The sequence below is a fragment of the Ochotona curzoniae genome, unplaced genomic scaffold, assembly GCF_017591425.1.
Source record: "Ochotona curzoniae isolate NIBS_2020 unplaced genomic scaffold, NIBS_Ocur_1.0 contig_2318, whole genome shotgun sequence".
Taxonomy (NCBI): Eukaryota; Metazoa; Chordata; class Mammalia; order Lagomorpha; family Ochotonidae; genus Ochotona; species Ochotona curzoniae.
The window spans coordinates 2,148,660-2,220,748 of record NW_024465419.1 but is presented as its reverse complement, the minus strand read 5'-3'; the positions used below and the strand labels follow the sequence as shown (position 1 = coordinate 2,220,748).

The 72,089-nt window shown below is 40.5% G+C and overlaps 2 protein-coding genes across 5 annotated transcripts; one reads left to right on the top strand and one right to left on the bottom strand.

The window, feature by feature from the left end:
- Positions 1-21,484: 21,484 nt before the first annotated feature.
- PLAG1 (PLAG1 zinc finger) lies at positions 21,485-62,325 on the bottom strand. Of its 2 annotated transcripts, XM_040972546.1 has the most exons (4): positions 62,146-62,325; positions 28,716-28,814; positions 25,334-25,692; positions 23,559-24,823 (listed from the first exon to the last, which is right to left on the bottom strand). In XM_040972546.1, exons 3-4 carry the CDS (start codon positions 25,573-25,575, stop codon positions 23,563-23,565), a joined length of 1,503 nt encoding a protein of 500 aa, XP_040828480.1. In that variant the 5' UTR covers positions 25,576-25,692; positions 28,716-28,814; positions 62,146-62,325; the 3' UTR covers positions 23,559-23,562. The 2 variants fall into 2 exon arrangements, with proteins under 2 accessions (XP_040828479.1, XP_040828480.1); XM_040972545.1 differs by lacking the exon at positions 62,146-62,325 and having other exon boundaries at positions 21,485-24,823; positions 28,716-29,057.
- On the top strand, positions 51,431-69,578 carry CHCHD7 (coiled-coil-helix-coiled-coil-helix domain containing 7). 3 transcript variants are annotated; one of them, XM_040972548.1, is made up of 5 exons: positions 51,431-51,441; positions 63,068-63,143; positions 66,414-66,483; positions 67,956-68,054; positions 68,803-69,578. In XM_040972548.1, exons 3-5 carry the CDS (start codon positions 66,430-66,432, stop codon positions 68,905-68,907), a joined length of 258 nt encoding a protein of 85 aa, XP_040828482.1. In that variant the 5' UTR covers positions 51,431-51,441; positions 63,068-63,143; positions 66,414-66,429; the 3' UTR covers positions 68,908-69,578. The 3 variants fall into 3 exon arrangements, with proteins under 3 accessions (XP_040828482.1, XP_040828481.1, XP_040828483.1); XM_040972549.1 differs by lacking the exon at positions 51,431-51,441 and adding an exon at positions 62,785-62,888 and having other exon boundaries at positions 63,080-63,143; XM_040972547.1 differs by lacking the exons at positions 51,431-51,441; positions 63,068-63,143 and adding an exon at positions 62,765-62,888.
- Positions 69,579-72,089: the final 2,511 nt, after the last annotated feature.

The window sequence follows — 72,089 nt, the reverse complement described above, 5'->3', positions numbered from 1 at the left end:
TTATTGGGGTCACCATTTGATACTCTGACACCCCCTGTGGGTGGTGGTTCAAGTCCCTGCTGCTTGACTTTTGGTCCAACACCTGCTAATGTCTTGGAAAGCATAAGATGGCATAAGTGTTTGGGCTCCTTCCACCCATGCTGGAGACCTAGATGAACTTCAGGTTTTAGCCTGGTCCAGCCCTGGGACCATCTTAGGGGTGAACCAAAAAAGGAAGATATCTCTCTGTCTCTTTAATAAATAAATACATAGCTGTTTTAAGAAAGATTTATTTATTTTGAAAGAGGTGTAAACACATACATGATGGTACTGCATAAGGGGATATCTGTAATAATGGTCTCATTATTTTGCTAGCTCTTTCATTGGCAAATCGGTCCACATTTTCTTTCTTTTAGGCTATCACCCTCATGAGTGAAAGATGTTTCATCTTAACCGAAATAGAATTATTTTGATTTTGTTATGTAAGATTTGCTGTAGTGTGTTGTACCATATGCTAGTTCACAGAATATTTGTGTGCCAATCAGTGGTTTTCAAGCTGTTTGGGTTCAGGATCTCTTTCCAAAAACAAATTGATAATGTGGGTTAAATCTGCATTTTCCCTGTTAGAATTTAGGATTGAAAAATTAAAGAAAAACATGTGTAGATGCTCTTTGACTTACAGAGTTATGTCTCAACAAACTCATAGTGAACTGAAAATATTGTACGTGGAAGATGCACCTGCTGCACTCAGTCCACCAACCACCACAGCTCAGCAGCACAGAGTGCGGTAGCAGGTCAGTTGTTCCATTTTTTACCATGAAACTCATGGGAGCTGTGCTCACTGCTGCTGCCCAGCGTCTCCTGAGAGGACTGGACTGCACAGAACCAGCCCAGGAAAGACCCACATTCGACATTCCAAGCACAGTTTCTAACTGAATGTGTCAGCTTTCTGCCAGCATAACATCCAAAAATCTTAAGTTGAACACTCATGGATAAGTATTTTGGAGAAAAACTATATAGCAAAGGTGTCATTTTCATCACATTATATCTAGGGTGAATACTATCAGTTTGACCACTGTTTATGCTGAGCTTGGTCACCTGGTCCAGGCCATGTTTGTCAGGCTTCTCCACCATGAAATTGTTTTTCTCTCCTTTCTTTGGCAATATCTTCTCAATTTCACATGTGGTGAGCTTGGCATTTTTCATGGTGGCAATAAGTAAATCAGGAAGTTATATATATAATCCAGGACTTTTTTTTTTCCTTAAAGAGCCTACCACTACATATTACTGACACCCAAATAAAAGATAAAATCATGATCTAAGAAATCAAGTGTTTTCAGCTATTCCAGAAACCCTTCTGGGTACCCCATCACAGTTCTCTCACTGCCAAAGTAACCACTACCCTGGATTTGTAGCAATAGTTTCTCTGTGTGTGTGTAATTTAGATGGCTTCATCACCTATGTGTCAATCTTTAGACAACATGGATACATTCATTTTTACATTGAAGTGTGTTAATTCTATAGATGCTACCTCTGTCCCTTTCTTTACATGTAATTTATCCATTGCAGGATGGATATGCTGTTTGTGTACTTTGCTCAGTTTCAATTTTACCGATTGATATCGATAGTGTAATTCAACCCATGCTTTTGTCCCCCCTTATCCACCATCTTAAATATTGCATCTAGCTATAGTTGCATGGACATTTTTTAAAGTATCCACAGGCTAGTCTAAGAAAGCTCATATCCATAAAACAAACCCCAAGAATGGAAATCAAACAGCATGCTCTCCAATTACAATGGGTTAAACTGGAAAAGAACAAAGTAGAAAAGTCTCCAAATACTTAGCAACAAAATAACATATTTAAAAATAATCCTTGTGAAGTTAAAAAAAAATCATTGAACTCTAAAGAAGAGAATACAACACATCAAAATTTGTGGGAAACTGATAATAACAGAAATTTGTAAAACTGCTCAGAGCAGGACATAAGGAAAGTCTCAGATCAACATTCCAGACTCTCATCTGAAGAAACTACAGAAAGAAGAGCAAAATAAACTCAAAGGAAGCTTCCGGAAGGATACAGAACTCAGAGACCAATGAAATTGTACATGGAGATTTCATGAGTCAAAGCTATGTCTTTGAAAATATCAGCAAAACTGACAGGCCTTCTAATTAAGCCTTCAAATGGAAGGCAAAAATTGCCAATACCGAGAATGAAGCAGGGACTGTCACTACAGACCCAATGGACAACAACCACCAAACTCTATCCATATCAGTCTGACAAATTATATAAAACACTAATTTGTCAACAAGCTCCATCTAGCACAATTTATATATATATATAGCATACTATATAATATTATATATACTATATTATATATAACACTATAATGCATATACTATATATTATATACAGTATACCATATATAATTTGAATTGCTCTAAGTATAAAGGAAATTGAACTCTTAAATTCACAAAGTCTTGAGGTCCAGATGTTTTCACAGAATTTCCCCTACAAAATTAAAAAAAAAATGTTTGCACCAATTTCATATAATCTGGTCCAAAAAACAAAAGAGAAGGGAAAACTTCTCAATTCAGAAGGTTTCAGAGCTAGTATTAACTTGAAATTGAAACCAAAGATAGTACAAGAAAAGTAAACTATATATTATTCCTCATGAACATTTATACAAAAATTCTTAAAATATATTAGCAAATGGAATTCAGAAACATATATTAGAATTTACACCACGACTAAATTGTGTTTATTGAAGGTTGTAAGGCTAGTTCAATTTTAAAATCAAATAATGTTATATATATTATATTAAAAGGCTGAATAAGAAGGCACATCAACATGCCAATTGGTGCAGAAAAGGAAAACACTTAAATTTAATACCTGTTCATGGAAAACTTCAAAATCGGGAACAGAGGAGAAATTCCTTAAATCAACATAGGTCTTATAAAAAAAAACAGCCCTGCATGTAGGGGGCCAGTGATGTGGCTCAGCTGGCTGATTCTCTGCCTGCACATTGGCATCCCGTATGGGCACGAGTTTGTGTCCTGGCTACTCCACTTCTGAGGCAGCTCGTTGCTAGCCACCTGGGAAAGCAGTGCAGGGTGGCCCAAGGAAGCATAAACAGATCAGAAAGGAAGAGTTGTTTCTATTTGTTAATGACATATCTATGGACATAGAAAAATTAAAAATCAACTCTGGAAGAAATAAGTTCAGTGTAGTGGTACAATATAAGATAAGCAAGCACAAATTATGATTCTGTGTTCTAGCAATGAACATATCCACACCAAAATTATAAATACACTTTCACTTATAATTTCTCCAAAAAAAAACCCCTCAGATGTATAAATCATTTTTTTAAATGTGCAAGACTTGTAAACTAAAATTTTAAAACATCAAAGAAGAATATTAAAGACCTAAGTAAATGGTTAGGCCCACCACATTTATAGATTAGAAGATTCAACATAGTAAAGATGTCATTTCTTCTGACTTGATATTCAGATGTAACATAATTCCTATCTAATTTTAGGAAGAGTTTTTTTTCTCTTGTAGATATAGACAAAAGTATCTGAAAATTCAAATAGAACTGCAATAAAACTGAAAGAGCTAAAACAGTTTTTCGAAAGGAGAATGAAATGGAAGAATATCTGCATTTTAAGAGTGAATAAATAGCTGTAGTAATTAAGATCGTGTGCATTGGTGGAGTGATAAACATATAAATCAGTGTAGCAAAATACAGAACCCAGAAAGAGTTCCACACAAATATGCTTAATTGTTTCTTGACATGGATCCAAAAGCAGTAACAACAGGAAAGATAATCTTTCCCCAAATGGCTGCTGGAGCAACTGGATATCTATCGGAAAGAAACCAACAAAAGTGAAAACAAAACAAACCCTTTCTCCAAATCTCAGCTTTATAATGATTTTTAAAATGTGAAACAATGTAACTTTTAGGGAAAAACATAAAATAATTTTCAAAATCTAGGTCTTTACTAAAAGTACTTAGATTGGATACCAAAAGTATGTTCATAAAATAAAAATTGATATATTTAACAAATACTTAAAACTTTGGTTCCACTAAAACCCTATTAAAAGGATGGAAGCATTTAAATTGCTGTTTAGAATTCCCAAGTCCCATACTGGAGTGTCCGCTTCCAGTCCTGTCCCCTCTGTATCTAACCTGGCTTCCAGCTGGTGTGTGCAGTGGGAGGCAGCAAGCACTGTAGTCCCTGAGATGCACAGGGGAGACCCAGGTGGAGGTCTTGTCTTTTGGCTTCTGCCTGCCCTAGTCCAGCCTTTGACAAGCATTTGGGGAATGAGCCAGAGGTTGGAAGATCTTCTTTTGTGTCTTTGTGCCTATCACATAATTTAAAATTTTAAAAAGAGGGTGAAAATATAAGTGGCAAATTGGGAGAACACATTTGCAAGTTGCATTTGTAGCAAAAGGCTAGTATCTAAAATATACCAAGAATTCTGAAAACTCAGCAGCTGAAATACCAAACACTGCAATTAAAAACTGGGCAAAAGATATGAAGAGACATTGCATGGACGCAGATATACAGATGATAACACCATGAGAAGATATGTTACCAGAGAATCTTATTATCATTTGCAGTAGTCAACATCTCCTACCTCCAACTTTACTTTGGTCTACAGCATCATTTATCAGTATAACTTACACCATATACTTGTGCGTTTATGGTCTGGCTCCTCTCAGTAAAATGTATTCTACGTATAGGTGAGGACTTAGTTTTGTACTGGTTTTTCATCAAAGCCAGAATTGCGCCTATCAGGTGGTGAGCATTTAGTAAATATTTATGCAATGAATAAATCCTTGTTCTTGCTAATGTGAATGCAGTTTAGGTAGAAGTTTTATCCATGAGGTTCTGATCCTTCAAAACAATCGGCTTAAAAAAAATATTTATACAAAACAATAGGTTTTTAAATCACTTTTCCTCTCTTATCTACCACGAAGGAATCTCAAAACATTTTCACGTTTCTCTTGCATGGCGCACTTCAGGGTAGGTAGGAGATGTGGTAGATTAATTCACTCAGGAATATAGCATGCAGGAAGGCTCATCACTCTGTAAGGTAGGGGCCATCAGAGGACAGCTTGTAGGACAAATCCTACCTGTTGCATGATTTTGTCAATGTGGTGGCCCACAAAATCTAAAATCTTTCTTCTGGATTTTTTTTTTTTTTCCCAGAAATTCTTTCCTAATTCTGCTGTCAGGGAATGGTCAGTCTGCATCATCAAAACTGGGTCATTACAGCAGGTGCCTGGCCCCTCTGTTCAGATGCTAGACGGGATATCTACATCCTGTGATTGAGCCTGTGCTTGGGTTTGTTGCCTAACTCCAGCTCCCGACTCCAGCTTCCTACTGATGCGGAACCTAGGAGGCAGCAGCTGATGGTTCAAGCAATTTTGCCACTTGGGCAAGCTATTTGGATTGAGTTTGCAGATCCCAGCTTCAGTCTGGCCCAGCCCTGGATGTAGCAGGGCTGTCAGGGGAATGAAATAGCAGATTGAAAAGAATCCTTTCGCTCTCTGTGTATCTCTTCCTGTTTCTAAATAAATATCTTTAGAAATGAAGTCACCAATGTTACAGCTGGTAAGCAGAGAAGAGAAAACTTGGAGAAGTCATCGCCACTATGCCTAGAAGTGGTGCATTCAAACTTCTATCACAGGCAGTTAGTGAAACTTAGTCCCTAGCCACATGGAACTGCAAGGTAGTTCCGGGCAAGCAGTGCCTCTGGGTAACAGCTGCACACGCCACACACCTGTCTACATTCTTTTCACTGAGATCAAAGGAGAAAGTAGCTTTTGGAGAGTGGCTACCAGTGTCTACCACTGATAGGCACAGAGCTTCTTTAGGTTTTGCCTTGCTCCTTAAATAATGAAGGAATTTTGAGCAGTGAGAATTTTTACCAGTATAATTTGAACTGTGAGCCAGGTTTTGGCTTGATAGTTTCCTTTACGTTGCTTCTTACAGATACTTTGTGATTTCAGTTTGGATGTTTTCTTTAGTCCAAGGCATATTTTATTTGAGATGCTGTTTGTTTAGTTTCAAATATTTGTTTGTGTTTTAAATCATGTTTTTAAGATTTTCCAAATTTAAAAAAGAGAAGCAGCCCCCAAATTTATACTTTAAAAAATGCATTTATATTTTCTTATGCTCTAGTAGAACATTTAAGCCACTGCCAGCTTAGAAACCATAAAGTATGAATTAAAATGCTTATTTTTGCTTTCATTATTGTTATATAAAATCACACACAAGCTTTCAATAAAACCAATTACTATGAAATGTGAAATAAGAAATTCTTGGATAAGGGATTAGGTAGGAATTTGGGATTTAAAAATGTTCTTAAACCACAGGAAGGTTACATTTAGGAGCAGTCACATGACAAAATGCCTCTCACAAAACATCCACTGGTCTCCACATCATTTAAAGAAGACATTCAAAATGACATTGTCATTAAAAATGACAAAATCCTTTGCCTCGTCTCCACCTTGTAGCTGTTTCTTTCTGTAACATCCATTTTATCTTTACTTAATTTATTTACATCTTTTTGGCCATTAAAAAAGATTTGTCTATTGTAGTTTTAGTTTATCCTTTGCTTGTAGGTGTGGTTCTTACAAGCTACATGCATAAGCTTAAAAAGTAGTTCATGATGACAAGATTGTGCTTGTGCAGGAAACTGTCACCCCATCTATTACATTTGCATGTACATTGATACTCGGACTCTATGATTAATATATGTCCTGCAGAGAATCAGGACCAGCAGATCTGATCCTCTGGTTTCTGTGAGGAATCAGCTAGGTGATCTGGAGGCTGAGAAAGCCAGGATCTGCAGCCAAAAGCTGCAGCTTCCGGAGGGTGATGTCCCTTCCTGCCCAACAGGCAGAGAAAGCATTCTTTCATGCTCAATCTTTTTTTTTTTTTAATGAAAAGAAATGAAATGAAAGCTTATTTTGAATTATCTTTAAGAAAATTGTTTTTTATTTAATTATAACAAATCTTAAAAATTATTTTTGAAAGGGTATTAGAATTCTTTTTTTTTACTGCGTGAATGGAGATTTTTTTTTTGCATAGCTATTATTTATAACACTTAGTAAGAATGTTTATAGATATCATGTAGACATAAATATTGAAATTGCTCCAAAGTGGCGCATACATTTCAACAACCGACAGGAATAGACTGTTTTCAGAAGGTGGTGATCATGCTGTGAACATCATGTGTGTCTCGTGCGTCATTTTGGACACGTGCGTCACGTACGTCACGTGCGTCATTTTGGACACGTGTGTCACGTGCGTCACGTGGTTCACTTTGGACACTGTGTCGCATGTGTCAATGCATCACTTACACAGCTAGAACAGAGACTAGAGGATCCGTGATAGTGTAGAACAGAACAGTGGCCGGTCGGGTGAAGGTTCTTTTTTTTTCTTCATGTTTATTTTTCAAATTTTTCTTAAATTTTAATTTTTTATTTTAAATATGGTTAGATAGTTGTAGAATTCTTTAACATGTTTAGGCCTTCAAGGGATTGAGGGACGAAGGTTTGTTTCACTAAGCCTACCAGTTAAAATGTTCATCTCTGGCCCAGCTCGATAGTGTAGCGGTTCTAGTCTTCGCCTTGCATGCGCCAGGATACCTTATGGACACTGGTTCTAATCCCTGCGGCCCTCCTCCCATCCAGCTCCCTGCTTGTGGCCTGGGAAAGCAGTAGAAGACAGCTCAGTGCCTTGGGACCCTGACTGACCCATGCGTGGGAGACCTGGAAGAAGCTCGTGGCTCCTGACTTCAAATTGGCTTAGCTCCAGGTGTTGTGGTCACTTGTGGAATGAACCAGTGGATGGAAGATCTCCTCTCTGTCTCTTCTCCTCTCTGTGTATCTGCCCTTCCAATTTCAGTAAATAAATCTTTTTTAAAAAATGTTAACCTCCAGGACTACCTTTTCTAAATAAGCCCAGAAATAATGTTCAAATATCTGATTATCACATGGCACAGTGAAATGGACAAAAAAAAAAAAAAAAAAAACAACTAATCACCACGATTCTACTCTTGTCAATCTGTCGTCTATATGCATCTCCTTAAAATATGAAGTAAAGAGGGCCCAGCGCGGTGGCGCAAGTGGTTAAGGTCCTCGCCTTGCCCACCCGGGATCCCATATGGGCGCCGGTTCTATCCCGGCAGCCCCGCTTCCCTTCCAGCTCCCTGCCTGTGGCCCCGGAAAGCAGTCGAGGACGGCCCAAAGCTTTGGGACCCTGCATCCACGTGGGAGACCCGGAGGAGGCTCCTGGCTTCGGATCGGCATAGCATTGGCTGTTGCGCTCACTTGGGGAGTGAATCATTGGACGGAAGATCTTCCTCTCTGTCTCTCCTCTCTGTATATCCACCTTTCCAATAAAAAATAATAAAATAAATCTTTTAAAAAATATATGAAGTAAAGAACACAACAGGGTCACAGTTCTTAATGTGATACAATCATCCTACATATAATCAAACATGCAATCAAACTAGCCCCTTCCCCTCAAAAGGAACTAAATTCCTACACTGATGTCTCAATTTCACCTTTTCATTGTTGCTCCATAATTTCACATAACTATGATTAAAATACTTAATAATGTTTAAAACACAAGATATGATGCCTATATATCTTATATTACAAGATATGAAAATAATGCACTGGTAATGCTACACAACTTCTAGAAAAGCATCTAGGGCAGCACTGCTTGGCCTTCGGCTTGGTGCTGAGCATTCAGATGCAAATCTGAAACCAAAATCCACAAAAGTAAAAATACAAAGAAACTGGATTTTACAAAAGTCGAGGAGTTTTGATTTTTGTGATTCCACTGAAATGATTAAAAAGAGATACTGTAGCCTGGGAGAAAATATTTGAAGATTAAGTATCAACTATAGAATCCTTATCCAGAATATACATATAATTCTTAAGAAAAATAAATCTAGGGCCCAGCACAAGCGCCTAGTGGCTAAAGTCTTTGCTTTGTAAGCATCAGAATCCCATATGGGTGCTGGTTCTTATCCCGGCAGCCCCACTTCCCATCCTGCTCCCTGCTTGTGGCCTGAGAAGGCAGTCGAGGACAGCCCAAAGCCTTGGGACCCTGAACCTGCTTGGGAGACCTGGAAGAAGCTTCTGGCACCTGGCTTTGGATCGGCGCAGTACCGGCTGTTGTGCTCACTTGGGGAGTCAATCATTGGACGGAAGGTCTTCCTCTCTGTCTCTCCTCCTCTTACTTTCCAAGATAAGTAAATATTAAAAAAAAAAAAAAGAAAGAAAAAGAAATCTAATAAAATCAGTTTAAAAATAAGCAAAGGGGCCCAGTGCAGTGGCGCAGTGGTTAAGGTCCTCGCCTTGCATGCCCGGGATCCCATATGGGCACCGGTTCTAATCCCGGCAGCCCCGCTTCCTTTCCAGCTCCCTGCCTGTGGCCCGGGAAAGCAGTCGAGGACAGCCCGAAGCCTTGGGACCCTGCACCCGTGTGGGAGACCCAGAAGAGGCTCCTGGCTTCGGACCGGCATAACATCGGCCGTTGCTCTCACTTGGGGAGTGAATCATCGGACGGAAGATCTTCCTCTCTCTCCTCTCTGTATATCCGCCTTTCCAATAATTAAAATAAATCTTTAAAAAAAAATAAGCAAAGGACGTGAAGTTGTTATATGCTTGGCCAATAAATTTGTCATTGGGAAATGAAAACAATGAGACAAAAATCCCCATATTGTACGTTAAAACCCAATGAACTTGAAGAACAACAGGAACTATCTTTCATTGTTTATTGAAACAAAAACAAATTCCAGTTATTTGGAAGATATTATGGAAGTTCACTACCAGCTTAGCTGTAGGCTCATCCTGTGACTGAGTCTTCCTTACGTGGAGTCTTTCCTATCTAGAAAGATGACCCAGATGAAAAGAATAGCCCTTTGTTCTTATGGCAGGTAAAGACCTTCAGCAGCACCTCAAGGAAATACAACCACAAGAGCTGAGGAGCCTTGCCTCTGCTTCGACGTATGTCAAAGCCTTTTCAGATCTGGTATTATAAACCAAGGTAAACGAAAATCACTGAGAAAGTTTATGACACTCCCAGGGGGAACTAAAATGTAAATAACTCCCAGTTGCCACACTGATTCAGAAAAGCAGAGGGCAGGGTTTGGATGAAGAACTACAGTTAGCAAGTGAGGACAGGAAATCCCAGAGAGGCGAGATCCACAGAATGGAAGCCAAAATCTGCGCCGATCTTGACCCACGTTTCTGACGGGCTCCTGTAGTGCAGAGTCCACAGAGATGGTCCCTGGCTAAGAGGATCACGGGATCGGTAGGAGCCACCATGGGGGAGACGGCACTGAAATGAACAGCCAACCGATCAAATCACAGGATTATTGGGAACACAAGGAAAACAGGAACGTATGTGCACTTGTACCAGATGCTGAGCTCTGTTAGGAAGGCCCTGGCATTGTCTGGGTAGTGTGGTGGTGGGCGTGTGGGAAGGGGAGGAGAAATAGGCCTGAGGCCGGCGATAGGACAGAGCAGGCTTGTAAGGGGGCAGAATTAGTGAGTTGCTGCTGGTGGTGGGGAATAGTTGGAATTTTGATTGCGAATAAAAAGGCTCATGCGTGACTGAGGATAAATACATGCAGAGAAAGGGGCTGAAGTGATCAATGAAATAACAGCTTACCAACGAAAATCAAAGTGAACAAAGGAAGAAGTGGAACACACACACCCCTCTACGAAATTCACAAACACACTCAAAAGGAACAAGAGAAACAGCCGTTTAACAACAAGTGGCATTGAGAAAAAGAAAGATAAAATAAAATGTAAGTACGGATGAACTGAACCAACCCAGTAAAAGACAATTACAACGGGTGAAAAAAAAAAAAAAAGTCCCCATTCTCTCCAATGCGCAGGAAGCAGAGAGAGGCCACACAGGAACACTGACGGTTTTTGAGCATCAAGTTGATGAGCCTAGACTATGAGAACAAGGGACATTCAGGGTGCTTCCTTGGAAATGGAAAGTAGCACCAGCAATGAGCTTTCGCTTGGTGCTTTAGATATATGCAGTTCTGGAGGGTGTAGGTTCCATTTGCCGCAAAGGCTTCTGACTCCAGCTTCCTGCAAAGGGAGGCACTGGGTATGGCTCCTGAGCTTGGGTCCTGAACCACCCATGGAAGCGAATTTTCACAGCAGCAAATGTGAGAACATATGGCAACGGCTCATTTCCTGGCAAACTCAGCTCCCCAGGTCGATCCAAGGACAAAGGGAGCATCTGAAGGTGGTTGATTACCTGACTAGAACTAGACAGGTAGGTTAGTAGGAACCAAACGACGTGACTTCTTATGGAATGGGGAAAGAGGTGTCCCAGACTCTTGCAACTTCTCAGCACCCTTTTCCTAAAACCAGAGGAACTTGGGTTCCAAAAGTTAACAGACTCAGTAAAAATGAAACCATGCTCCCGTCCCATGTATTACATGGCGTTAGCAGTTTAAAACAAAGCATTTAGTACACAAACTTCGGTGATCAGTGACATGCAGGAATGGCTTTAGGAATACAAAGGTATTTCCACGGAAGAAGAAACATTGTACCGAGAGACTAAAGGAGAAAACCAGGACTTCATTCTTGTATGTTCAAACAAAACAAAACAAAACAAAGCAAGAAAAACACCGCCCGTCGGTGCTGCCGGGAGGGGGTGTCTGTACCCGGAGCCACACCGACGCCTCCCTCCAGCTCGGCGAGGTGGGTTCTCCGGGCCCCCGCCATCATCAGGGAGCTGTGGTCCCAGATCGCGCCCTCCGGGTCCACCGCACGCCCAGCAAGGGCCGCGTCCTGGGTGCGGAGGCCCGCAGGCCGGGGCAGCCTCCCCCTGCGCGCCTGGGCGGGACGCGGCGAGCCGCGAAGACGGAGCTGGGAGCGGCGCGCGCCTCCCCGGGCCGGGCTCCGGCCCCTGGCCAGGCGGGCAGGGCGGTGGGGCCGTGCGCTCCGCCCCGCGCGCCGCCCTCGGCCGCCGGGTCCCCGGGGTCCCCGCGCACGGCGCCCCCGCCGCAGGCCCGACGCCACCTCGGTGGGGCCCGAGCCGGCCCTGCTCGCTGGCAAGCCCCGTTATTTTAGTGCGCAGTGTTTACAGAATATAAGGTTCCTCAGGAAGAGGTTGGTTTATAAGAAGAAACACCTAGATTTACCGAAAACTACGAAAACCAGCAAATATCTTCAATGTCGAAACACTGAAGCTATTTCACCTACCACCTGAAATGAAATACGGATCCATATCACTAAAGTAACATTTTCTTGTCGGTTTTGGTACCAAAACAGGAACATGAAATCACTGGCGTGGGAAGCTAGAACATATGACCTTTTTGTTGTTGATGGTGTGAATGCACATTTTTTGTAAGACCTAGAGAGTAGAAAGGAAAAAATTCCTAATTTGAGTAATTGTGCAAATCTGGCGACATAAACAGGGCATAAATCTTCAAAGAAGTCTACCACATTTTTGTAGTAGCAATGAAACATCTAGGAAAAATTTAGATGTGAAAAAGACAAATTTTAAATCACATAGGAAATATCTTTAAAAGAGAGACTGAGGGCTAATACTAAGAGCCTATGATATTAAAAGACATAAAAACAAATCAAAAACATGGGAAAATTAGCCATGTTTTTGATGGAAAGATTTATCAAGATGATATAACTTCCTTTAAAATTAGCAACTAAATAAACTTCATTTTCCAGTTAGAAACTGATTAGGAAAAATAGAATTTTTTTTTGGCCGTTGGATAAAATGTTCTTGAATTTCTTATGTTGAACAAATGCCTAAGGGGATAGCTGAAAATAATAACAGCAAAACGGTGTAGTATTGGTATACAAACAGACAAGTGGATCAGTAAAATGAAGCAGAGGATTTAGAATTAGATGATGGTTTACTTGAAAAGTGAGTATGTGAGCAGTGTGCAAGTGCATGGGAATGGAGAAAGACGTAAATAGATTAATTAGTTGGTGATGCCAGCAGTCACCCACTTCTTTGGAAGAAATTAAAATTTTAGGGGAGTAAAAGCATATAATGAAGTTTAAACATTGAAATTATAACAACAAAAATATTTCAAGAAAATCCAGAAAGTGAGAGAGTTACAGATTCCTGGAACTATAAAGCTTGAAAACCTAAAGCTGTGAAAGAAAATTCAGCATAGATAACTACATAAAAATACAAAAACTTTAAAAATGCTATCTATCATATCTCTTCATACCAAATGCATGGAAAAACATTATTGCTAAAATATTATAAAGCAAATGACAAATATTTAATTTCTCTGTTATACAAAGATATCTTCAAATTGACCAAAAACTAGAATCTAAGAGAAATTATCAAAGGGTAAATAAATAGGACATAAGAGAGAAACCCAAATGGCCAACAGGTATATGAAGAGTGTTCATAGTTACTGGTGCATTAGAGATATGCAAATTAAAGTGACATTTGAACTATATCTCCATCAGACAGGCAGAAACAGAAACGAATTGTGGTGTCTATAACTAAGGCAAAGGTGGAGGTTGGTGTTTTGACATTAGTACAGGAATGTAAAGTGTTTCAGATGGAAAGTATTATAGCAACTGAACTATAATATACTTGGAAAACAATCTGGCAACATATCTTAAGATTAAAACTTCAAATGCCCTTCAACACAGGAATTCTACTTCTCAGAGTTTATCCCATTGATTAAAAAGGACCCCATGATTCATGTTGCTTGCTAGTGTGTTGTTCACAGTGGAAACAAAAGGATCATTCATCACGCACGTTCTTAAATTCACTCAAATATGTTTGTGATCAATGATTGTTAACTCATTCTATCTCATTGTCCTAAACAGAGGACACCTTAAATTGAGCAATAAATATACAATCTATGGTAATTTTGAAATAAATATCATTATTGGCTCTTCTTTAGGAAAGCAGTAGGTGCATGATTAGACAGTTTAAAATAATTATAAAATTCATTGTGAAAATAGCATACATTTTGCTCAGCTGAACAAAAGGTTACATACATAACTGATACTTAACATACGTGCACTTATGAAAATATTTTCTAGAACTAGACTGTCATTTTAAGAAACGTGCTCTAACTGAAATTATCACAAATAGCTCTTTTGTCAATAGGACATTAGGACAATGTGTACTGCATTGTAAAGTGCAGTATATTGCGCTGCTGCCCAACAACTTCACGTGTTTCCATGTGGGGTTATTTGTTGTCACCCTATGTGCTTGGGAGTAATGTAGCTGCTTGAAACGGTAACAAAATAAAACAGACAAAAACACACAAACCAAAAAACCACATTCACACTCTTTTTGGATAGTCTATTCACTCGGTATGACTTGCTGGTACACTTCCAAACAGTGGATCCCAAACTATAGGATCGTGACACCGTGCTGTGGAACCAAGAGGGAAAACAAACTACACAAGTTTTCTGTGATACAATAACATTAATGAAGAAAAAACCAAAAGGGTCCTATGATTGCAGATTTGATCTAAATAATAATTGTAAAGTGGTACATAGTAAATATGTCATTGTTGGGATAAACTGCAATGCAGTGGAACCACATGTCAACAATGGAAAAAGGAAGTCAGCATAAAGCTGGCATGCCTCAACCAAAGCTATTGCGTAACTATGATGGTCTCATTGGTAGTATGGACAAACACAATCACTTGGTTTCCAACAATTCCACTTCTATTAGACTAGGGTTAAAAAAGGCATTGGTCTGTCTTCACTCAAAATAAATGCATGGATGATTCATTAATTTGTGAACAAAGAAAAGAAAGATCTCAAAAATTTGTTGGATTTCAGAGGAGGTCACTTCTCATGCTCTTTTGTATTACAGGTAGTTGGTGCCTATGGATAATTCTCTTTTATCTTCAAAATATATAGCTAACGCCGCCAAGGAGAGAGCCTTTGAAAAGCAAGTAACAAGAATTAGAATTCTTAAAGGTTTGTTCTATTATAATGGAAGTATTTTGAATAGTTCTGAAGAAACAATATACAATGGTAAAATTTGCTTCTTTCGAGGAAGAAGGCTGGAAATAAAGGAAGTATGATCATATAATCTTTGATGCAAAAAATAAGCTTTTTAAAAAATAGATCTGAGATAACCCAAGTGCAACAATGATTACATTCCTTCTTATTTTCTAGGGTCAGTGCTTAAAAAAAAAATGTGCCTAGCTATTAAGATGCCTGAGAGTTTCTGCTGTAAGCGCTGTGTTTGACCTTCATCTGGCAAATGCTCTCATTATTGGTCATGTCATTAGAATTACGTGCACAGGCTTTTGCCTTCATGTGCTTAGACTATGACCCTGAGAAGAAGAAACAATCTGTAGTCACCATTCAGTGGGTGAGACCAGAGGCAGCTTTGGGGAAGTCATCAGCAGGAAGGGCTGGAGGAGGGGTAAGATTTTGATGTGCGCAGTTGATGGGTGGGAAGAAAGAGAGTATCCCAGGAAGAGACCGGCACAGGTTCTATTCAGGAAAGCTTATATGAAAATTATACAAAGAAGAAGAAATGGGAAAATGCTTTTAAGAAATGAAAACAATGTCCAAGAATCTTTAACCACCAACTTGAAGATCTCAGTAAAGCAGCCATTTAGTAATAAAATGGACATAGTAATATGAATATATGAAAAGAGTGCTTCACCACTGCCAAAGGAAATTCCCCGAAGAGAAATGGGGTAAGGTGAACCTACCTTTGAATTCTTCAAACCAAAGTGGCCTTTAAGATACATAAGAGATCTGTATTCGTTATAGCCACAGCTCACTAGTTCTGGGAAGGGAAAAGCTGACAAACCTTAAAATATGTAATAGGGCATCAAGGCTTGGGTTATTGCCCTACTTACACAATGACCATTCCTAGGGCATGAAAAGCTGGTTGTAGGAACCTTCTTAGGAAATGTCATTGGGTGTGCATGAAGACTAATAACAGATCTGTGTTTTCAGAAACAGCAGTTTATCACTATCATTCCAATAAGAATATCCACTGCACTGGCTATGCTTTGAATTGTGCCTTAACGGAAGGCTGGAAGTTCTCTTAATGACAAACGGATTGAATCAAAAGAAAAGCTTCTCCAGGAGTTCAAACGCCATCACAAAGAATATGTCCATTCCATTTATGAAGAGCCCTAGACTTCCCACTCTTCTCTCCCCCAGAGCTCCCATGGCCTTGACTGAGGTATTATTGTAACAAATGGACTGTCTGCTTGTTTGTAAAAAAAAACTCATTTTACAGAAATGTCCACTTGCGCATGTACAGCAACCCTTGCTAACACTTTACGTCTGTATCACCTACATATATATATATATAAATACTTGTTCATTAGAGTAAAAACATTCTGTGTGTAGTATTGGCAGTTGAAGATAACAGTAGAGCAAAGGTATTTTGAGAACTCCTTCCTGGCAACAGTTTCCATGCAGCACTCTGCTTTTCCACTGTTCTTTTTTTAAAGCAGAACCTGAGCAATGGTATGATCCACCACCAATAACATGTCAGAGAGAAATGCATTTTTTTTTTCCGTTTAGGGTATAATCAGTTCCTCCAAAGAATGAATTTAAACCCACCATATTCATCAGGGTTCTCTAAACAGAAACAGTAGGGTGTGTACCTAAATCCACACGGAGATGCGGTTCCAGGGATTGGCTTATGTGCTGGTGGGGGCTGGTGAATCTGTCTGCAAGGCAGCCCAACCAGGATGAGGGCCCAGGAGTGTGCTCCCACCGCACCGGGAGGCTGAGTGGTCTCTTCCTCCAGAGATTTAAATCTTGTAATGATTTTAGCTGATCGCATGATCCGTTTTATCCAAAAGCCACCAGATCAAATGCTAGTTACATCTGAAAAAGATGTTCACTGTGATATTGACACTGGGGTTTGACCAAAAATTGGGCACAGTGTTCTACTTGATAGAAACCGCTTCCACAACAACCAGCAGTCAACATCCTTAGAATGATCTATTATTGATCCCCGCTTCATAGGGTAAGATTCGGTTGATGACCTTCTGGATTCTGTGTTTTGTTTCTGCTTGAAATGGCCAATATTTGACTCTTTTTTCATCTGCAAAGTGGTACTTTCATGGTGCTGACTGTATTATCTGGGTGTTCAGTAACGGCTTCCTCACTTGGAAACATTTCTGTATGAAGCAGATTTCTTTTGAACATTTTTAGGATTTAGTAAAAGTGATGCTCTTTTCCTCACAAGATGTTTGTTGAATATGTGTTGAGGAAAGGGGACAGCCAAACTCAAGCCGTCTAATGCCAGACTGAACTTTTCTTAGTGGTAAACCATCAGTGTGGACTTTTAACACTAACGAAAAATTCTCCTAGCCCTACCATGTCTATGATGCAACAAGTAAAATTCATTTCTAATTAATTTCCCCTTGGAATCACCATAGTTTTTCTTTACTTCTCTGCAAGTAGAAGAGTTAAGCTTTAAAATCTACCACAGTGACGGCTGTGTCAGGCTCAAGAAAGCAGCCTGGAGCTTAATTTCTGAATCTTGTATATGGTTGGCAGGGGCCCAAGTATCTGAAATAGCACCCCTTCTCGGGCTGCACGCTATTAGGAAGCTCGACTCAGAAGCAGGGCCAAGTCTAGAACCCAAGCATTTAGAGATGGAATTCAGGTGTCCCAAATGGTACCTGAAACATTGGGGCAAACACTTGTCATCTGAGGGGAATTTGTTTTTCTCAATGAAAAAATGACAGAGTTTCTTCCATCTGCTAATGCCCACTGTAGCCAGGACTGGGCCATGCCAAAGCCAGAAGCAAGAAACTACATTTGATTTGCCAGATATTTGGGCTATCACCTGTTCCCTTGCAGGCACATAAACAGGAAACTGGATTGGACATAGAAGTGGGCTCTACCCAAGGGGAATTTTTAAAAGGACAATTGATAATACTGAATGTTCAATGCCAATTTTCTCTCACTCCAACAAGAGGTATTATAATAGTCTTTTTTTTTTTTTTGGTTTAACATCTTATCTTTTGACTTAAAAAAAATCTATTCTTTTAAGGTGTAAATATGTTAAAAAATGAAATATCCCTAGAATTCTACAATTGAGCAGAAGTACTGTCCTACAGTCAGCTATTAGCATTTAACATTTATCAAATGTAAAAATGTTTTTAACAAGGAAAATATTTGTAATTAGAAGTGAATAAAAATGTTATAAATAAACAGAAAAAATGTCATCTAAAATTTCAGAAGATTTGTGTTATCTAAAGCCATTCTATACTTTTATTTATATTTTTTGTGAAATTCACATATTTTTCTTACAGCAAACATAACACGTTAGGCAACAAGAAGCTGCAGTACTATTATTGTTTAATTAGCAGCAAATGAATATTGTAAATCTGAATATCTGGACAATAAATAGCCTGCTTCTTTGGATGTGAATGTTTAAAATGTAGTTCTCACTGCAGCTTCATGATGTGGTTGCTATTTTACAGAGCTTATACACACACACAAAAATATGATCTTTGTCTATATTTTATACAAATACAACAGTAGTTTGTGAATACATTTTAAGTACATGATATACATGATAAGCCACTTGATTTCCCAATATCACAGAATAGCAATTTTTAAATGCAATAAAAATATACAAAAATTCAGCCTGGAATGCAGATTTTTTTTTCTTTTCTATTTTGACTCAAAACTTTACCATTAGAACATTTTTAGAGTACTAGTTCAAACACTTTTGCAATAACTAAAAATACAATTTCAGCAGTCCAGCTTATGTTCAGGTATGATGCAATCCATCTCCTACTGAATTCCCAAGTCTGTTAAATCCAAAAGCTGTTAGTAACTTACAGCATATTCTTCACTCCACACGCTATTGTAAAGCCCACTTTCAACTCTGAGTTATAGTCATCTTGTGGACAAAAGCTGGGTTTGTTCTGGTAACATTTGCACGTCCAAGATCTCCTTTTGCAAGTGCACACAAATACATTGTGGTGGTGTAAAAAGTTTGTTAATGACAAATGAAGTCACAGTATAAAAATATATTGTACACCTTTACATCTAATGTAGTCCTTTTTTTCTATGGATAAAAAAATACAACTGAATGAGACAGAGAAGTCTGTAGCACCATGGAGAGTTGTATCCCAAGTTACATTAGCAGCATGATCCAATGTAATATTGAAGGAGTGTTTCTGAGAAGATAAACATTCATTCTGGTTCATCTGTACCACGGAAGTTTATAAAATTAAGTGTTTTACACAATAGCAATAGTTCTGTGTCACTGTTCAAGCTAGATAACTTAATTAAAAACCACTGCCTTCCATCCTCAGAGCGTTGATGATGCTGCAGAAGTGCCTAACAGTGACCTACGCATACCTTTACCGATGCTGGTAACCTTATGTTGTTTTGTAAGATCCCGAAGGAGTTCTCTATGGGGTTTTTGCACAAAACTACACAAAACAACAAACGTAGGGCTAAATCATCAGAACTGACCATCTGTGCTGTGGCCATGGCTATTGACACAGTGTGAGCAAAGCAAGACACATTCAACGTAGGCGCTCATCTGTCAGAACGGTCTGCCTTGCTAACAACACACACTCAATGCTTAAAAGAGCTCCTCCAACGTCACATGGATCTCAGTAGGCTAGAAGCAACTTGGGTGAACTGGTATTTTCTCTTAACTTATGTACTGGGAAGACAGTGTGCTTTGAGACACGTAAACCTTGTAAAAAAATAAAACCATTGTAAAACCTTATGAAAAGACACACATTGATTCTGTGCAATACAGCAAATTGATAAGAAAACACTGTAAAAATGTACCTGTTTAAAATACCATCTACCATTTTTTGTACACAAAGCAATATATATCAAAGGTCTACATATATCTCATCTAATGGCACTTGAAACAAATTATAATAAGTCTCAAAATAAAAGGCATAACCTATAAGAACGTTATCTGTAAAGATTTAGATTCATTTTGAAAGTGCTATATCTTGTAATATGTGTAGTATAGAGGTTGACCAAGCTCTATTTTTTTAAAAAAATATTGGCCTATAATAAGTGTATTGCTCACTAGATGCATGATCCTGAAAATATGTTCTCTATAACATTCATTATTAGCTTAATAAAGCAATCAGCTCTGGCTCATGTTTCAGTCAGTATATGGTTTTTAAAAACCGCTACTGTCCAAATTAACACAATATATCGCTATATTCCACCAATGACTAAGAAAAATAAAGCACAAGCAACAAACAGGTAAAAAATACACAGCTTGAAAAGAAGCACTAAATGAAATAAAAAAGATGCACCAAGAGTGATGCATGATCAGCTAGCAAAACTGATGAACTTGCTAGTTGCTCTAACAGTGACCGACAACTACAGACATTACTAGTACACATCAATGGATAATATTGCTTACAGTGCCACGAGCCTTCCACACCCACACTGCCGTGTTTGCTGACTTCATTTGTACACACATGTGGAAGTCAAACTGAATGAGGTTCAATATCTTGTCCGAGGTCCAAATTCTAAACTATTCTTATTTAATGTTAATCCCTTTTTTTTTTCACCAAGCTAAGGCACTACCCAAAATATCAAGGATGATGATTCTGGCCACTGGAGATTGAAAACAGCATTGGCAGCAACTATTTTTAATCTCATCTAGTTGACATTAAAAAAAAAAAAACAGAAATTTTTTTCCTCCTAGAGGGAGAAAAAAAGAGCCAATTCTGTCTCATCCTTGTTAGAACATTGTGCAATTAAAATAAATGAGTACGTCTCATCTTTAATAGAAATTCTCTCAAAAAGGATTTAGTGACCACTATGGTCAATTTTAAAAACAAATTAGCTGAATTCCCTCTTACTTTGAAGTGTTATTTCAAGTCTAAGGGGGCAGAAACAGGCAAAGAGGTGAACATGTGAAAATTAAGACTCCATAACTTTAACACTGTGCCCTGGCAGATGTGCCTCCACATATGTGAATTCCTTACAGGGCGAGAATTAGGTTGACACACACACATATTTATGTGTGTATGACATGTGACATCATTCCCCATTTTCAAAACGCTTTATTTAATAAATCCCGGGTCTCCCTTTTATTATATTAACAGTGAAATACAGCCTATGAAGGCCAATGTCCTAGTTCATTAATTTGACTTCTTCTTAAGCACATTTTAGGCTAAATAGTATTTCCACACTTGGGATTTGTGATTTCTATTTAAAAATAGATTTTCTATTTACTTGTGCTCTGTCACCAAATTTCTTTTTATTTCTTTTTTTAATGGTGATTAAAGCAATATTGAACACTAATCATTCAACTAGAGATTTCAGTAAGCAATCTGTTTCATAGAAACGAAAGGAAACAGGAAGCAGAGCGCAAAGCCTACTTTCAGAGCAAACAGTCTCCTAACCAAAAGCTTAGGAGCAGCTTGAAAATTAAAAAAAAAATGTATTTCCTTATTAACATATATAATTTTAATGCCTTTGGAACACACTTTTTTTTAATAAAATGTAATTTTCCATAATAAAATTTAAATACATAAGTATAAAAACTACTGCTCCTAGGATTAAAAGACAGGAGCATGATAAAATATCAGGAGCCAAAGCTCCCTCAGAGAGCAACTTTGATTCTATGAAGTGCGATAAATGTATGTGTGTGTATTATATATAGAGAAACCCATGTACATTATTACAATTTACATTCTGCACAAATTATACTACTCCCAAGTATTTTAAATAATGTATTATATTCAGTAATCTGCACTCATTTTTAGAAATTCTTGGTAAACATTTTTTTTTTCAACATGCAGTGATAACTGGCCCCAGGAAAGAAAAGGGGAAGGGACTCCCACGCTGGGCCAATGAGTGCTCAGAAATAGTTTCTTTCTTTCTTTTTTTTTTTTTTTAAAGAAGAGATACATACTCTTCATAAACTTCCCTCTTCCCCCTGCCCCAACAAGATGGGGTCTTCAAATAAGGTGTTAACAAGTGCTTAATATACATTTCTTAGGTTGATGTCCCAATGATCCTTAGAAAAAATGCACTAACTGGACCTTCAAGCCTGTGGTGGCTATGTAACTTGAGGAAAGCCCATTGTAACGGGTTCATTCAGTGAATACAATGCTCTTGATTGCTATTTTCACATTAATGAACACAGTGTTTAGTTACCTTACTGTGTCCTCTACAAACTCAACTTACTTGCTATACTCCTCTCATTTCCTGGAGATGCATAAAGTGGGGCTTACTGTGTATATGTGTGTGTGTGTGTGTGTGTGTGTGTGTGTGTATTTTTTAGGTGACTAAAACGCTTATTTTAGTCACTTAAAACTTTGTGGTAATTCCTCAAATGGTTTTCCATCACTGTGTTAAACTTCAAATTCTGCATCTGAAAACAGCAAAGGATTCACACTGAATGAAGATGATACTGTGGGGAACTAGGCCATCACTTTTGTTTTCTGTTTTTGTCTCTTATGAGAAAGGAAAATGTCATAAAAATTCCACAAGAATTGATGTAACCGCTATGCTTTGACTTCACCCCTCAAATAGTCCAAGCTTTCATCCTTGTGGTAGAGGGTGTGATCCCGAGACAACTTCTAGGGTTTGACTGGGGGCTTCATGGCTGCCTCCCTCCTCAGGCACCTCTCACACCATACAGGCTGAGTCAGCTCTGGGATTCACACACCTACCGTCCCAAGCACCATGATGGCCCTAGATTCCCTACTGACAGAACCATCAATCTGAGTAAGACTGCCTGTGCACCTGATCCAACCTTCGGCTGCAAAAGCTGGAAAAGATGAAAAGAGATCTACGTATACACTGATTGTGATGCGATACAATATTAATTTTACTAAATGGAAAGATAGTAAGCTAAGGTTGAAAATGACAAAATATCCTGTGTACTCTAAGTTAGGGCCAACTACTACGTAACATGGAAAGTCATGTTACCTTACTAGGAGTCTCTTTTTTGCTATAAATACTGGTGCTTTGTATTTAGGTTTTGTTTTCCTTATATGCTTATAATAAAGACAGTAAATATTTTAACCAGACAATAGCAAGGCTTCAAAATATACTGATCTGAGATTATGGTGTTATTGCCCCAAACTGGATTCTTCATTCACCTGAAACACTTGATTAGGAATCCATTCAAAGGCTAGTAAAAATTATTTAACTCTTGAGTTATTCACATAGATTTTATAAAATTTACATTCTAATGCAAAAAATATAAGAAGCCAAATGTGAAAAGGTAGAGCCATTGTTATTGCGAAAAACAAGGAAATTTTAAGATCTGAAAGTAATTTCAACATGGGATCTGCAAAACTTTTTAGTAATAATGGCTTTCCTACATGAAATAAAATCCATAAAATATGACAATTGGCAGTGAATCAGGACAAAAAAAACCCAGGTAAACATAACTGAACACAAATGGTTCCAAAGCTCATTTAAAAAGCTAGTTTCTACCTTATACTGGCTTAATGAAAACTGGTATTATACAAAAGCAGAAACTTTTATACTGTCTTAAAAGTAGGCACTAAAAAAAAACTCCTCTAAGGCAAGGGCTACACATCCATAATAACCCCCCCACCGGGGGATCCTACTGAAAAGCTTGGTGGAAACGTGGCAGGGTGGTGCTTGTGCTTAAGCTACTGGTGAAAGCTGCAGAGAGCGAGTGCAGGGACCCAAGGCCTAGAGTGTTTGCAGGATCCTGCAGATCCTGTGTTTGTGGGGGGAGCTGGGAGACAGAAGAATGTGTTTCGTCTTGGGAATAGCTCATTCCAAGGCTCCCCACAGATATAGGGTTATACGGAGGACCGTTTAATGGTATGAAATTAAACAACTGAGAAAAATCCAAGGCTGGTGTGTTGAGGGAGTCGCTGATGGAGATAGAGCTTTTGGACAGGGCGAGGTCCCCTGCACCATCTTCGAGGGACCCGCTTTGAGGCTCCAAGGCTAGCTTGGAAGAGGATGACGCTTGTGAATCCTGGGATGAAGAGGGTGCCCCACCTTGTAGCTCCATCAGGTAACTCTCAATTTCCCCCTTTAATGGCTGTTCTTTTTCAGGAATCGAAATTGCGTATGAGGTAGAACTGAATGGATATTTGAAAGAAAGGTGGTGAGAGGGATGAACAGCATCCATATCTATGGGGCATGTCATTCCCAAAGGCAAAGTTGTGATCATTTGGTGGGCAGATCCCGAGTTCTGCATGGACTGAAATGGAGTGTTGTAGAGGTTTAACTGCAGAGTGTTGGTGAATGGCTTGGAAAGCAGTTCACTGGAAGGCAAGGACATCACCGGCAGGAGCTCATCTTTTATAGGCACAGACACGTTGCAGGTAAATGGATCCAGGAAATCCACTGGTTCCGTTTTCACCTTCAGAAGCTCTTGATTGTGACTCTTCTTCATATGTCGAGTTAGGTGATCCTTTCGGCCAAATCTCTGTGCACAGTACTGACAGAGGAAGTCCTTTCTTCCCGTGTGCACCACCATGTGTCTGCGGACATCCTTGCGGGTGTAGAAGCGGCGATCGCAGTGCTCGCACTGGTGCTTTTTCTCTTTCACCCCACCGGATGACTTGCCTGCATGGGATTTAAGGTGCTCCAGAAGCACTCCTGTGCTTTCGAAAGTCTGCAAACACACCTTACAGGTGAGATCCCCGCTGGTGGCGGCATGCAAGGCCAAGTGACGTTTGAACCCAAGCTTGGTGTTGTAGTTCTTGCCACACTCTTCACACTTAAATGTCTCTTTGTTAGGGTCATGTGTGTGGAGGTGATTCTTCAGATGGTCTTTCCGGTGAAACATTTTCTCACAATAATTACACTTGTGGGTTTTCTCAGGAGAATGAGTAGCCATGTGCCTTTAAACACAGATATAAGTGTGTAAGTAATTATTACCACAAAAGTGGCATGTATTCATTTTTCACAAGGGAAGTTAAACTACTAGGCTAACATAGAATTACCTTAACAAATTAATAGGTACTGCAAGGATAGTTAATACACCTAAATACTGCAAAACTTGAGCCATTTAAGTTGCCACTTAGTTTTTGCTGGATTTTTAGCTGATGTTACAAATGCAAATGAGCAAGACTAAACATACTCACGTAAATGTCCAAACCTTTTCTGGTCCTAATTTCAATACATGGAAATTCTACTCTTAGTTAAGCATTTTACTTAAAAAAAATCCAAAGACACTAACACACAAAATTATGTGATTCAGAATATTAATAACTAGCCAATGTCTAACATACCCAACATTTCTTCTTTGCAAATTAGCTGAAAAATGTGTATACAAATACATACGTTTACAGTGGCTTCAAATGGCCAACATAAGAGAAAATATAATCTGAAAGACAAATAGAGTTTAATACCTTTGTAATTTGTATTTAGAAACAAAGGCCTTGGTGCAGTCTTGTTGTATGCACTTGTAGGGCCTCTCTCCTGTGTGAGAGTAGGAGTGAACCTTTAATTTCTCAACACTGTTAAAGGCCTTGTCACACAGTTGGCAAGGAAAGTTTTTTCTTGGTTTGGTTTCACCACGCTTACGTTTCCCTGATGGGACTTTCTGGGTATCTCTTACTTCTGACAAATCACCAGGAATGACAGTGGCCATCGCAGCCTAAACCAGGCCTTCTTGTTGGACACTTGGGAACTGCCCAACTCCACTAAATGATATAGCTTTAGGTGGCTTCTCAAGTTTCATGTGGTCGTAAAAGAAAGCAAAAGGGGACTGGAAAAAAAAATAAGAAACAACTAGTTTGTAACTAAACTCAATTTTTAAAAGTTTTATTTGCTATGTGATGCTTTTGAATTAAAAAAAAAAAAGAAACCATAAAATGGATTCAGCTGGTCTGATGTTGTAATATCTGTAGGTTTCTTTATAATTGTCCAAATACATATAAATGCATTGCTCAGAATGAACAGTTCATACATACCAGAAAATTCCACCTGACAAATGTTGTACTTAGGCATAGCAGTAGTGATTTCAGGAACTTTCAGGATGCACCAAAACACGACTCTGGAAGGAGCACTATTAACCCTCACCAGTCAGAAGGGACAAGAGAGCATACATCTGATACACCTGACTAAAAACACACATGGTTTCAGCAGACACTTTCAGTTGGCATGTCAGCTTTAGTCACTCTCTGGCCCACTCTCATGGGGCAAAACAAAACAAGCAATGCAACACCCTTTCAGGTGCCTGTGGACTACTGAGCCCATGTAAGTCCTCAATGCACTGGCACCAGAGGCTCTGGTCAGCGTGAATGTGTACTCTCTAGTTGTGTGTTCAAACCCTAAGGGATCTCTGAGTCAACAGGACAAACAATTCTCTTTTCCATCTTGTAAAATGATTATGTTCAATGAGAGCACTGGGGTCAGTTGAGAAGCTGGAGTCACTGGGCCTTGCCAATAGCCAGGGATGGGGATGGTCAACCTGGGACATCCCAACTTGCTTGGACTTCTGACTTAATGCATAACACCTGTACAAGAATACAGGCTACAGAGATGATTTGGGCTGGCAGAGAGGTATGTTTGAGTTTTAATTTATTATTGGTGTTTTGAGAAAGAGTGAAACATACAGATTGTACAGGAAAGAGTATATCAATTCAAGTCAGAAAATTCTAAGTCTTTGAAAAAAAACAGAGGTGAGAAAGTATTATAAACTTTCCTCACAGTAAGCAAAATCAGCCTCCCAAATGTTGAACTGATGCAAGTGTTAAATGATTCCTTACCATTTGTGAATTCTATTATAATGAATTATTTTTAAGAGACCATAGAAATCATAACACCTGTAACCTAATTTTCATTTGATTCACTTTACAGTGACTTGTTGACAGTCATGACATCAACAGATAAAAAGTGTGTTTCCAAGCCTTACATACCCTTCAATACAACACTTCAAACTGTCCATAGTGACTATAAAATGAATCAGATTAAGATACAAATGGTGAAACTCCATTTCATTATGACACAAAGGAACCCAATTTAAAAAGGAATTAGAAATAATGCTCTTCCTTTTATGGAATTACATTAAACTGAAAGAAACTTTGTTTTTAAACCCCAGTGAAGATGGCAGAGTATACCTCATGACTATGCTTTAAATTGTATGCATATTTTATGTGTTCTTTCTATTGGTAACAGATTTTTAATTTTAAAGTGCTTTAAAAAATTCAGAGGTTAAAAATGTGTTAGGATGAAATTGGTACAAGTCAGTATAATTTGGAAATACTCTATGATTTTCTTAATAATATTCCTGACTTCTCACTATTCTATTGTTAAAAGTTTAGTATTTGTGCTTCTGAAGTGAGCACAGTTTTTCGATTCTGAACATTGGTTCATTCAATATGTTTGCCAATCTTTGATCACATTTCTCATTACTTCCTTAGGATAAAGGAGGAAGGGACACAATTTACTTAAAATTGTGTCTATGAAAGATAGTGAATCTGTTCTCTCTGATCGATTTCACACTCACAGTTGCTGGTAACCCTGTTGTAGCAATTATCATGTATTTGCTATGACCCTGACAATCTAACGTGCTAATAAATTCTTTAACTTAGATCTGATTTTTTTTAAAAGTGAAACATAAATGTGACTGATTGTATTCAGCTGCCATTCAAATTGGATTTTTCATCTTATTATGTTTTTAAGAAATGAAAACAACTTCTTTATCATTTGTGTCTTGGCATGCTCAGCCTGCTACACTGACTTTCACAGATTCCAGCTATATATACTTCTGCGTAAAACTTGAAATACTCTCTCCTTTGCAAAATTAACTGTATTTTAAAATAAGCTTTAGTGTATGCTCAAAATGCAGACTGTCTCTAAACAGGCAAAATACAGCAATCATCTATACATTTGCTCAAGTTAGTAGGCTTCCATGGCCTTCCTTCTTTATCATGTAGACACAGGTAAGGTCCTGAGCACTGTCCAAATGATCTAAAAGGATCCTTTACAGTTTAAATTGGACAGGAACACAATATGACTGTCTTCACCCATGCTAACACAGTGTGTGCCCTCTGGTTTTAGATTCTCTGACTCTCTAGGACTTGTTCCTATCCTGCCGCAGTCTCACTCAAAACACAACTCCTTGGTTTCCCTCAGCCAGCTACTCTGTTGTAATTGGTTGACAGTCATGACCTTTCAATATATGATATAATATGATGTTTTTATGCATCTATCAGAACACTCTGAGAAACAAGCTGATTGTTTTCTAACTGTATAATCAAAAAGGAATATAAAGAACCTCAAACCCTTGCATATAACTGACATCTGAAAATATTTCAAAGACTGGTCATATCTGTCATTTTGTTACAAGATTCAACTATACTGGGCAGAGAATTTCAGTTGAAAAATACAACTTCAAAGTTATTTTAGAAAGCGTTATTGGCACACCATAAGGTAATATCTAAATATTTTGGTTATATTAAAATTGGTGATACCCAATCTGAAGTAACAAATGCTTTTTTTTTTGCGTGTGTGTGTACATACTGAGCAATGAAGAATTGCACTGATTTCAAATATTACAGTTCTCTAAGACCAGCTGAAATTTTTTCATGGCTGATAATAATTTTTCATCTCAATACATTATAAAACTTAAATTAGTTATCATAGGTGCATTTAACACTATAAGATACATATGTAGTTCTGAACTCAACATTTATATAATCAAATACCATATTTGTAATACACATACCAATCAAATACTTTGAAAATGCATGCATGAAATGATAGTTATTTTTGTTCAATGCATACCTGACTGCAGATGGAAAAAGTCTCAGATTTTGATCTTAGCCAGTCCCATTAACTCCTCGTGGAAGAGAGTGGAATCCAAACCTTCCCATTTTGGCCAATCTATGTGGGAGGGGAAAAAAGAGAATAGACTATACTCTAAATGGAACCAGTGCACAAATGACGGAAAATAAAAGGCAAGAGAATGCAATTTCATGGCACATGCTTACATTCCATACTCTGCTGATGAGTCATGCATTTTTCTCTATTTGCATATCTTATTAGTTCTAAGCACATTTACATGACCAAATAAATGCAGAAATAAAACATAAAACAGTATTACCTAGATAAACGCCAATTTGTGATGCTGAATGACTCCCCACGTTTCCCAAGTTCCACTTAATGTTTTACCAAACTTAACTTCCATATGGAGAGAAATGGATAGTAGGGCTACTGAAGGTAACCAAACTGAACAAAAATTCATTAAGTGTAATAATATTACGGGAGAGACAAACTCAGTTCTGTCTTGGAGAGCGCATCTGGAACCACACCAAAGAACAGACTCCTGATGAAAGCACTCCCGCCCACGCTGTGCACACTTGTGCAACAGGGGCTTCTCGGAGCTGCACTCTGGTTACCTGCAACACCTGCCAATTTCTTTTTCATAATGCTGTAAGAATTGCCGAAATGTAGCAACAGCTTTGTGCTCTTTAGATTACGGAAACATGCAAGGGAGACCAAGTGCAGGTTGTACACAAGAGACAAAAAGGTGTTAGGAAGAAGGATCACTTGCTTTAGGAAGTTGCCATTGCCAAGTATTAAAGTAGCTTAAAAAAAAACCTTCTAGTAGCATGATTTTTAGTGGACTGAGAAGACTTCTAGAAAAAGATCAGTTAATAATTTTTGGTTACACAAATAAATGTGAAAATAATTGTGGTCACAAGTCAGAAAAATTCAGAATTCTCTTTTACCACAGAGTACAATGTAGAGAGATATTAGTAAACTTTATGTATTATTGGAGGTGAACATTCAGGAATAATGACTGTAAGAACATGAGAGGGATATATAAATCAAATGGTGAACGTATAATAATAAAGGTATTTGTCAATGACAGGTTAAACAAAAATAAATTTACACATAAATCCAATAATTCCCCCTAAATCTTTCACATAGTTGAAGAATTTGTTGAAGTATAACTAAAATATTTCTCAGAGGACATTCAAGCATTATTAGAACAATTCCAAGGATATATTTGAAAAGCAGAATTATTCTTACGGTTTAAAAGACAAGAAGAAAAAATAAAATTTAGATCAAATAAAAGTTAAAGCCAAAGCTCCATTCTTTTGTAAAGCATAGGACATGCATAGATGGAAGAACTGAATTCGGCACATTAACATTGCAAAACAACGGAATTAACGTTGTAAATACTTACTTGCCCAGTGTACATTATACTGAGGTTTTGGTATGATAGTTATGAATATGAGAGACCATTCTGGGTTATGATGTTACGGTAAAAACATAAATACCTTACAAGTGTGGAGGGTTTTCATTACTGCCTCCCTGGAATTCAGTGACTCCAGAGGTGGGTGCATTTATCATCATTGCCACAGACGCTGAACAATTCGACAGCATGTGCGTGGTCGAGGAGGGGCTGGTACCCCCATACTCCTATTTCACTTTTATTCTACTGCAGTCTATGACAGAGGCAGGTTAGCAAACCAGTTTGCAAGGGTTAATCTTGTCATCATACCAGGCCATTTTGAAAAGTTCAGGGGAAAATGGAATTAGAGGATACATTAGTTTTGGTGCAAAAAAAATATCTGAAATTCTATATGCAAGAGCTCTGCAAAAAGTTAATGGAAGCTATGTAATCTGCAAAAAATCACACAAGGATTTCAATGTTCTTTTTTTGCACCAATAAAAAACATCTTTTCATTCTATTTTTCCATGAACCTTCTGAAGTACTCTCACAATCAAAAGCCAGAAGTGGGGACAGTGTTTATTTTCTCTGTTAGAGCTGTCAGATAATGATCCCCTCAAGGGAAATAAATTGAAGGCTTAAAAAGCTTAAGACAGTTTACAAAGTAAATATTAAACAATTTAAGTGACTACTATGATAATAACTTGGAATATTAGAGATCTGAGTAGAAAAAAAAAACTAAAACCAAATCTGACTAGTAAACAATTGTATACTTTTCTTTCTCCAAAAATATGAATTTTGTTGTATCTTGTGAGCATTTATAAAATTTTTATTAATGCTTACTGTAAATAAAATTGTTATATGTGAACATTTCAGTATTTCAATATTGAATATTAAATATTCAATACATATGCATTTATTTTGAGCTATATAGTCTATAAATTATTCCTTCTATATATTTTTCAGCATGTAATTAAGTGATAAGTAAAAGCCATCATTTACATTTATTTTATAGCAACCAGTTCCAGATTTACAGATAAATTCCTTATTTGAACTTATTTTGAGTTCTTTTGAGTTTCCAAATCATTTTCAAGGATCATCAATTATTTCCCCAAACAAAAGAAAGTGGGAGCTGATTAGAAGTACTTGGATTGAAATACAATTTACATAATCCTAACTAAAATTATTTCTGTGTTCTACTTTACAAAAATAAGAAAAAGTTTTCAAAAAGTATTAGGAGTACTGTTTTTAAAAGTCTTCAAGAAAAGCTATATCTGTATTTTTACTGTCCACTTAAGAACACCTTATCAGAGTCTTGCTTATGCTCTTCAGGAGAGGAACATTATTCCTTTCTTGATTTGAAGACTCTTCAACATAGAGAACGCATGCACCCATTTCAAGCTGGTCTGAGATGGAAGAGCAGCTCAGAACCCCCTTTCAGTTTTTGTTGTTCACAGAATAGGACGTTCCCCTCTGCCCAGGGCTACTTAGTACCCACAGAAATACTCAGGAATCTCTCCTCTACCTGTCTACACACATACATTTTCATCTTCCTACATTTCACATGATTCTGAAAACAGTGACTCACACAAAAAAACAGCAAGCAAAATGAGTCATATGGCAGAGGGTCTACTGAACCCAATTCCCATGAGAGTAAAAAACAGGCTTGTAATTAAATTCTTTCTGCATTTTAAATTCCATAGTTCTGACAGTCATCTTCCTGAGCTTTGTGAATTTTTACAGCACTTACCTGCATCAATCACTCTTTCATATTTAAAAGTTAGAACAGATTTTGGTAATTAAAGGCGAATGCCAACAATCATCAAAGCTTTAGTCTCCCTCATGCTGATCATAAAATACCTTTGGTAAACAATTCAGAAAACATCAACATTTACTCAGAAACATGTTTTTCATATAAACAAGATAGGCTGCAAAAGGAAACTTACCACTTGGTAATATTTTAGCTTATGTGCATGACATACATGGAGTTTTGAATAATGTGAATGAAACTATCAACAAACTAGTTAATTGAAAAGCCTCAACTTTGAAGGAAACACAACATAGCATATTTAGGTGTGGTTTTAAAAACCAACTTCAATGATCCTGAATGATAATTTAGATACTTTGATAGGAATAAATTTCCAAGGTTTATAAAATCATTAATTAGTGAAGAAAAAATTTTAAAAAGACAACTTTGGCATTATGAATCCTAAGAGACACTGAAACACTAACCACCCGTAGGCAGCATGGTGCAGGGCTCACAGCAGTGGTACTTAGGACTGTTTCATGAATGGCAGTAAAGTAAGCATTGGATGAATGAAAACACTGAAAACAGGGCTGGTGCTCAACAGCAACACAATGTCCTACGTAAGACAGAACATACTCATTCAGAATCCTGTCAATCCTAACATCATGTGGACACAGTGTGGGTCAGCAAACTGAATACGCCAACGGGAAGGAGATCTTTCTTTTTTGAAACTTAGCAATTTGAAAAGTCTTAAAATAGTAGCAATTACAGTAATCAACAAAGCTGTCTGAAACACTTTGCTTCAGAAAATAAGCCTTTTCTGATTGGTCTTATTACTAAGGAATCAACTAGAACAAGTAGATCCCATCCATCTGCAGAGTGAGCACATGCCAGATGCCAGTATCAGCAGCTAGGAAGCAGGAAGGACAGGGGGCTGCTGTGGGGCTGCTGCTCCCCACCGTGGAGAGAAGTGTGAGAAGCCACAGGTGCACTGACAAGCAGGAGAGACAGCAAAGACCTGAGGCATGGCAGGTCCTGGAAGAGTTCATTCTATAATGGGAATATGGACAATTTTTCTATTTAAGCTGATTAAAAGAAATGATGCTACCCTCTCAGAATGATTGTGTTTAACATTTTCAACTGATTTTCAGTAATTAATTAAATGTAGTTCTAGAACGATCTTCTGAAAATTTACCATTTAAACTAGCCTTACTGGGGCCTGGCGTGGTAGTGTAGTGGTTAAAGTCCTTGCCTTGAACGCGCCAGGATCCCATACAGGTGCTGGTTCTAATCCTGGAGGCCCCGCTTCCCATCCAACTCCCTGCTTGTGGCCTGGGAAAGCAGTCAAGGATGGCTCAAAGCCTTGGGAACCTACACCAGCATGGGAGATCCGGAAGAGACTCCTGGCCCCTGGCTTTGGATTGGCTCTGAGCCAGCCATTGCGCCTGCTTGGGAAGTGAACCATCGGACGGAAGAGCTTCCTCTCTGTCTCTCCTCCTCTCTGTATATCCACCTTTCCAATAATAAATCTTTAAAAAACCCAAAACACAAAAAACAAACAAAAAAAAACTAGCTTTACTGAACTTTAGAAATGTCTTATATTTAATAAAATATTTTTAAAAATAGTCAAAGAAAAGATTAGATTTTAGTTTTAAGACCCAACATGTGAGGGTGGGCATTTACTGCAGTTTGGGGTATCCCTATCCCAGACAGGAGTGCCCGAGTTGAGTCCTGTGTCTTCCTTCACTTCATGCAGTGTCCTGCTAATGAGTACCCTGGGAGGTAGCAAGTGATAGTTCAAGTACTTGGGTCCTTGCCACCCATGTGGGAGGCCTGGCTGGAGTTCCAGGCCTCTGGCTTTGTCCTGGCCCAGACCTGGCTGTTGCTAAGATTTGAGAAGTGAATCAGTGGATGGAAGATCCTTGTCTGTCAGTCTCTTAAAATAATAGAACAGAATAGAACAGAATAAAAAAGAGAATAAGAAAAAGTCAAGGAATTTCAAAGTAGAACCAAGAAATTCCATTACTTCTGTCATCTCTATCACTACGAATGTTGCTTCAGCCTATACATTTTTCATGAGTACTTAGAATGCACAGATAACTTGATGAGATGGAATATTCATATAGATTTTTTCCAATTCAGAAATATTTTTTCGTTGGTTGCTTATTTTATGTAACAAAATATTAAGTTGAGGGGTTTTTCTTCTCTTTAGAAACACTCTTTTAAAGATTCATTAACTTACAAGTTAGCATTAAACTGAACTTAGATGGGGGAGTTTCCTTATGATCGCAAACTCTTATTAAACTAGGTAAACTTAAAAATACAAAGGGGGTGGTACACTAGGGAATTTTCACTTTCACCACGTAGGGAGAATAAACTGTACACAATTCATTACAGAGGAAAGGAGATTAAATTGTACAAAAGGAAGTAATAATGTTTGAGAGAGAGAGAGCAAAGAGCCATGATTATATCCAAACATAAAGTAATACTGCTTTATTCTGAGGTGATTTCCTCAAGCTTTTTTTGTTTAAAACATTTCCAAACTGTTAGTGACCTATTATTATAAAGTAGGTAGTCCACAGATCAGCTCAGTCTGAAAATTTGTATAGATCCCCAAACTGTGATGAGCTATCACCACCATTCCATTTCTGAGGGTATCAGAGAAAGGTCTGCCCTAACCTTTAGAATGTTCGCACTGAAGGAGGCCATTCCTCCATTGAGGTACGATTAACTGCCTTGTGGCAATAAAATCACAGAGAAAAATCCACATTCCCTGTTGGAACTCCCAGGCACTTATCGTGAATCTGATTATGAATTCAAATAGAAAGTTAGAAATCAGATGTTATACATGAAAAGTGCAAAGAAGAAAAGCTTCACTTGGTTATTAAAGCTCATGCAGAGAAGCTAGTTTTAGGTCATTTCAAGGTAATGTGCACTTTAATAAGCGCCTGTGTGTGCTGACGCTTTAGTAATTCTCAACAGTCCACTTCATGTAAGGATCTGCACATGCCATCATGTCCTTCCTACATGGGGCCGGTGGGGGTGGGAGGGGTCTGGGCTCACGTAACTCTAAACCAACCACTGTACTTACGCTCACATAGTTAAAGGCAAAAGAGCACAGTTCTAGGCAAAATCGTCACATCAGGGGTGGTCACTCCTTCCTCTGCCTCTTGGTATAGTCAAGAAAAAACAAGTTGATATTCAGATTCCCTATTCTACTTGTGTGAGAATGAATTTGAAAATCTTTCTTCTCTGAGCCTTTTATCTCTAATATGGACTGGGCATCTCTTCTTGAAACAAAGACCCGTCTGACCTAGGTTCCTTCCAGGACATTAATTGTGTCCTCTGCAGGGGGACTGCCGCTCTCTCCTACCCCTCGGGATCTAGCCAGTGCCCTAGCACAAAGTGAACATTTGATTGTTACCTGCTGGACAAAAACTTCAGAGAATTTCAGGAATCAGAGCAAGCCCTGTTTCAGGGCCCCTGAAATCTCAAACTGGTTTGATAGCAAGTTAAGAAGACAAGCCCCATGTAATTACATGGTGGGTTCATTCTGGCATAAGGAGTGGGGACTAGGAGAACAAGACCACCACCTGCTGCATTCAGTACTCCTAGATTTTCCAAACACTTCTGCCTTCAAGTGTTCTGTTCCACGGCGTGTGTAAGCTGTACACATCACAATGCACCATGTGAAAACAGGTGATGAACTTCTAATGGAAAAGGGACAAACCAAAATTCAAACTCTTTGGAGAGGGTGTGCTTAGTGTGAAAATAGAGCCCAAGAATAATGGTGAAAATATCAGAGCATAGTTTGGATTAGATAGGGAGGAACCACCAGCGATATGAGTGAAAACCTGCACCTTGAAGTTTGGCTCCAAAATGTTATTAATTTTTTCTCCCTTTCAAAGTACTAATATAAAAAAAAACTAAAAAAGCTCTATTAAAAACAAAAGTAAAGGGGCCAAGCATGGTGGTGAAGCATGCTAACCATATGTCCTATTGCGCTGGCATTCCACATGGGCATAGGTTAGTGTCCCAGCTGCTCTCCTTCCCATCCAGCTCCCTGCTTGTGGCCTGGGAAAGCAGTAGAGGGTGGCCCAAGTCCTTGGTAGCCTGCATAGGAGACCCAGAAGAAGCTCCTGGCATCCTGGCTTTGGACGGGCTCAGCTCCAGTAGTGTGGCCATCTGGGGGGTGAATTAATGGACAGAATACCTCTCTCTCCTCTTTGTGAATCTGCCTTTCAAATAAAAAGAAATAAATCTAAAAACAAAAACCAAGGGTAAAAACTATAATGAGGCAGGAAAAGAAGAAATTCATTAATCTGTAATACACCAAACACACAGAGTTAATTGTGTTGTATTTTTTTAAAAGCATATACAGGTGACTAAAAACTTATGCTAACCTGATTTTAATGCTTCATATCCATAGAATGTTGTTGTTCTTTGCAAGTTTTAGCCACATTAATACAAATGCCCCTAATGTGATTGTAAAGCTCTGTTCATATATACTCTCAGGCCCTGACTGCCATCACAGGAGTTTCGGAGCTTGAGTCAGCATTTTTTTTTTTTCCCTCCCAATCTGCCCATCCTCAGGTTAGAGATTCTGGCCTCTAAACCTCAACTGTGTGTCTGAGGTCCTGCCGACATACTTACCTGGTGCCAAATTCGTTTGTGCTTGGATTTCCAAGTACTGCTACACCTTGACTCTGTGCCAAAATCTGCATCTATAGGTCTGGAAATTGAGATGCTTACGTGTACCTTCTTCCCAACAATGTTAGCACAGTGCTTTTGTCTCGTCAAATCCCTTACTCTGGCAATCAGGCCCCACCCCAGTGAGATCTGGAATATCTTCTCCATCTACCCAGAGCTAACTGGGTCCTTCCCAGCAGAGGGAAACAGACAGAATGCAACGAGGGACAGTCCATCATTCTGGGCAAGACTGAGAGAAGGCAGAGCCTCAGAGTTCACCTGAAGGCCATGTGCGGAATGGGAACAGACAGACTTCACAGCAACTATGCATTTAGTGCATGGAGTGGGGAGCACTGATTCTTGCCAGTGTTCCAAGCTTTCCACCGGATCCTAACTGCTAATGAAGCTAATGAAGCTCTGTTGATTGCAAAACAGGTTGATGAATTCTAAGACCGTAAGTGGCATGCTTATTATGTGGCACGCTTTTCAAAGCTCTAACACCATTACTCACATTATTTAGAAATAGGAGTAATTGATCACTTTGAAAGTCATGCCATATAATGATAAAAGCCACGTACCTGAGGCCCTGCTCCAAACTCTAGCAAGGCAACCTTATTAACAGACTGTGATAAAATGAAGCATTCTGGGTGCCAAACACAGCCAAGGCAGCACCAAGAGGCAACCTAAAAAGAAAAGAAGAGTTAGTTTGAAATTCCAAAAGTCAGGCTCAATCTGGTCAATGGCATAGGATCAAAATTGGATTTTATTCATTATTACTTATTCGTAGTATGTACTTCATACTTATTGAAAAAAAATCTCTTAAACCTTATTAGAAACAAATGTGAAGTAAATTAGCTATTTATAGTACATTAAACAATTAAAAGCAAACAAATCAATACCTTTAGATTTATGTATCCTGCCCTCAACTTTCCCCAATCACAGTTATTCATTTTTTATTTGGGAAAATATTATTTCAGGTTCACTGCCACCTCTCCAAGTTTCTGCTTAATTTCTTTAGTTATATTCCAAACACACCTATTTTCTTGGTGTTGTAGTTTTTTTGGAAAAATCCTTAGTGGTGTCTATCACGTTTTAAGCAAAAGCTGAGTGCAACCGCACACCCGAAGTGCTTTCCTCAACCCAGACTAGAGCCACCTGCTCACGGAGAAGACTGGGAGCTGCTGAGTGTCCTAACCCTGAGGCAGAAAAAGGGGCTGTGGGCAGCTTCGCAGCTCCTGAGCTAGCCTTTATTATGGGATTGTTACTTGTTTCCAAGAACATTTCCAGGGACCAGTCAGACTTCCAAAAAAATACAAAGAAACCAAAAATGCTTCAAAGGGCTCAGGGTTTGGGGTTATTCTCAGTGCTCTGCCTGCCCCAATTATGAAGACCTGTAGACCCACCTTCAGGAGCATTGGCTGAGACAGGAAAGGGATGCCAGGAGTTTTACACAGCAAAGCACTTGCTTTGTTATCCTGAACCAGAGTCAAGGCTCAATTATATGCAGTTGTCATTCTATGAAGATAAATTATCTGTTACGCACATTTTAAAGTAAAAACTTGCCAAAGAGTCTTTCTTAAATTTTGATTAAAAAATAGATCTGAAAGGCAGAGATGTTGGGACAGGCAGCTCTTCATTTGCTGGTTGACTCTTTAAATCGCTACAGGGGCAGACCCTGGGCCAAGCAGAAGCCAGGAGCTTGGAATTCCATCTGGGTTTACAGTTGTGTGAGAAGTCAAGTACTTGGGTTATCATCTACTGTCTTTCAGGTGCATTAATAGGAAGCTGGACTGGAAGTGGAGCAGCTGGCATTGTAGGCAGTAGTTTTACCTGGTAAGGCACAATGCCAGGACCCCCAAAATGTCTGAATAGTGACAAATCAACTGTCAGAAACAACATCACACAGCATAAACAAAGATCAAAGAAGATCAGAAAAGGAAAAACTATTATGGATTTCTGCCTTGAACAATGTACAATTAAGAAAGGCAAAAAAGAATAGGAAAAGAGGGAAGCTGGGAGGAAGGAAGAGTATGTGAAGTTGGTGGGTAGGCATGACTGCCAAGAACTCAGAGGTTTGAACTCAGGATAAGCAGTGGGGAAACTGTAAAACAATGGCAGATCAAACACATCCACAATTCCTCGGGACACAGCAGGTGAGAAGGGGAGAGGGAGCGCTACTGTGGAATGACACAAAAGATGAGTACCAAAGTAAGACTTCTGAGAAGAATGGACACTTTCAAGCCTAACAATATGAACAGAAAGAAATACAAGGAAGATAAGAGTGTTGTAAGTCCAATGTCCTAGAGATGGATTCAACCCAATGCCTGGTTACCTCCTGGGGGGCTTTCAGGACCACTCACCACTATGTGACACAATGAGGTAAGTTAGCGGGGAGAAGCAGACATCAAGATGGAAGAACATGGCACCAGACACATAGAAATATAAAGCTGCTCCCATCTATTTGGCAGCAGGGCATGAAGATCCCAGACCTTGGCAAGACAGCATGTGGGAGCCGGGCGGGGGCAGGGGCGAGACATGGGAAGAGGGAGAAATGTGTAAATCACAACTAGTGGGAGAATAAACCAGGGACCTCCACAAAGAGGCTTCTCCCAAAGAACTCTGTTTCTAAGAAGGTAGGATAGTCTTCAAAGAGAAGTTTCCTGGGTAGGATAGGCAGGAGAATGTTCCAGGCTGGAGGACAAAGAGGCAGAGAAGGGTATGGGCCATAATCCGTAAAGACACAATCCCAAATGCCATAATTCTGAGTACTAAACTGCCCCAAACCAGAATCCCCAATGTCTAAGATCCTGAAAGATCCAAAAACATGATTCTGAAGAAAAATATTCTAAAACAAAAATCAATAAACATGAATCTCCCCTCCCCCATTTTAAAAAATTACAGGTCACTTTAATGGTGTAACATAGGAGATGACACAGAATTGGAGTTGTGGTGTAGCAAGCAAAGCTGTCACCTGCGTGTGGTGTGCCATGGAGGAATAAAATCAAGTGGAATGCTGGGAAGCGAGGGAGATTTTCATCATGATCATGAAGAGGGGACTGCTCAGCATTATGGGGAGATGCATGTTCATCTTGACCGGTGTGTTTGGGAGCAGAAACCAGGAAACGGCCTGTGTCGAGTTCAAGTGTCCTACAGACACAGGTAAGAGTGAGGGAGGAGCAAAGCAGTCACCTGGGGATAGAAGGCAGGAACAGGAGTGGTCAATCATGAAAGGGCGTGAGCACACTTCGGGGAATGATGGCTGCGTTCACTGGGTTGGCTGTGGAAGGTTTCAGGGATATGTAGATCTACTTTACAAGTAGGTCACTGGGAGGCTTTACATATGTTCAGCTACAGGATATCAACTATACACCTACAGAGCTGTACCAAACATACAAAACGGCAAGGTGTGCACATGGAAAAAAACCTAATCAGCCGAAAAATATGAATTTACCGAGGCATGAAAGAAAACCTTCCTGTGAAAGGTAATATGGCCTCAATAAGGCTAAAACCTTTACTTCCGATTCAGAGGGGGAGGAAAAAGCAAGATAGGAGGAGCAGTGGCTTGAATGTGAGACACACTGGATCCTTACTAGGAAGGAGGCAGCTTTTTAGAGACACATTCTCAGCTGTCAAACTTGGAGGAAGCCAACACAGTTCACCTGTTGCTTTTGGGACTGGCATCTCACAGTACACGATTTAAAAGCTCCAGGAATACATCTGAACTGGAACTGAGACCTACAGATAACAAACAGCTCACTGCGGATAAGTTCCATCTATCAAATACCAAAGGAAGTGCCCACTGAAGTGTCTAATTCAGCTCCTGTATAACTCCTTCAAATATAATAATCAAAAATAGAACAAGGTCTCATGCTAATCGATAACCTGCCTTTCATAACTCTACAAAGTAAAAGAAGTAAATGGCAGAGCCAGGACAACAAGATTACAAATGTCAGTAAAGCATTTGGGTAGGTGTTCCAGGCAGGAGGAGGGAGGCCTGGGTAACCTCAGGAAATTTACTATTGTGGAGCAAGCAGTGAGAGCAATAGACTGGAGCCTTGAGAATGCAAGGAGATGTGTGGCAGAGCCTTGTCTCAAGTCATGTCACCAGGGCCTGAGACATTCACATTATTCTGACCGTTTACAAGCCACTCTCAATATGGGTACCTGTACCACATGCCCCCTGCACGTGGACTCCCCCCACACCTGACCTCAATTCTAAATTATTCTAAAAACCATCCAGAAACAGAAAATAAATGATGATTCTTCTTTACTGTTTTAGGTTGGCATTTCTGAAAACAAATCTTTCCTAAATTACAAACTTACTTAGACCTTTGTAGCATTTACTGACAGCTAGTGAGTTAAAAGGGAATCAGAGCTGTCAGTGCAAAGCCCCAGAATCCTCTTTGAAACTTGAGTGCATCAAAGCAGTGAGGCAGCCCCTGCTGCACTGTGCAGCAATCCCCGTTAGTCTCCACCCACTTGGTGCCTTCCCTACTGTGAAGCAGAGACCCAGCACGAGAGTTCAGGCAGTGCCTTTGTGCTGTTCCTTGACAATTCTGTTGTGGAGGCAAGCAGTTGGCCTGAGGGTTAGGATGTCAGTTAGGATGCCCATGCCCCATATCAGAGTCCTTGGGTTCTCAATCCCACTCTTCTCCTGAGTCCAGCTTCCTGCGAATACACAATCTGGGAGGCAGTGGTGATGACTCAGGCAGTTGGGTTACTGCCACATACGTGGGAGACCTGGATTGAGTTCCCAGCACCTGGCTTTCATCCTGGCCATTGTGGGCATTTAGGGAGTGAACCAGTGGGTGGGAGCACTGAGTCTAAAATAAATAATAGAAAGTAAATCACAAAATCTAGCTGAGACATGGTCTTAAAACATATAACCTTATCTTGGTTCAGAGGACATATATTTTTTTTTAGTTGCCTACCAGTGTGACTTTGGAAAACTGATTTATTCCGTTTAGCATATTCCTCAGTAGGGTGGGAATATTTACTTCACAATACTGTGAAAAATGAGACAAGCTGTAAAGTCTCCAGTGTGGTCTGAATAGGAAGATACAGAACTCAGTGTGTTTCTCAGAAAGAAGCACTTCCCTGAAATGGCCTGATTTGAACTTAAAAGCTTTTGCTTTTGCTTTTTTTTTCCCTCCTGGCACAGTGTTTTCTTTTTCCCCTACATAATCATAATCAACAAATTCTTTGGAGGACAAACTAGTGGAATTCTTTGCACAGAGAAGCCTAACTCACACCACAGAGCTGTCATAGGACAGTAACTTCTGAGTTTAATGTTAGAAATGTGAATGACTGTATTTGCATCAGTGTTATATCCCTGTCAAAAATGTAACAATAAGTGCTTCTAAGCATCACACATAATTTTAACTACTTAAACTTACACTAGGTACATCTAGTCAACTAGGTAGCTAGCACATGTCAAATGAAGGGTACTTTTTTTTTTTTTTTTTTACTGGCATTGACCATAAAGGAATGGATGGCAGACAGAGGTGAGCACATACTTTCCCACGCATTCACCTGGGTGATATTGGGTATGATTTTTGACATCATTATTTTTAATTGTAAAGAGAAGACAACCAATTCTTGCTTAATGGAGTACTGGGAAGTAGGTGTGAAGGCTACAGATAATCAAAGCTAAAAGAAAATCAGTCACTGGAATAAAACAACAAACGGTCCTTTTGCATGTTGAACTGAAACCTGGTTGGCTAATATAAAACTGGACTGATCCACACTGGGGGGGAGGAAACAGATGCTTTTTGATGCAACAAGAAACAGCAAAGAAACTCCTGGTTCTGTCTGCAATGTCTTCAGTTGGGTCTTAGCAAAAAACACAGAAAGGCAGGAGTCCCTGCTTCTTTTCTTATGGCCTGTTTCTGGGTGTGCAGCAACTAGGTAGGACAGTGGATACACATGGGGACATTCAAACGTTTAGCATAAAACTTGCTTGAAAAAAACAAAGAAAGCAGAGGAGCTTTCCATCTTGTTGGCCAATTGGACAAGTAGAAGAAAGCAGTTGCTCTGTCATTACAATTTCCTCTGAGGATGACTGAGAATTGTTGGAATGGTTCAAATTTTTAAAAATCTTGGATTTCCCTTTGCAACTCCGGTAGTCAAGAAGACATTGTTCTTGACTTGGCCCACTCTCAACAGATACCAGCACGCTGCAGTCACTGTGCCATCTTGTGGTCATGTCTAGAAAGTTCGTCTTCCTAACAGACCAGTGTAGGCCCTACACCTGCTCTGAGGCTCTGGGAAAGGGCTATGAGAAACAACTTAGAAATAATAAAATTTCGGTAGAGGAATGGTGGAGAAGACAAAGATTAACCAGTCACTAGTTCTACCATCAAGGACGCTGGGGTCTCTTAGGGAAGGTATGTCAAAAGGATATTTGTATTTACTGAAAATACAAAATACTCACAGAAAGCAGAGAATACCACGCAGTGAGTATGGACTAGGTGCAATGAGAATGTACTAAAAGGAAACACACGTCTCCAAGCTTTGGGGATGAATGCTGAAGAAGAGTCAATCACACTGAGTATGGGGAGGTGAGCTGGGGGCCTGCGCCGGAAGTGGGAGTGTGTCCCAGAGAGGAGGAACAGCAAGCCCGGGGTAACTGACAGTGTCTACAGGGGAGGAGGGGGAAGTGAGGCTGCACAAGTCAGGTGGGCAGCTGACTGGAGCCTGATGAGAAGCTGCTACTTTCCCAAGTTTAACTGTAAAGGGAAAAGACTGTTTTGAGGATGAGTTCTTGCCAGTCGTGCTTGTGGAAGAGCCTGTCCGGTAATTACAGAGCCGAGTGAACTAGCTCTGTCGTCGGTTTGCAGCATGTTTCCTTAGCCGTAAAGTGAGATAATCGAGTCCCTCCAGGGGGTTGTGAGGAATAAATGATACTGTGGGTAACACGTGAGCAGCACTCAATGAGACTTTTGCTAGTGTTAGGCAACATTCATTCAACAGCATCAAGCCCCCCTCCCACCAGATGCCAGTCCCCAGAGAACCAGCCTGCACCGCACGAGTGGGGTTAGGCCTGGAGGGAAGGGTGGCCTGTGGCAGACACACACAGCAACACAGGAATGTGGGGAAGGAGAGTACAGGGCGGGAAGGGGAGACTCTGCCACCCAGAGAATGGACAGAAGAGGCTGGCAGAAAAGTGGAAGCCATGCCAGTGGGCAGGAGGAGCGCAACTGTCACAGAAGCACAGGAGAATGTTCCAAGGAAGTGGCAACAAGATCAGGACCAAGTCCTACTTCCGTTAGATGTAGCTACACCCAGCACAGCAGTTATTCCTGGAAAAAGCATTTCGGGGCATCAGAACAGAACCCTGAGCAAGGAGGCCACTGAGCACCAAGTCTTCCTCCCTCTCTGGAGAACAGCATCAGCTGAAGGGAAGGCAGGCAAAGGAGGGAACACCTCATCACTGTGTAATTTCTTAGAGATTGCGTAAGTCTGGCAGGTTTAAATGTTGACAGGAAGGCTCAGCTGAAGAAGACAAAGCCAAGAGCAAAGAACAGTGGATTAAAGTGGAGGAGAGTGAGACAGAACAGGAAGAGAGATGTGAGGACAGGGTGCATGTGGACCTGAAATGAAGAGCAGCAGACCACACGGGAGGAGCTGCTGACTGTCCTGAAATCGAGTTTGGAGAGCAGATGACACCTAAGCACAGCTGTCCAAGATGAACAGGTGTTTGGCCCAGTGGAAAAAAGGAGGCAACAGAGACAATGATATGAACAAGCGCAGGCATACAGAATGTAGGCTGATGTGCTAGAAGACCTCGGGGGTTTGGGGCTATAGGTCATTCAGGGAAGGGAGAAGACATTCCCAAGACAAAGCTAGAAAACCTATGGTCAGATCACAACAGGCTCTAAACTCATGCTTTCGTCCCCATTCGTCTGGAGGTCTGCAGAGGGAGACAATTCTTTCAGGATGGGGCATAGTAAGGTGGGTACAGTGGGTGGTGAGTGGAGGGGAATATCCCAGAGCACTGGTATGAGGCAGCTATAGTGGCAGGAACCTACAAAGCAAAGAGAAAAGGTGGTACTGAAAGCATATATGCCTGTGAGAGAGAAGCAGAGGTCATTAGGAGCAAGGGGATAAGTGGAGGCTAAGGATATAAGACTGTGACTGGCAAGAAACATTTTAGGGTTCAGATTCACAGGGGTGGAGTGGTTCCAAGCAGTGATGGCATGCTGCAAAGTATTATGTGAGGTATTTTTAGTATGTACTGTAATTTCAGAGCATCCTGATTATGACTTCTGACTAGCCCTGGTACTTTAGATTTCTCAACTAACATACTTCACTTAGTTAAGGTGCCAATTTCAATTCCTATTTTTTAAGAAAGGTGAACTGTTGGGTAATATGAATAATTACCTTATTAATTTTTCTGCTTTGCATATTTCAATTAGGTTTGGCAGATGAGTTTCCCCGACTGCCAACTTAACATGAACTTTCAGTATTAATATATAGTGATCTTCCACTTATCCGGTAGCATTAGTGACATATATAGGGTAAAAAACAGAAAGGACAAACACAGGTTCTAAACAGCAACAACAAATGTTATAAACCCACACATATGCATGTACTTAACTCCTAGATCATATATATATGGGTATTTAGAGTCATTCTTTTAAGCAAAATGTCAATAGAATCACTGGAATTTTCAGTGGAGGGAAGATGAATTATCCCAAGGCTCGAAAACAAATGTAATGCTGGCAGTAAGGAGTGGCTGCCAAGACAGGAAAACCTGAAAAAGGCAAATGGAAATCAGGAGACATCAGAAGGCATATATGGTGACAAGAATTCTTTAAGTGATCATAGCCCTGTTGGGAAAGGTTAAAGAAATGAACACTTTATGTCCTACTAGTAACTAGAAGACATCCCTGGAGGTCAAGTTGACCATGCAAGTGCCAATCCAAACAAACAAACAAACAAACAAAAGCAAACAGCAGGCACTGATCTTCTCCCATTTTACACCTAAGAAATTAATGGAAGAACACATTTGAGATGCATCTGAAGGTTAAGCACATGACTGTTCATCACTGCAACATTTAAAGACTGGAACCAACACCCACTGCTAACAGAACGCCAAATAAACTGAGCTGCTCATTCATAAGCAATCTAGCTTTTTAAGAAAGACATAGAAGTAGTGTATCGGTACACAGGAAATAAACCTTCATGCAACACCAGGATTTTAAAATGGCAGGATACAAACCAAGGCGGTACCCTATGTAGTACTACATAGTTTTAAGAAACAAGAAGATAATTTGTTTAGTATTTTTAAAATGATAGGAGCACTCATTCTACACTGGAATTAAGATACTGTATTCAGCCTTTTAAAACTTATCTTTTAGTGAGGTGAAAACATTTTTTTTTTTTTTTGAGAAAAAAAGTAGGGCCTCAGAGTCTTACGGATCACAGAGGAGCCATCAGAACGTGTCAAGGACAACAGGAATGTGATCAGCAAAATCAAACCAAAAAACCCTGGTCTTCAACCAATGAATTTTAAGAAGGTAGAAAAAGTGATGGGTAATGTGTGCATCAGAGTTTAGAAACATGTCAGCTGACTAAGTGCAGGTCTAACTGGATCTGAACATGTTTACTGTCTTTAAGAAAAAAAAAACAACTGCACCCAGTGCAGTAGTATAGTAGGCTAATCCCGTAGAACAAAGGCACTGGTTCTAGTCCCAGCAGATCCACTTCTGGTCCAGTTCTTGTTGTGGCCATTTAGGGAATGATCCAGCAGATAGAAGGTCTGTTTCTCTCTCCTCTCTGTAAATCTGCCTTTCAAATAAAAATAAATAAATCTTGTTAAAAAAAAACAGACAAAGACAACTGTGGAGATTTGAACTCTAACAAGATATTTGATGATATTAAGGAATTAGTGTTCTGATTGGGGAATGGAGGTGAAGATGTGAAAGCTTTTAGGAGAAAAAGGAGGGCCAGTTGCAAAAGGCAGGGTCCAAGTAAAGGCTGTATAAGCCATTTTAGTCTGGGCTCACCTTGGCTGTGTCCATTGACTGAGTACTTGGGGAACGGGAGGCTAAAGCCATTCCATATTCAACGGGACAGGGGAGGTGATGATGAGTAAGAGTGCAGAGCTTCTCAACGCAAACAAAAGGAGTGATTACTTGACAATCAGCAGAGATTCTAGTTCTAGTGCAGAACTACCTATAACATCCTAATCAGTGTTATGAAAATAAATTTCATAGAACAGAGCATTATCTCACTAAACACACAGTGAGTTAAATGTATAAATCACACACGCCTCATTTTCTTTTTCTGTTAACGATGAATAGCAAACACACAGTGCTTCTCAGAGGAGGTAACACTGTTATTGTAGAGAAAGCAGCTTGAGAGCTCACTAGGCCAGCAGCAGAGGCAGCTAACCCACCACCAGGACCCTCCATAAAAGCTAATCAGCCTCCTTGGACCAGGGGGAGAGAACGTGCAGGAGATGGGGTGCAGCCAGTGAACGGGGCTAGGGCAGTGTGGGAGAGCCAGGGTCAAGGGCTGGTGAGGTTGCAGCTGGTAAGAGAGTTGCAGGAGACCACCAAGTCCACACATAGCAGCTGCAGCAAGCAGGGTGTTCTGCCAGGAAGTGCCAGAGCCAGCTCCAGCAGGCAGAGGGTCCTGCAGTTTGGAAGCAGGAGCCAGTGGGCCCAGTGACTTCCCCCATCCAAGTCAGAACGGTGTGGTCCTTCCCATCCCTGTGTGTCTCCTCTCGGTGAGACTGTATCTCCCCACACACTCTTACATTCTACTTTGAGTACTATCCCCCTCATCCTGGAGAATTTTCTCCCTCACATTCCGGTATGACTGTGTCTTGCTTTATACTATGGCATCTCTCCTTATGTGCTGGTGTGAATGTCTCCCCATTCATTCCTGGTGTGTTTCCCCACATGTCCCAGTGTGAAAATGTCTCCCACCACATCATTCAATACTCCCCTCTCACATCCTGGTGTGAATAGGTCTCCCCTAACATCCTTATGTGACTAAGTCTCCCCACGTGCCTCTCCTCACATCCTGGTGTGAATATGCTCCCCCTCACATTGTGGGGTGTGTTTCCCCTCATATCCTGGCAGGAGTGTGCCTCCCACAAATCCGGGTGTGAACTCTCCCCGTAACGACTGTGTGCCTGTGCATATCCTGGAATGACTGTGTCTCTTCCCACATCCTCGCCCAGCTCCATTCCCCTCTTCACATGCTGGCGGAAGTGTGTTTCTTCCTACATTTGGGTGTGTCTCCCTCACTTCTTGAAGTAACTGAGTCTCTGACAACTCTTGTGGATGTCGCCCCTTACACTGTGGTGTCTCTCTTCACATCCTACTGTGAGTGCATCTTCCACACATCCTGGTGTGAATGCCTCTCTCCTTCTGTCTTGAAGGGTCTTCCCTCACCTCATGCTGCTGAGTGGCTCCCGCTTCACCTCGTGGTGTATGAATCTGTCTGCCTCTACCATCTCCATCTTATGCAGGTGTCAGTCTGTCCCAGCCCATCCTGGAGAGAGTGAGAGTCTTTCCCCCCGATGGAGCTCACCTCGGGCTGTATGTTTCAGATTCCCTCCCCTGGTATGAGCTCAGTGTCTGTCTACTCCTATTTTCCCATGTCCTTGCTCTCTCTCTCCTGAAATATGAACATAATTACACATAGCTGCACAGATGCACCCTCCCCAGGTGTGTGTGCCTTCCATCTCCACTGTGTTTAAGTTTCTCTGGGATTTAGGGTCCTCCTAGTTTGGGGAACTTTGTGTGTGTGCACATGCTCTGCCCTCGGGTGCCTGCGTTTATCTTTAGGTCACATGTGCTTGTCTCCGCAGCCCTGTGGCAGAGGCCTGCTGTGGGCGCAGGCCACCATGCATGGCGGTGTTTAGGGTTTGCTGCTTTTGTGTTGTATAAGGTTTAGCCATGGAGGAGGGCACAGCCTGCCTCTTCCTTGAATGGCTGACTAGTGCTTCACAACAGCAGGCTGCCTGCCTCCAAACGGCCAAACTGAGGCTCTCCTGGATACCCTCTGGGACATCATGCTCTTGTCACACGACTCCTTCCTGCAGCTCTAGGCTTCTTGTGGCTGCCTTTCAGCACAAGCAATGCTTCGGCGGCCCCTGAGAGCGGGCGGTCCTCCCCAGGTGACTCTTGTGTTCTGGGGTTCACAGACAGCACCTGTTGTGAGCATGTGGCCCTTGCTTTCCAGGGCACAGCCCAGACAGGTAGCTGGATGTGTACAGGAAGTAGCAGTGCTCCAGGGCAGGTGAAAAGGACGTGGCACCACATCTGAGGGACATCCAGTTAACAGGGCACCCAAAAGAGGAAGTGGGGGAGGTGTGTGGAAGGGATCACTAGTCCCAGAGTTTCACTTTTAGGGCACAACACCAGAAGGAGAGGATGCTTCCAGAGCCTCCAGGCCCTGTGGCTACAGGCAGAGGACTGCACAGGTGAAGCTAATACTGGAGGCGACAGCCAGGATACAAGCAGAGCCACACTCTGCTCAGGAGTTCTGAACTCTCGCTCCTCCACGTACCAGGGTCTCTGAACGGAAGAGTCCTCTTGGCTTCTCCTGGCGGGCACTTCACATCCCTCAGTCCTGTACACAAAGGTTCCCATATGAGCGTTTCCTCCATCACTGCCTCAAGGTCCTTTCTCTGCTCTTCTCCACCCCTTACTCCCCCAGTCCTCAAGCCTCACCCCCTTCCACGCTTCTAATCCTCATTTTCTTCTCGCTGCCTGCTGCGAACTGAGGGCACCCTGCTTACTGTCATTTCCCTTACTCAGTGAAATGGAATAAAGTTCTTGTTTTACTGATGGGCATAGGACCTGACCTAGGGCAGGTAAAAGTGTTGTAAGGTTTGCTGCATAGCAAGAGATGGGAGGAAAGGTGTCCTGTTCACAGAAGTAGAAATGCTAGCATCAATCCAAACAGGAACAAGGACTTGGAGACAGGGGGCATTGAGGCTTTGTTAGCATGAAGCTGCAAGCCAAAGGGATGGCGGCAGAAGAGGTGGTGCTCATGGCAAGTTCACCCTGAGAGGAGCGGATCCAAGGAGTTCTGGGAAACACCAAAGTGCTGGTGATCAGGAACAGGAAAAAAAAACAGGCATCACCAAAGGAGGTGCTGAAGGAGTGCCAGAGGAGGAATGACAGGGTCAGGAAAGCCAGAGGTGGAGTCTGCAGAAGGTATGGGATACCATCGAGACGTCAAGTGGGGATGAAAAGAAAAAGATGTCACGAGCTTGGTATCTGGAAGCTGTGGATGGATGTCCTCCACAAAGGCAGGCTCCAAATGAAAATGCAGGCAGGATGGTTAAAAGAGTTAGGACAGGGATCAGCCTGGGTTAAGTTGTGACCTGTGTGGTCAGCATCCCATATAAATATTAGTTCAAGTTCTGGCTGTTCCATTTGGATCCAGCTCCCAGCTAACACCTTGGGAAAAGAGCAGAGGATGGACTGAGAGCTTGGGCTCCTGCTACTCACACAGCCTAGTCCAAGTCCTAGCCACTTTAGCCACTGGGGGAGCGAATCAGCAGGTGGAAGATTTCTCTATCTCCCCCTCTAACTCTGCCTTCCAGATAAATAAATAAATGTTAAAACAAACAAACAAAAAACAAAGTAAGAGAAGAGGGAAACAGATCACAGCCAGCTGGCTCTTTTAGGAAGCCTGACGCCATCCTGAGTAGGTGGTGGGATGAAGGCAGAGGTCTTAAAGATTCAGTTTGCTTTGTTAAGGGAGGGGCGTTGAGATGGAGAAGGGACGACAGGTTCCTGGGAAGAGAAGTGAAGGGTAACACAAGAAGCCAGGCAAGGCTTGAGCAGTGGGCTCCAGAGGTCCCAGGGATCCCCTATAGGAGGGCTAGACACCATTGCTGAGGAGGAATCCAGAGACAGACGGGCCAGGCAGGAAGCTGCACTAACAAGAGTGTCTATCTTCTCTGGGATCCAGGCAGGACCTGGGGAGGCAGATGAGAAAAGAGGTTCAGGAGGAGGGCACAAGTTGAGAGTCCACGGAGAGAGGAAATAGAAAAGGGCCAGAGAATGGAGACATACAGACAACATCATTAATGACTGTACAGTGAGTCCCTTTCTCAACAGAATGCAAATCCTCTGACACGGTACTGGGCACCTGACACATCAAGCTGTCAGCCTCCTGTGCCAGCTTTCTTGACCTCTTCTCTGCTCATTCAGATACCCTTGGCTCAGTGACAGGAGAAAGCTTGCCTGCAATACACCTGTTTGCTGCTCATCCTTCCCACTCCTTGCTCTTGGCCTGAGTCTGTAGTCTAACCTACTGGGTATTAGCATCTCTTTCCTCCATCCGTCTACTTTGTTAATGTCTCTACAGTGGAATTCTTACACCTAAAACTGAAGTTTAAACTGAAAGTAGGCAGGTGTAGTGGTGACTACAGGCAAAAAAGAATGGCAGGGCAATAATACCATTACCTCAGTCTGAACTGCCTGATGCAGGGACCTGAGCTTGAGATGCCAATATCCAGACAGCAGTGACTAAAAGTGCTGGAAAAGCTGTGTTGAGAACTTGCTGGGGGGTGGTGGGGAACGGATATGGTGATAAAAGACCTGACTCTCCTGTAACTCTGGTGTCACATTCATGGGCTCGATTTACTCTAGATCCAAAATTCATTTCATTTTCCTAACTTATTCTTCCCTGTTCAAACAACAGCGATCCCTTTTACAGCACACAGAGCAAATTCTCCAGGCTGGTTACCCAGGGTTTTCACAATCAGCCTCAGCACACTTTTCCAGTCTTCCCTTGCACTGTTCCCTTACAAACCCCTCTCTCCAGTCAGACTGGTCTTCTTGATGGCTCTAGACAAGCACATTTCTGCCTCCCAACCTCTACTGAAACCATTCCTTTCACTGGAACCTCCCTTCTTCGTGCCTATTCCTAACTCACACCCTTCTTAGAGCCCATCTCAAGTTCCACCTCTCCCATCCATGAATACCCATCGCTTTTAATGTCTAAACCATTCACATGACATTTTAAAATATACTACTTTATGGTCTCTTTTTCCCCCATTAACTCAACATCCAAAAGATATAAAAAAAAGCAAGCAAAAAGCAGAGGGCAAATTCCAGTAACCAAACAGTGGTATGAGGTACTCTCAGCCCCTGCTCCTTTCTGGCTGCCATTTGGAACAAAGAGTAAAATTTTAATAAATAGGACACAAAGCGAAAACAAACCACAACCTGTCTCAGGGTGGAAGCTACCAACGTCTGATAAAACATTACTAATCATTCTAAATGGTAGCATTGGTTGCTGGAGTTGGGAACAAGCAAGAAACTTGGGAATCTCTAACTGCATTTCATATTTTAAATCACTCAAATAACCACTCAGTCAAAGATCTCATTATTTTAGACAAGTCCTGACAATTCTCATTTTGCCTTATCAAAATACACTGAACTGATACAGTCTCATCTTTTGGTCGCTGTAAAGAACAAAGAATGATATAAAGCAGAGAATTAAAAAAATTGTTTCTTTTCTCAAGGTGTCAATACTTCGTTCTGATTTAATATGTAGTCACATTCCCATTACAATAAGTTAAAAAAAAACTTTAATTGGTATTTCTGTGTATTTGGGGAGACACAAAGGAAGAAAGAAAGCTATAAATTCCCAATCCTATGGAGATAGAGACATGGATTACAAAATGGACAGCTTGAATTTAATCTGGAATTTATAATAATTGGGACAATACCATTTACTGTAATAAATTGTCTTCTTGCTCTTGGATGGAAGATTATCAGTGACATTTGTACCTTGGAAGCTAATATCTGAAGTTAACCAAACCAAGCAATATTTTCAATTTTCTCCATACAGAATTGTTTGTTGAATTAAAACCATTCAAAATTTTTGAAATGAATGCTGATTCATTATTCTGAAGTCAGATGGCTTTATTTCCTCTGAAGCAAAACTCCATAAAACTAGTAAAGATGTTTAATGTAAAACAAACTTCAGGTTTATATTTTCAGAAATCTCCTTTAGCTTAGTAAGTTTATAAATTTCCCTCCAATTCCTTCTGTATACTTTAAAAATAAGTAGACACAATACACTTTGTAACTTGAGTTACTCACTCAGCATCCACTTCATGCCAGAAATTTTTATTTCTGAAACACATTTATTATTTCATAAATATACTAATTTCAATATGGACATAATTTAAGTTTACACTAGCAAACCAATTTACAATAATTAGCTTTTGTGGTCTAGCCGTTCTAAAGACACACTTGTAAAAAAAAAAGACAGAATTTTGATTTCTGAAATCCTATTGGTTTTTAACACACGGTAAGCTTACACTTCCTATCTCAGAGACTGTTGTGAAAGCTAAATGAGATAAAACAGATAAATACTCACTGACTTAAGCTTAGTATTAATACTCAAAATATTTGGGGTGATATAATTTAAAAGTCATGTTGGCTAAAGGGTCGGGATATAATTTAACACATCAAGTTAAGTTTCTGTTTCTTTCAAACAGAAACAGTCTCTTCTTTTGGTGTTCATTTTTGGTTTTGTTTTTACTAGAAAGAACTTTTTACTAAAATTTGGCTAAGATTTCTTGTAACATCTCTCATCTTTGAGAGATCAGACTTCTGCTTATTATTTTGACCAATTTCAAGCTGGATTTACAATTCTAGTCCAACTGCATTTAAACTTAGTGAAACAACAGATGAAACAAACAAAAGTATTTACCTTTAAAAATTTCCACAGTTTCACTTCATAGCAGCTGATTACCACACTTCTGCAAGAGCAAGTTTTAACAATCTAGTCTCAGTACAGCATCAAACACAGAAGCAGAGTCTTCTGTGTACACAGTCCCCTCTTGACTAATGTTAATATGTATGTTCACTTCCCAGAAGTGGTTTTGGATGTTGTCGCTTGATAATACAGAACAGAAAATTAGTGTGTGTGGTAGAGGCAGTGCCACTCACAGGGTGGCAGCACTGAGAACAAAACAGACCCAAATAGCAAGGACACTCACTGGCAATGTCCAATGGACGCACATAAGTGTGCCTGAAATCTGATTAGGAAAACAGTTCTTAGACTCACGAGTATTTTGGTTTTAATTAAGAAATTCCTTTTAATTCTGGCAGCGTACCACGCACTGTAGAAGGGCTATTCTAAGTCCGTCTCGGAGTGTGATCAATCACTCCCAACAAACTGCTTTCCTGTCCTTCTGCTGCCCTGATAGAAGGTAAACTGAGGTACGAGCACCACATCAGACCCACATTGAAGTAAAGGAATAGGATCCCTAGCACGTATTAAAAAAAAAAATCCAGGCAGGCTATGATTAAAAGTGCTCCAACAGAGGAATTTCTTTTAATAACATGAGCTTGGAGAAAGGAGGATTCTTAATAAAAGTACTTTGTAAGTTAGAGTTTAGAGATAACTACCTGCCTTAGGTTATAACTTCCCAAAAGAAGACATCTTTAAAAGAAGACAAGTTTACAGAAGTAAACATCTGTAACTGTCCTTAAAAAAATTAAGGTATCATGAAAAACATTAAATACTTCATTATTACAGATTTCAAATTCAATCATTCTAACTCCCTCATTACCACTTTTCTATGAAAAACAATTAAACTAATTGAATATATCATTGATCTTTGAAGTAACACTGGCTGTGTATTTGAAAAAAAAATCCTGGTTGTCAAAGGGAAGATGCTTTTAGGAAACTGTACAGACGGGCAGACTTGTACAGGCATTCACTTTGTTTACAAACTTCTAGGCTCACACACAGACACACACACAAGTTTTAAGTACAAAATAACTCAGTTAAAATCCCGTATATATTGCAGCAGTGAATCAAATTATTCAGTTGAATAGTTAGGACCTTTGTGCCATATCTAATGACATTCACTGCTTGATAGTTTGATTGTGATTTGAGTAAACAATTAGGACACTGTATTGTACATATCATGCCTTTTAGAAAGTGATGTGTGCCAACTTACTACTAAGGAATGTCTGGCTTCTACTTTTTTCTTAAAAATCAACTGAAGCAGATCTCATGACAAGGTAAGCCTGATACCTGCACTTTGCACGGGACACATAGTTCAATCAGCTGTTTGTTTGCAAGACAGTAGCTCTGAGGATGCTCAGGTTTTATGAAGCAAGAAAAAGATGCATGAAATGTCACCACTCTTGTTCAGTGTGTCCCGGACTCACAGGTGCTTTCTTTGTTCGTAACATTTTAAACCCTTCAAATAAAAACTGTAGGACAGTTTCCCAAACTCTTGTTAACACTGACCTGTTTTATTATGTAGCCAATTCTATTTCAACATTGAATCCCTATGTATCTAAATAGTGATTTCCAAACAACACAAATATTAGAAGCAAAACACAATGTATTTTGAAACTATATTCCATTATATAACTTCAATAACAAATTAGCAAAATACATGAAAAACACTGTCTTAGATTTATGTAGAAATTGGTTTTAAACAGACAAGCTCATGCTGGTGATGTAGCTTATAATCATGTATTGGTCATATTAATATTCATTTTAAGGTTATAATGGGTATTATCCAAGTACATAAGGTAACAAGTCTCACATAAACTGAAAAATAAAAAACTTAGTTTTAAAGTAACATAACTAACTTCTCTTCATTGGAATGGAAATGCAAAAAGCAGCTTTGAAAGGGAAATGCATTCTTAGTTAAAAAGTATTTCTACTTCATTGTCTAAAGCTGATAAAAAATAAAATCTACTTATAACTCTCGTAGGATATGATGAGAAGTGGTCTGAGATCTATGCGATTTTAGCATTAAGACAATAAAAGAAAACAAAATAAAGTTAGTGAGAAAAATCTAGCTGGCTAAAATTCAACTAGTGCTACTGTGAACCACACACCTTAACTATCTTAAGCTTCCGGATCCAACTTGTTAATATCCTCCTGAGCAGGAACAACTGCACTGACACTTACTACAAATACATAGTCAAGCAAAACTTGTTAAACTTTCTAATTTTGCCATTCTGCAAGGGGGCTTAATTTCTGTTCCACCAAAGGGCTAAATTCTCCCAATTCTAATTGATTTCTACTTTGACAGTCTCCAAAAATGTATCTTTAAGGCTCAAGTTGATTCTAGGGATATCACTTTAAACACAGATGCTGCCCTTCGGTTGCAGCATTTATTCTGAGAAGGAACAGCCTCATATTCAGAAACGGAAAGATAGGAAATCATAAGCAATCAACATGTTCATGTGTAATCCCAACATTGGTTTGTGACAATAATCCCAGCATTTGATAACTCAGAGTAAAACTAAGGCTCTCCCTCTGGACAAGGCAGAGTTGGAAACCTTGCACAGTACCTCCCCAACAACGGGGAGAAGCCCTGCACCCTTTGAGAGCGGACACCTCCTCTACCCTCAAACACTGTCTCAGACCAGGACAAACTGGGTATCAGAACAGGGACAGATTCAAATTCTCCTCCAGAAATTCAAGTGCTGATTAACAAAACTTTCTTTGCTCAGCAGCAAACACCTAAACACATTTCAGAAATGTTCTCATCTCCACCAGGTAAAAAGCTTTTTAAATGCCTTAAGTTTGTAAGAAATTATTCAAATTATCCTAAAAATCTGCACAAACTATTCTTAGACTGAAGTTTTAACATTTATTTTAATTAAGGAAAGTTTTAGGTTTTCTGATAAGCTAGAAAGCTAATAATTTTCAACAGTTTCTAAGGTTCTCAGAACACTTCACACAGGTACACATTTAAAATAATTTTTAAAATCCTTTCTAAAAACAGAACATATTTTTCTTATTTTTAACATTTATTCCAGGTAGCTCCTGCAAATTATTTCTAGAATTTAAATTAGTTTTTTTTCAAATCTAAGCAGATAAAGAGGAAAAGCTTTGTGAATCTGTTTCTAACAAGTCATTATAAAACTAGCAACCTGTATTAAAAATATTCCCTGACAGAGCTTCCTAATGATTACTCTAATTTTTCTAAGTAAATTTATTTCTAAGTAAATTTTGCTCAGTAGCTAGTAGTCTTTTATTAACGGAAGTCAAATTTCAACTTTTTAAATAAACTGTTATTTTATTCTGAAATATTTATCTCCCTAGTTATTTACCATCAATTTTGAACATTTTAGTCCACTCCTACACAGTTGTTTTACACTTCCATTATTTAATGATTTTAATTTTTAAGGGGGTAAAAAGGCTTTTTTTTTCTTTGCTTTCTAAAGTCTTTATATTTCTAGGTTTTAAATATTTTTAGTTTAGGAAGATTCTGCTTAAAAACAAGGCAAAGAAATCTTTCAAGTAAATTGCTTATCCTTTTAACCCAGGATATAATTGTGTGAGTTCATTCATTCTTTACACGCATACATTTCGTGGGTAGTCATCTCCAATTCCCAACACACACACTGTGGTTAGTCTTAATGCCTTGATCCTGCAGTCACTCTGTTTACAAGGCATCCAGGGACTTTTAAATACAGAGAATTTTAATGCAGTATCATATCACTTTACTTTTTAAAAATAAGACACTGCTGTTTTATATTTTCTTGTATTTTGATAAGCATTTTTTAAAAATCCAGCAAAATTCTTAAGACTGACAACACCAGTATGTACACAAAATCAGAAAATAAAACTGCTTCAGTACCTCTGGCAATTCCATCCCACATCTCTGTCAGTATCTTGCAAAAAGAGGAGGTGCAGACAGGTGTTCACACTAAACACAATGCAAACCAGTGGGCAGCAGGCCAATCAATTTCAAAGTAAAAATCAAATTACATCTCCACGATAGTTTCTAACAGGCTTTCATACACATATATTTCTCCTAACTTCAAATGTTAAACACTCTGTACCAGTAATTTTCTAACATATTGCAATTAAAACTGTTCATTTAATTCCTCGAATTACATTTAACAATTAAATTTGCAAGTGAGGCAAAAGTTATTTCTTTGATAGAAATGCAATAGAGTAACAGGGTAGATTTCAGAGTTCAGCATTGTAAAAAATTTAGCTAATTTCATAAATTCAAAAAGTAAAAATCAGTTACCTCTAAAACGGTCTTACAGTGAGAGGGGAAAAAATTCGCACACATGAATTCTGAAATCAAGGCTAACTTTATAGTTTGTCAATCCGATTTACCCTGCCCTCACATTTAACTTATTTGTAAACACATTCCCAAGACTACCTAAACACTTACTAATTGGTTAAATATGCTGCCTATATTAATTCCTGTTATAACTAAAGAAATTAAAGGTCCACCTTTGTTTTGAAGCAGTGACTGGTATACTCTCAAGGTACTAAATGCTTCCAAAGAAGTATTCATGAGAATCTTAAAATAGTTTAAAAGTGGTTCAAGGGACAATTCATAGCCTTTTTACATTGAACACACTATCTTCCTTTTTTTGCTGAAAGTTTAGTTCTTTCCTGCTGAAACTCTTCCCTTAGGTAACTAAAACATCTATATTATCAATATAAAGGGAACAAATTTATATTTCCTTTAAGTCTGTAAACACATCAGAAACCATATGTCCAACCATTTTAAGGGAAAGTATTCAGAAAAATTTTTCATGCTTTTTTCTGGCTCTGTGTGTGTGTGCATATGTGTGTAAAAAAGGTAATATTTTATGTATCTTAATTTTCCAACGAACACAATTCTAAGTAGAAAAAAATTTTTTTAAATGCCTAAAAGGATGATCATTTTGATTATACACCTCTGGGAGCAAATAATTGCTGAAACAAAACTTAAAAGATGGATATAGGTGGATGTTTTAGTTATGTAACTTTTCAAATCAAACAGTGATTTAATGCTTAGAAAGGAAAACTTGCAAAACACTAAATTAAAATGTATATAGTAACAATCAGGGTTTTACTAAAAATGAAGGAAAAAAACACCAGCTTTGTATGATACTGAAAACAAAAAAAACCCTTTAAAAAATTTAAACTAGATGGATTAGAGTAAGCTCACCAACTTATTTAACTATAAAATATCTATCTGTTAAATATTTTGGTTATATCAAGTATACAGATATAGAATTTTATCAGTATTACCCCACTCTTAAAATAAGTTATCTTCCACAACAGCTAATTTCTTTACAGAATTCTGAAGAGCAAAATTAGTAACACAAATTTGAAGATACTCAGCCTATGAAGTTTCTGTAATTCTGACAAATAAAAAAATTTGAGTATACAAGATCCTTAGATTCTTTCTGTAAATTGTCACGTAGAATTTGTAAACCATCAAAAAGATCAATACAATTGGTTCAAATTAGTTACTGTGCTGAGCCCTATCTAAACAAGACTCTCAGGAGTCACAGATTTTATACTTGTGCACTTTGTAAGTCAGGTAAGGATTTAGTTGTGTATAACCTAAACATGAAGAAATGATACCACTAGATGAGAAAAGCACTCCACGATGCTAGCACCTTTACCAGGCTGACAAGAAACGAATGGTGACTTGAAGTGTGCGAACAACCTAAGTAATCCATCAATTTAGTATAACTGGCAGAAATACTTCTTCACTTTTGCAGCGATTGAAGTAATATCAGAGTCTAGTTTGTCCCAGTATTCACAATCTAGGATTCCTATTTACTTGAAAAACAAAGCCTAATTGGAACTACTTAAAAGTTAGTGTCAGTACCCTGAGCCAAAATACAAGGAGAATGGAGGACAGACTTGCAAGATTTTGTAACTAGCAATGGCATTCTGAAACCTCTGCCCAGGACCTGCTGAGGGCTGGGGGATTCCTCTGTGCCAATAGCTTACTCCCCTTCCAATCACTTCAGTTTTAAAGGTTATTCATGGAATTAATTTTTCAAAAAGTCCTCAGAAATTTATAATTGCTTTCAACATTAGAAACCATATGATGATATAATCAAACACTATACCAGGGCTATATTGTTACAGAGTTATTCACAGAAAGATGTGGGGAGAGCTCAGCTGTGGACACAGGGTAACATACAATGCACTTCAAATTGATACTGTGTTTATACAGTATGGCAACAGAAAACATTCTGTACAAGAAGGTTAAAAATTCAGCTCAAACTTTAATCCATTTTCTACAAATCATCAAAACAGAGGGAGCTAGGTGCTCATTTTAGAGAACTCCACATACCTGTGGAAAATGGGACACAAGGAATTTCTATTCCAGATGAACTGAAATTCCTGCATACAGTATGGCTAACAACTTAAACATTTTAAATTTGGAAGACACTATGGAAATCTAATACGAAAGAGCTGATTAGTAGTTAATGATCAGTAAACATTTCCTGTCAGATAACACAAATAAATTCAACAGAGAAGATGCAAGCCGATAGGTCTCTGGGTCTTAAAAATCTATTCATCTCATAGGTCCAAAGTTACAGTGTATGTCTGTGATGGGTTTTTAAAAACGGATATAGATGTAAACTTTTCCATGGTGTTGGTATGTGGGCTTTTTTCCTCCAGAGGAAATGTCTACTGCTTACACTGGTAAAGAATCCTCATCACTTTATCTGCAATTTTCAACCAGAAGTCCTCAATGTAACTGAAGCCAAAGTGAATATTAGCTATTTTACAGTTTTTACAAAATGGCTGTAAAATCCCATTACCAGCATCCATAGCTCTTTGATCTCAGTGCACAGAATTCGTAACTGTTCAATAATGCTATACCATTACACCACACACCTTAAACTATTTCCATTTTTCCACAATTCCTTCCAAAATCAGCTTCCAAAGCAAAGCCATGTAACATGAAAAGTTCCCTGGGAGGGCATGCTGCACAAAAGAGCAGCCTGGACGCACACTGGTTCCCCCCCCATTACACACACACACACACACACACACACACACACACTCACACTCACACACCTCCCCTGGAGTCTGGTTACCCCTCCATCACATCCAAAGCTGGGTGCACTTGGGTCATGGAAAGAGAAGGCTCTCCCTCCACCATACCCTGGCAGCACCTCTGTTGTGGGTCCTCAGACAGAGATGCTGTGTAGGTGGCCACAGCTACCAGAAAAGAGAAGCTGTCCCTTTAAAATGCCCTGCTCGGTCCCATATCCCACGTGGAACCAACATCAGCAGCACTTTCCCACTCACATCCATGTGATGCAAGAGGCACCATCCTTGTCCAGACGTAAAACCAGAAAACCTCAGCTTCACCTTCCCCAGGGAGGATGAACAGGTGAAGCAAATATGTCAGGAAGGGGAAAAAACCAGGCAGCTCCCCGGCCCTCCCCACAAGGCAGTCCATTCTCGCAGCCCAGGCTCTCTGGACACCAGCACCTCCCTACCCTCCTCTGGAGAGCCCAGTTTAAAGAAAGGAGGGAGCCACCAACAAAACCTGAAGCATAAATGCGACGAAAATGCAATCCAAAGCAGGAAAGGTTTATTCTTGCTATCACACATATTAACTCTATTAAGAAAATGGCATCACTTTTTTTCCACCAAAAAAAAAAAAACCCCACACCCCGAAAGATCATTAAAAGGGAATTATAAAATAGCAAATATAGTGTTTATCTTATCTCAGATCAGTCCCCATTACCAATAAGTTTAGCAGTTTCTGCACTAACACCTCCCCCCTCCCTCCCCCTGCTTCTCTTGCATCGGATTTTCACGTTTTCTCATTGTCGGTTGAGTTATAAAAGGCTTTTTGCCCTTCGAAAGTTTAAAAAAAATAAATAAATATTAACTCCTTGGTCCCTGTAAAGTCAAAATGGGCTTCAGAGGAAAGGCGGCTCGTACTTTTACCTTGAGCGAGAAAAGGGGGAGCATCTCGGACTTTTAGGGATTTTTTGCGATTTTTTAAAAATTTTTATTTGGTTATATGCCTGAGTTCTCCCTCCATTTTGGTTGTTTATGATACTGACAACAAGCTGTCCCTGCTGTGTGCCGCTCTCCTGCTTTCATTTAGCACCCCCCTCCCCCTTGCCCCCCCCAGCAGCCACACACCCCGGGCTCACACCTCCCCGCAGACCCCGCACCCCGACCCCGGCTCGCCCACCTGAGGAAAGGGCAGAAAACAAATGCATTTCTCCAGAAAAGAAAAAACCTCTTTCGAAAAAGGGGCAAAGTTACCCCAAGTCACTCAAAGTGCCCCCCAAATATTGCCGACCGCGGGTTTCCGCCAGGCCCCTTGGGAAGCGACCTTCCCCCGGGATGTTTTGGTGGAAAATGCGGAGAGTTTACTCTCAAAACTGAATTTATATTAATTTTTCCCTTATTTTTCGGGTCTCTAATGTCTTCCGCTCTCGCTGCTGCCGCTGCCGCTGTCACAATATTCACAGCACCAGAGACGAGGAGGAGGAGGAGGAGGAGGAGGAAAACTTTTCAAACTTTCCAGACCCTGAATAAAAGGTATTTTTTTTTTCCCACCGACCTCACCTTCGGGTCCCCAGCCGCATCGCCCCCTGCCCTGTCAGAAGCGACTTCGGGAGTCCTCGCAGCCCCGCCGGATTATTTTATTTTATTTTTTTTATTATTATTTTTTTCTCTCTGGGGTCCTGAGCAGGGGCTGGGAGTAGCACAAACTTTTCCTCCTCCTGCCGCCGCCGCTGCTCCTCTGCCCCCTCGGCGAGTCCCATAATTTAAATAACCCTGATATTTCTCCCGCTAAACGCCTCTCCGCCGCCCCGGACCCCGGGAGAACTCACCGCGGGGCTTTAACATCCTCCCTCCGGCCCGTCCGCCGCCTTTACACCGCCCGCGGAATTTCTAATAATTTTTTTCTCATATTTCGGGCTGGACGCGGCGGGCCTGGAAATTGTTTCCTTACGCCTCTTTCCAGCAGCCATTGTAGTGTATGCGCTGCCCCTGCAGCCCAACTTGCAGCTGCCGCCGCCGCCGCCGCCGCCGCCGCCGACGTCGCGCCCACCGCCGCCTCCCCCGGCCTGCTCGGCCGCCGCCCCCGCCTCCCGCCGGCCCGCCCCCAGCCCCCACCCGCCGCTGCGCCCGCCCCCCGGCACCGCCCCACCGCGCGCTCCGCCCCGGGGCCGGCCAGTCCGCGCCGCCGCCGCCGCGGCCTCGCAGGCCGATTGGTCCGGGACGCCGTCCGTCAGGCGCCAGTGTGCGGCAGCAGGCCGCGGCGCGGGGTGCGACGGGGGAAGGGGAGCGCGGCGGGGCGGGGCGGGGGCGGGGCCTCGCGCGCCGCCCCGCCCACTCCTCCCGCCTCGGCCCGCCTCCCGCCGGCTGGGGGCGGGGCGAGGCCCGCCCTCCCCCGTCGCTCAGAGCCCGGCGCGGGTGTCCGTCCGGCGGCAGCGCGCGCCGATTGGGCGAGCGGTCGCCGGGGAGCGGGGGCAGCATGTTGGGGTGCGCGCTACTTAAGGTCCTGCTGCGTGAGCCATTGACGTGTTTGGAGCTGGAGACGGCCTGGGTGGTGGCGAAGCGGCGGCCCGAGGTGAGTGGTTCCCTGCCCCTCCCTCCACGGCCGCCGCGGGGTCCGAATCTCCGTCTGCCGGGCGCAGCCGCTCGGGCCGAGGCCCTGCGGAGGCGCCGACTCCCTGCCCGGGCTTCGTGGTCTCGCCGCAAGGTTCTGTGTGGCCGGGACGAGGAAGCTGACTCGTGCCGGTTGCCCAGCTCTTCCTGCAGCCTCGGAAGCGAGATCGCCTGCTCTCACCCTCTAATTCCCTGCCTGTGCCTCGCTCCGAACCAGGTGTGTCCACCTGTGCCCGCCCCCGGCGGCCCCGCGGAAGGCGGGGAGGCCTCAGGCCGACAGCTCCGCAGGTTCTTCTCTACCGACGTGCCACTCTGGTTTCGGGGCCTCGACCCCCCTGCACCCTGCACCCGGCAGCAGGTCCCCGGGGTGGTGCGTTTCGGCTTCGGGCCGACCCTGCCCGGTGTGCGCCCCCCAAGCCTCTAGGGGCCTGGCCGTGTTAGTGGCGCTCCCTTCCCTCTGTCTCTTGTGAGCTGCTCGGAGAGTGGAGCCGAGAACAACTGCTTGGGCGAGCCGCTCCGTGAAGTGCTTTGCCCTTGGAGTGCATTTCAAGTTGTTCCTCAGATGGACTGCCGCCGTGCGTCCCCCTTCCTGACACCTGTGTCCGGGTCTCTTCCTTGCCGCCTTCTGCCTGTGACCTTTGCTTAGAACTGCGCCTTTTGAAAGGGCGTCCTGGCAGAGCCCCGGGCTCTTCAGCCCCGCCAGTCCTAGTTAATACAGAAGGAATTCATGCAGAGGAAGTGACATTCGGAAACACCAGCTTGGAGTGACTTGTATTTGGTATCCGGAAGGAAGAGGAAGTGCTCTGTGAACAAGCTCAGGTGGCAGCTCTAACCCGGGGTGCCTGTGATGAGACCTAAGTGTTACTGTTAGAGTTCTTATGATGATGATGATGCAAAAGAGGGGAAGACTTTCATGTAAAGTAGGAATCTTGAAGTGTTTTCTTGCACCCAATAATTGTTGAGGTGATTTTTTTAAAGTTTTTATTGAAAAAGCAGATATACAGAGAGAGAAGGAGATAAAGATCTTCCATCCACTGGTTCACTCCCCAAGTGGCCACAATGGCTGGAGATGAGCTGATCTGAAGCCAGGAGCCAGGAGCTTCTTTCAGGCCTCCAATTTGGGTGCAAAGTCCCAAGAATTTGGACTGTTCATTACTGCTTTGCCAAGCTACAGGAAGGGAGCTAGATGGGAAGTGGAACAGTTTGGACACAAACGAGCGCCTATACAGGATCCCTGGTGGATGCAAGATGAGGATTTAGCCTTTGAGTTATTGCACTAGACCCCTGTTGAGATGATCTTATCTGAGGGGTGGACACTGCTAAGCAGAGTTCTGTTGTCTGGCCTCCTAAGACAGTTGTAAGCTTTCAAAAGAAGGCACTGAGTAGACTATCAGCATCTCTTCTTGGGAAGAATTCAGGGCTACAAAAGCATGCTCACGACAAAAACTTGTACATACAGTTGAATAGCATCTTAGGTTTCTGTCTTTGCTTTTGGTTGACTGGTTATTTTTACATATTGTTCATGGAAAGCATGAAATGGTTGTTTAGTGGTGGACAGTCGCAGGCCTCCAGAATAGCCTGTCCTGTTTCCGTCCTTCTTTGCAAAGGTTGTTCTCCCTTCGCTTCACCGTAAAAGAGGAGATGGAACTGGGAGATTCTCGATTGAGAATGCCTCCAGCTGCCTCGAGTTTCTTTGGCTTAATAATTTTTCCAGAAATGTTCTTATTAATATGACTTTTTTTCAGATGTCCCACCTTGGCCAAGGGAATTAGGAACATTTCATATGAAAATTTTTACCTCCAGCTACTTAGACTGACCAATGCATCACTTAAAAAGTTTTATATATTTTATTTGAAAGACAGAGTTTGAGAGGGAGGAAGGGAGAGAGAGAGAGAGAGAGAGAGAGAGAGATCTTCCCATTCACTGGTTCACTCCCCGAAAGACCACAGAGAGCGATCAGGAGCCAGGAGCTTCTCCAGAGCTCCCACAAATGTGCAGGGGCCCAAGGATCTGGGGAAATCTCCCTCCGCTTTCCCAGGCACACCAGCACAGAGCTGGGTGGGAAAATGGAGTGGCCACTAGTTGGGATACCTGTGCCACAGGTGGCAGCTAGACCTATGCCATGGTGCCAGCCCCTCAACACTACATTTTTTAGTCAGTCGAGTTGGGTGATCTCACTACTTGGCTGTCTTCTTCAGGGTTTAGGTGAAAGGATGATTATACTGGAACAGATTTTAAAAACACATCAACCCCTTCAGCTTAGTTAGTCCACAGTATCTTAAACTGTTGTGGATGGTTTGTTAATAGTATACCAATATGCTGAAATTGAAAAAAAATGCTGGAATGACTAAGGCATTTAGTTGTTAGTTTTTGAATTTTCTCTTTTGAGTCCCTTTGTGTGACATATCTTTGAAGACAATAGGCATATCAGGTTAATCTCAACTCTGTTAAGGAGAGCATTTCCCTGGGATGTAGTTGATATTGCATGAGTCTATGATGTGTTCTTGGAACTGTGGTCATTCTTAATAAGTACATTTACAAGGTTGGGTTTCTAAGATTTGAGTTGGAAGATTATTGCACAGCAGTGCCATTCCATGACTTCCTTTAGCTAAGAGAAGTAGCAGGTAGAAGATGCCACGGAAAGTAAAATTTGAACTTTTATTTTTAAACATCATGTTTTCAAATGTCAGGTAAGCATTAACTTGCCTATTTGGTATATTGGCTGTCCTGGTGCTAGTCACAGAATAGGGACTCTAATTTTAGTTGATAAAAGGTTTTTGCCAAAATTGAGCACTACTGAATTTTTCCATTTTTAGTTCGCCAATCAATGTATAATAATTGCTGCAATTCATCTTATTAGATTTGTTAGTATATTTAGTTGTTGAAACTTTAAAAAGGAGTGTAAATGGCAACTCTTTTTTTTTTTTTAATTGGAAAGGCAGAGTTATAGAGAGAAGGATCTGTCATCCTGTGGTTCACTCGCAAAATGACCCAACAGCCTGAACTGAGCTGATCCACAGCCAGGAGCCAGGAGCTTCCTCCAGGTTTTCCACATGGGTACAAGGACTCAAGGCTTTGGGCCAGCTTCCAGTGGATGAGAAGTAGAGCAGCTGGAGTATGAATGGGTGCCCATGTGGGATCCTGGTGCTTACAGGCAGGAATGAGCTAATAGAACCGTCGTGCTGCCCCTGGATTGTCTTTCTTACTGGACTAAGTCGATCTTCAGAAGATGGATTTCAGGATGGCCTTTGTGTTGAGGTACCAGTGACAACAGTAACATACACACATCCAAGTCTTAATTCTCAAAGTACAAAGTATATGTGAAGGCTTTTACTAGGTGACCATGATGCCAAAACTAAATTTTCAAGAACTCATGGGGTTTTTGAGACTATGGATTGCTTTTCTACCGTTCTTTTCATAACTCCTCTGTTCTCCTGATTTTTTGCTATCCATTCCCTAACTCCTTTTTTCTCTTGTCTTTCTTCAGTAAGAAGACCGCTAAGATGCCCTTGGCAACACCAAGGCTGAGAGATCCGGACATAAATCCTTGCTTGTCGGTAGGGTAGTTTGTTTTTTCGTTTTCATCAGTGTTAAGTTGGGAAAACAGGCTTATTCTAAATTTGTGGACATCTGTTTTCTGCAGTTGTTGAATAAAGTTATTTCCGTACACAAAATATTCTTGGCTGGCTATCCTTTTTTTTTTCACAAGAGCACTTTCAGAAATTCACAATTTAGCCAACAAAGATTCATCTTTTCCTCATTTTTATTTGTTTAATATGCAAATATTTAGTCATAGCTGTAAAACAAAGGAAATGTATATAACACTGAGGAAAATATCCTTAGTCCAATCATGGAAAATGAGAGGAAATTACATTTTAAAATTGTCATTGAAATTAATGTTTTACTAACAATAATTTCATCTTGTCCATGAGACACTGCTGGCTGAGAATAACAGGCTGGTAATAGAATTAGCCTATTGAAAATCTACAAGTTTTCACACAGCTCTTACAAACAAAAGGTTTTGCTGTGATAATACATTTTCATTGAGATTTATTTGGTATGACCTTCACTAAATAGTGCCATATAGCTTGGCCACCCTTGAATAATTCAGCCATCACACTGGTGTCTGTGAGAATTATACCCCTCAATTATAGCTTCTTGAAAAATGTACAATTTCGCTTTTCTGTGTATTGTATATTAACTTGTGTTTTCAAAAAAATTCTATTGTACAAATCTATTTAGATAAAACATGTTTCTTAGGTTTGTGAAACAAGTTACTCACCGATTCCATTAAAGCTTTCAATTAGATGACTTTTCACAATCAAATTTTTCACTTTGAAGTTTGCTCTCCAGTCTACTGCCAGTTGAAACGGCTTACTCTAATTCCCAAATGGCAGCTACTCTCCTTTAATCTCATAGCCCCATGTTGCTCACTTTGGTTTTGAAGTGTTATTAATGACATCTATTAAGATGACATGCATAATAGTTTGTTTGCTTGCGTAATGGAGTGAATGATAGCCAAAAATACATTGAGATGAATGGTGTTAATTAATTTAGGATGCCTTGATGTAGACTAGTTAATAGTGATAGACTTGGAATTTCCATGCCAGCATTATGATCAAACATTCAAGTCAAAGTGAGAATTTGGAAAAGCCGGGAAGGCTGAATATGTGTCAGAAAACTGAGTTCTGACTCGAGTTGTGCAGTTGTGGAGCAGTGAGGTTGAGTGGGTTGCTCCTGCCTTAGTTTCCTGCTAAGTAGTCACTGGATTAGATGATCACAGTACTTTGGCTCCAGTTCTTGCCATCAGTTATTCAGAACTCCGCGCCTGACTGTGAAAAAGAAAATGCATGAGCAGAAAGTGCTGAGATGATGGCCACATGATTCAGCTTCTTTAGTGTCTCCACAATAAAATGAACAAAAAAAGCTTAGCCATGTGAAATTATGCATTTAGAGGAAATCGGCTTCCACAGAGTTTGGCTGCTTTGGATCTCGTCCCACCTTTTAAGTGATGGCTCTCTCACTTAAGGAATCGGATGCCTCTGCCAGGTGCATGGATGAAAACAACTATGACAGGGAAAAGTGTTCCAGCTACTTCTTGAAGTACAAAAATTGCCGAAGATTTTGGGTAAGCCTGGCTTGGTTAGCTTTATGTTAAAGACCCATTTCTTTGGCTTGAAACTGAGACCTGAAATTACCTACAATCCCCTTTTTTCCCTGCAATGATGGTTGTAGTAAAACTTTATTTCTTCCTGTTTTAAGGTGTTAGAGAACTGTTACAAATGTAATCTTCCTGGAGATGAATTTAACTTCTTCCTCCATAGCCATCACCATAGGCTACTGCACTTCCATCCTTCATCGTTAAAAATGATGCCATTTTCTCAAGACATTGGTATTTTGTTTCCCTAGTACAAGTATTGGACCTTGTTATATTTTTTCCCTCTGAGAAGTGATCAGTTGGTTTATTAGTCACTCAGTAGCTTATCTTCGTGGGCTTTAGTTGGAGGGTCTTCACAAAGTTCATGGAAGATTCGTTTCATGAAAAAAGTATGCATGGATTTCAAACTGTTTTATATTAGAATTCATCGCCAAACTCCAGTTTTCCGTGAAGCTTTTGAGGGTGCTTCAGATATTCTTGGGCTTATCCAGATATCCTTGCTAATTGTAGCAAATGGGCCGCTATCAGAATAATCCCTTCAGTTAAATTATTAACTGTTTGGAGACATTTATCTGGAGTCTTAGAACCAGGTTGTGGGTTTTTAAAAACCTGATTTTTAAAATATTCTTTTTGAGCAAAAACAGCAAATTCCTAACAAACAATTAACATTTAATATATGACTGATTGTGGTTTATTCTTATTTTGTTCCTACACACAGAATTCCATCATGATCCAAAGAAGACAGAGTGGAGTGAAGCCACCTATGCCGACAGCAGCAGAAAGAGCTGAAATCTTGGGAGCAATGGGAAAGCTACCATATTGAATGTTTGCATTAAAATTGTTTGTGTAACTTGGAAGCAGGTGAATATTTTAAGCAGATGATTGCCGTGATATTGAAACTTTGCCAGGTTTACCCAGAGAGATCTTAAGATCAACCAGGGGTGACATGTTTCGGGTGACCCCATGTCATTGACGTTTGCTCTCATTGCCAACAGGCTGGCACGCCATGGGCTTGCTGTGGCACTGATCTTACGCTCCTAAGGTTTCAGGGGCGGGAGTGTTAGTACAGCTTACTTGAAGAGTTGAGTCTTTCCAGTAAGATGTGAACAAGTAAGGAAGCTGCGAGGCCTGGAGAGGGGCAATGTTTCCAAGGAAAGGAGATGAGTGATGTAACAACTTGACACGTGGAAGGTGTTGAGCTCTCTGTAGACTGTCCCAAGGGAGTGGAGGAGTGAGGAGCAGACCTGGAAAGGTAGGTGCCAGGTAGACGAGTGCTAGGACTTAAATCCCAGACGTACTCCTCAGATACCCTTACTTCGCTGATTTATCGTTGACTGGTTCCCTCACTAGAGAAGAAGCGATTGTGGGTTAAAAGGTTATCCTAAGCTAGTGACATGAAGATGTCCCTCAGGAAATGGTTCTAGGATTCTGAGACTAAAACCTATAAACATTGGATAACCTGTAATATCAGCGCTTGAACCACAATAATGGGGGGGGGGGGGGAAGAAACTGGTTCCCCTTGGAGTAGGATTTCTCTTGGCAGGGAGATGGGCAAATAAGGATGTGGCAATTGAGGTGAATAAGGGGCCCGAGAAGGGAATGCAATACTGGGCTGAGACTAGAGCTTAACTTCATTTGATGATGTAAAAACTAAGACTATTCAGTGTGGTAATTGGAGGATTATGTAGCAGCTCTCTTTATATCCATTGCCTTTTAAAAATTAAGTTTGTTTCATTTCTAGAATAATTTTGAATATGCAGAAACTATTTAATGTGTTTGAAAATAAATGCAAACAAATTACTCATTTCTCTTTTCATTAGATGATGCATCATAGGAATTTTTACTTTCTAAAGATTTATTGATTCATTGGAAAGACAGAGTGATAGAGGGAAAGACAGAAATCCATCTGTTCATTTCCTGGATGGCTGCAGCAGCCAGGTCTGGACCAGGCCAAAACCAGGAGGCGGGGCTTCCCTCCTGCTCGCCACATGGGCGGGCCATCTTCTGCTGCCTTCCAGGTCCATTAACAGGAAGCTGGATCTGAAGCATTACAACTAGGACTTAAATCAGCATTCCCATTTAGGATGGTAGTGTCACAGAAAACATTGTTATTATTATTGAAGATTTATTTGTTTGAAAACCAAAAAAAAAAAAATTGATTGCTAGTGATGCAGTTTTCAGTGTATTGCGTAGGGCTAGCATTATACAGTAGAAACCAACTACTGTACAATCATTGAGGTTAACCATCTTTAGTTAGATGAAATTTTAATTTAAATGAAGCTTTGCTAATTTTAAGTGTTAAGCATTTTACATTAAAATATTCCTACAGGTTTGTAGGGTTTGTTTTGTTTTGTTTTTTTAATGAGAGGTTACAAAGAGAGGGAGAGGTAGGTCTTCTATCCTCTGCTTTACTCCCTACATCCCCTGAGCCAGGCCAAAGCCATAGTCTGGAGCTTCTTTTGGATCTCCATGCTGTTACAGCAGCCCAAGGGTATGGGCCATCTTCCTCTGCTCTCCTGGGCACATTAGCAGGGAGCTGGATTGAAAGTGTAGCAGCTGGGACTTGAACCAGCATCCATATGTTGGCACCTTAAGCAGCAGGTTAACGTGCAAATGCTGCAGCACCAGCCAAAGAGCATCATTTTAATGATTGCTAGCAACCAGGTCTCAATTGGCCTATGTGGTCCAGCTCAGACATTTGACCTTCATTATTAACTCCAGTCCTATTTAAATAAAAGTTGACTGAAAAACTCTTGATTTGTTTTGACTGTTGTAAAAATGCTGGGCTAAAACAGGATGTGAGAAGAATTACGGTGTATTTGTGTGAAGCCTGTGACCCTGCTTGCTAAAAAGTTTAGAATTTTAATGTCATCTCTTTGTATATACCAATATCCCCATTCATTCTGCAGCTGTTTGTCCTGATAGAGGTCATCTTAAATTTTTGTTTAATTCCCCCCCCCCTTTGCTTTATTGCTAAGTGCTTCGCAGATACGGACACCTGCCTGATTGATCACTAGTGCCTCTCTGTGTGAGCATTCATTTCTCTTTGGAAATGTGCTTTGGAGTTGGCTTGCTGGGTCCTACTGTAACTAAGTTTGACATTTTGAGGGACTGGCAAACTTTTCCAAAGTGGTCATACTGTAGGAGCCGTGTATGAGGCTTTCTGTTTCTCTGTATCTGCTCTAACTTTGTTTTTTTAGATTTATTTATTTTTATTTTAAAGTCAGATTTTAGAAATAGAGACAAAGATCTTCCATCTGCTGATTCTGCAAATGGCTACAACAGCTGGAGCTGAGCTGATCAAAAGCCAGGAGACTCTTCCAGGTCTTCCACACAGTTGCGGGTTCCCAAGGCTTTGGGTCATTTTCTCCTGCTTTTCTGGGCCAGAAGCAGGGAGCTGGATTGAAAGTGGAGCATTTGGAACACAAAACTTCACCTGTATGGGATGCTGGTGCTTGCAAGGTGAGGAGATCGTCACTGAGCCATCATTAATATTTATTATCTGATTTTGAATTATAGCCGCCAAGTGGTGAACTAGGATCCACCTGTGTGTTTCCTTTTTTTTTTTTTTTGCTGTTGTTTTGTTTTTTGTGTTTTGCATTAATCTGATAATGAAAAGATGCTGTTTAGCATCTTTTAATATGCCTCTTCTTGGTTATTTGTGTATCTTTGGGCAAATGTCTATTCACATCCTTTGCCCATTTCTAAATTTGTTTTCCTTGAGTCCTGAGAGTTTCTTACAGGATGCAAATTCAAATCCATTATAATGTGGTTTGCCAGAATTTCTTCCTTTTCTGTGAGTTATTTCACTTTCTGGTGGCCTTGAAAGCCAATGGTTTTTAATTTTGAAGAAATCCAATTTATTTTTTTCTTTTGTTATTTTTGGTGTCATCTGTGAAGGCCTTGTTTAATTCATGGCCATGGAGATTTACACCTGTTCTAAGGATTTACGCTTTTAGCATTTACATTTAGGTCTATTATCCACTTTAATTTTTGCGTATGGTA

Coding starts and splice junctions, on each gene's coding strand:
- PLAG1 (XM_040972546.1), bottom strand. CDS start 25,575: ATGGCCACTGTCATTCCTGGTGATTTGTCAGAAGTAAGAGATACCCAG. Junction 24,824..25,333: donor TCTAAATACAAATTACAAAG/GTATTAAACTCT, acceptor CTGTGTTTAAAG/GCACATGGCTACTCATTCTC.
- CHCHD7 (XM_040972548.1), top strand. CDS start 66,430: ATGCCCTTGGCAACACCAAGGCTGAGAGATCCGGACATAAATCCTTGC. Junction 66,484..67,955: donor ACATAAATCCTTGCTTGTCG/GTAGGGTAGTTT, acceptor CTCTCACTTAAG/GAATCGGATGCCTCTGCCAG. Junction 68,055..68,802: donor AAAATTGCCGAAGATTTTGG/GTAAGCCTGGCT, acceptor TCCTACACACAG/AATTCCATCATGATCCAAAG.